The 52,121-nt window shown below is 38.2% G+C and overlaps 1 protein-coding gene, 1 long non-coding RNA gene and 2 other non-coding genes across 23 annotated transcripts; 1 reads left to right on the top strand and 3 right to left on the bottom strand.

The window, feature by feature from the left end:
- Positions 1–5,171: 5,171 nt before the first annotated feature.
- On the bottom strand, positions 5,172–50,135 carry LOC5571304 (transcription factor kayak). 7 transcript variants are annotated; one of them, XM_001653568.2, is made up of 4 exons: positions 8,804–9,507; positions 7,511–7,627; positions 6,559–7,421; positions 5,172–6,493 (listed from the first exon to the last, which is right to left on the bottom strand). In XM_001653568.2, exons 2-4 carry the CDS (start codon positions 7,562–7,564, stop codon positions 6,106–6,108), a joined length of 1,305 nt encoding a protein of 434 aa, XP_001653618.1. In that variant the 5' UTR covers positions 7,565–7,627; positions 8,804–9,507; the 3' UTR covers positions 5,172–6,105. The 7 variants fall into 7 exon arrangements, with proteins under 7 accessions (XP_001653618.1, XP_021696586.1, XP_021696592.1 ...); XM_021840894.1 differs by having other exon boundaries at positions 8,892–9,507; XM_021840900.1 differs by having other exon boundaries at positions 9,029–9,507.
- LOC110675576 lies at positions 9,644–17,614 on the top strand. 14 transcript variants are annotated; one of them, XR_002499626.1, is made up of 4 exons: positions 9,644–9,848; positions 9,962–10,007; positions 10,085–11,584; positions 11,699–17,614. It is a non-coding gene; the product is annotated as an uncharacterized LOC110675576 (long non-coding RNA). The 14 variants fall into 14 exon arrangements; XR_002499624.1 differs by having other exon boundaries at positions 9,644–10,631; positions 10,747–10,781; positions 10,847–11,584; XR_002499625.1 differs by having other exon boundaries at positions 9,962–11,584.
- On the bottom strand, positions 32,504–32,577 carry Trnai-aau. The gene has a single exon. It is a non-coding gene; the product is annotated as a tRNA-Ile (tRNA).
- On the bottom strand, positions 33,045–33,118 carry Trnai-aau. Its single transcript has one exon. It is a non-coding gene; the product is annotated as a tRNA-Ile (tRNA).
- Positions 50,136–52,121: the final 1,986 nt, after the last annotated feature.

Below are 52,121 nucleotides of genomic sequence, written 5' to 3'. Positions count from 1 at the left end.
GACTACGACAGGGCGATGGACTTTCGTGCCTGTTGTTCAATATTGCGCTTGAAGGTGTTATGCGGAGAGCCGGACTTAACAGTCGAGGCACGATTTTCACGAGATCCGGACAATTTGTTTGCTTCGCGGACGACATGGATATTATTGTGAGAAAATTTGAAACGGTGGCAGATTTGTTCACCCGCCTAAAACGCGAAGCAACAAGAGTCGGGCTAATGGTGAATGCGTCGAAAACAAAGTACATGCTGGTTGGCGGAACTGAGCGCGACAGGACCCGCCTAGGAAGCAGTGTTACGATAGACGGAGATACCTTCGAGGTGGTGGACGAGTTCGTCTACCTCGGATCCTTGTTGACGGCTGACAACAATGTTAGTCGGGAAATACGAAGGCGCATCATCAGTGGAAGTCGTGCCTACTATGGGCTCCAGAAGAAACTGCGGTCAAGAAAGATTCACCCCCGCACCAAATGTACGATGTACAAAACGCTCATAAGACCGGTAGTCCTCTATGGGCATGAGGCGTGGACTATGCTCGAGGAAAACTTGCAAGCTCTTGGGGTTTTCGAACGCCGAGTGCTAAAGACGATCTTCGGCGGCGTGTGGCGGCGTACAGGAGAACGGCGTGTGGCGGCGAAGGATGAACCACGAGCTCGCTCAACTCTACGGCGAACCCAGTATCGTGAAGGTAGCTAAATCTGGAAGAATACGCTGGGCAGGGCATGTTGCAAGAATGCCGGACAACAACCCTGTAAAGATGGTGTTCACTACGAATCCGGTCGGAACAAGAAGGCGTGGAGCGCAGCGAGCTAGGTGGATTGACCAGGTGCACCAGGACTTGGAGAGCGTGGGTCACAGTCGAGGATGGAGAGAAGCGGCCATGAACCGAGTGAATTGGCGAATTATTGTTGGCGAGGCTTTATCAAGATAATTGATGTAAAGCCAAATAAGTAAGTAAGTATCATGCTAAGGTTGAAAACTCTAATTGATTAGTGAATAAGAAGGAGTCAAACCTTATTGAATCGTAGGTGCTCAACTTTACATAATGTCGAAAATTCAACTCTGAGGCTATTGAAAAGCACTTAAATTACTTCAAAATAAGTATTTAGGTTATATTCCAAACATTTTGAAAATTACAAAAAATCAATTTTTGTGTGTTGATAAAAACGGAATAATTTGTTGACGAAATCGGAACGTGACAAAATCGGAGCGTGACAAAATCGGAACGTGATAAAAACGGAACATTCCTGTATACCATGAAACAACAGATTTGTTTGAAATTTTGAAGGATTCTCCTCCAAAAAATCGACTATTGCCAAGACCATATAAAGACAGCATCTAAATAAATTGTCTCATACATACCAGGGTTTTTGGTGAATCCTGTTCCAAATTTGCATTGCGAATAAAAGTTCATCTCCAGAGAAAATTTTTTTTTTTTCGTGGACAGGTCGCCATCTGCCCCTGAAAACTGTCTACCTTTAGGCGCTTAATGTGGTTTATTCTGTGATTCATAGCATTCAATTCAAAAATTTACCGATTTATAAACAAGTTGTTAGATTTTTTATGCTTGATTCAGATTCAGGAAACCTATCGCAGTAACTGATCAACGTCACCAATCGACCTCTAATTTTTTTTTTGTTATACAAATACATGCATCTCATCAGATACTATAAAACAGAATCGCTCAAAAGTGATCAACTTCACCCCATTTTACGGTACGCAACCCTTAACTGGCGGTCTTTGTCATCATTTGACCCGTGGAAGCGTGAGGTAGGGACTTGTGAGGGCCAGAGCTATGTTGGACACTCCTTCCTGGTTGTCGGTTCACCATTTCACAGCCCAAGCCATCTTTCACGTCGTGTATAATGAACACAATCTGAATTGTGTGGAATGACCTAGGGCTCATTCATTTATTTCATAACGCTGAAATTGATCATTTTTGACACCCACCCACCCTTTTTAACGCTTTTTGTATGAATATTTTACAGTTTTTGTATGAGCCGTAACATCGTTAGGACACCCACCCACCCCCTCTAGCGTTATGAAATTTGTGAATGGGCCTCTAATTAGCTTCCATTGATTAGATATTTTGCTCTGACTAATTAGAGACCTGTGATCAAATTGAGTTTTTACGCTGTGTCCACAGGTATTGGATAATACCTGACAGGGAGGGGGCTCCTCTCTTCTGAGGGTGTAGCTCATTGCCATATACCTGCAGATCACCTCAACAGCCTGAATCACAAATTTACCTGAATGTCCAGTTCAACTTTCGCTTCCTTGTTCCTTTCTCCACAATAGTCTTCCACTTGGTACTCTGTAACTTCTCCAAACTTTCCTATCACTTATGACTTTAGCAAAGCACAACTGCTGTCTTCAAAGATCACCAAGCTTATGAAGTTTCGTTTTGGCGATCGTTGACCCCGAACCTTTAGCCGTTAACCCATCCTCATTCATGACGTAATCCGCCACATCATGGCCGCCCATTCGTGTGGTTTAGCGCAGCCCTGGTGGTCACAAGCGGCACTACCGTCGTCCTGATATGTTGGTTGCGTTCGTCGGAACTTCTGGGACGTTCTACTCTAATCTATCAACAAACGTTTTCTATTTTTTTATACAATACATTTAAGTAACTGAACGCGTCAAATCTCATCAACACTAGACATCACACTGACACTGGATACACAACGCAGCAGAAGGTGCCATTGGATTGGTGAAACGAAATCGACGGAACGGTTAGTTCGACGAGGAGTGTGAGATGGTTTTTATTTGGTTCAAAATGTGGAACAGTTGGAGTGCGAAGAGATGGAGCTGCTGTATCGTTCTCAAGAAACGCGTTAGTTCTACAAGAAACTCAATGTATTCCGCAAAGGCTTTGTGCCACGAGTCGAAATGTGCCGCGATAAAGATCCTGAACGAACGTGAGGTGATTCAAATGTGGAAGCAGTACTACGATAAACACCTGAATGCAGAGGAGAAAAACCAAGGCAGCAGGAGGAGTGGCTTTATCGGTACGGCAGATGATGAAAACGTACTAACGTAAGGATGTTATCAAGAGCAACAAAGCAGCTGTGAAGCGACCTTATTAAAAAAGGCCGGACAGGTTGGCTACTTGTCTGCCCCGATTGATAGCCAAGATCTGGTATGCAGAACAGCTACCAAGGAAGGAGGGTGTAACTTGCTTAAATAAAAAAAGGGTGACAAGTTAAAATGTGATAACTATCGATGAGCGATCACTCTTCTTAATATACTGCTTCGCAACTAAAAATGGGTGATCCAACGTGCGAAGTTTGATTTTTGACCAACTTCGCCGCGCCGCAACTCGATTCTCAATAGTGCGCATAATGCGCACGGTGGAGGCCATAGATGCGCACTATAGCGAAGTGACTCGCGACGCGGCGAAGTTGGTCAAAAATCGAACTTCGCACGTTGGTTCACCCATTTTTAGTCGCGAAGCAGTATACATCCTATAAAATGCTTTCCCAGATCATATTTCGCAGTCTATCGCCAGTCGCCACTAGCAATCAAATTTGTGGCAAGTTATCAAGCCACTTTCGTGGACGGGCGGCCGACAACGGACCAAATCTTTATGATGCGGCAGATCCTCCATGTAGCGAATACCAAGTTTCTACGCACCACGTATTCATCGATTTCACGTGTACTGTGCTTTGTATCTGACCCATTTGAAACACGCAAAGGACTCCGACAAGGCGATGGTCTTTCTTGCCTCCTGTTCTAGATGGTGTTATGGAACGGGCGAGCATCAACATGCGGGGCACGATCTTCAATAAATCCAGCCTATTCGCGATGACGAAGGCAATTACCACAGTTGACCCTATTCGTCATCAAACGTCAACATCCCACCGCAAAATCGCTAGTGTTTGGAGGGGATTTTAACCTCCAAATTGCCAAATAACCTCCAAATCATCACCTCCAAGTTAGTTCTAATGCCCTCCGTTATACGAAATGTGATGGCGCGTCGATCGTCGCAAGTTTATCGTTAAACAGTCAATGCGTGAATCTCCGATTTCTTTACATGGCAAAGCATAAGAAGTCAATTTTCAAATGCTTCTAAAAAAAATCAAAACATAATTTAATTAAATTCTGCTAAGTGTACGGGGTTAGATTTATGATAAGCTATAGAATCCGCAGAATATTGAGGAAAAAATATAAAAATCAAAATAATGTGTCTATAAAGTAGCCCATCGAAAGTTTATCAACATGTACTGAAAAGATTTTGAATAGCAATTGTAGTTAATTTTGTATAAGCATTTGAAATTTCACTTCCTATACCTTGCCACTTGCCAGGTAAAATTTTCGACGCTTCACGCACAGAGTAAACTTTTTCCAGATGGCAGCACCGTATCTTCGTTAGAGCGATTTCATCTGTTTCGCTGACGACGTGGACATTGTCGGAAGAACGTTCCAGGTAGTTTCTGAGCAGTAAGTTAGGAGTATTAAACTGTATTGCCGAAGAGGAGTGTCGGAAGTAATGCGACAATTAGCCCTAGTAGAAACATAGCACTGTTTGATAACGGTGCTGACAAGTAGTACTTTTCATTTCTGTTTTGGGGGTTAACAAAATAATATCTGAGTGCCTCCATCGAATTGCACTGGATTTCTCGAACGACTTAGTCAGCTAGCTTCTGATTCTACATCCGTTTTACGATCCGAATTCGATAATTCGATGAGGGATTCTTAGTGTAAATGGGATCGATCCTCCAACTATGAGGACAGTTTCCGTAATAGCAAAAAAAATGAAAGGGGCCGTACACAAATCATGTCACGCTCCTAGAGGGTCAAATAGCGTGACAGCCTTACAATTTTTTTTAGAGAAATCATACAAAAAGCATGACGAGCGGGGCGGGGTATGCATGTCTCGAAAAAGTCGAAGTTTAGAGTGATATAATTGGTGTACCTTCCCTAAACAGCTCATTACAAATCTCGTTTTTTCAGCACTCTTCGTATTTATCCAAAACGACAAGCCTCGCTGGAGAAATGTACAACCCGTGCTGATAAAATCTTCCTTTTGCAACTTGTTGGATAAATAATGCAACAATGGTTCGACAATTTATTCCCTTTTAACCTATTTGATCGGTTGATTCGCTTAGCTAAATCATGCCCTAAACCGTGGATTTTCTTTCAAATTCATACAAAAGAACATTGAATAACCACCTATTATTGCAGCAGCTATTTGGTATCATTTGTATTGTTATCAATAATATGGCTTTTTTGGGTTTGCGTCGCTTTCCTAACCTCAAAAAATCAGATTGCTTTACATTCTTCTCTCTCTTGCTCTGAATTTTTATGCATCCTTTAGTTTTCGTTTCGCATGTATCTCTATTTCTGTTGCTAAAATGTTCGCTTTCCGTTTCCTTTTGTATTCGCGTGTAGATAAAATAAATTGTAAATAATTCTGCTTTCACTCCGCACAGTTTTCGCGTCTCTTTCGTTATTCTACTTGTTAAAAAAACTCTCTTCATTGTGGTCTTGCAGCTAAGTTTGAGCGAGCTCATTGTTAGCGAAATCAATTTCTGCTCTGTAATACTTGCAATAGCACTGACTATAAACTGGTTATCTATTAATGTGTTACGACTACTAAAAACGAAAGTTTTTTCTCGGGGAAGGTAAATCAAAAGTATTGTTTTTTCGTCTGGTGGGAAAAGGCACAGGATACAAAGCATATTCGTTTTCGTTTTCTATAAAAGAAAGTTTATACATCTCTTTATTCGCTTTAGTTACAAACTAAATATTTCGTTTTGTCAAAAAATAAAACAATTAAATAAATAAATTTCTCCGCTATCGCTTGCCAATTGTTGGGATCGGACTAAAACTAGAAACTAGCAAATTAAGAACAAAATGAATTAAATACAATAATTTCTACGTCTAGTTACAAAATGGCGACCGCTAAGTTAGAATTTTTTAGACTTTTGTGTCTTTGTAATATTCCACATGTATAAAAGATGTTTTTATCTAAAAGTTAAAATCACAACGCCATCTTTGATCTAGGACTTGCGCTCTCTCTGTCTCGCTCATCACACGTACACTCTCTCAGAAACATCAACACTAATTGCTTCTTTTCTTCTTCCTCTTCCTCCCCTTTCTGCCTATCTCACAGACGGCAGAACTTCGGCACGTCATTGCTACTAGTGGGCGTGATCAGCTCCAGTGGATCACGATTCAATTGGAGGGAGATTGGGGCGGCGACGGGCGTCAGACCAGTGCCGCCATCCATCAGACTATCGAAGTTGAAGAGACCGCTCGAAGGCGTCGAGATGCCAATGCCGGCGTCGGTGGTGACGTTGCGCATCGGGAAGACGGTGGTTGCCTTGACGTCCAGGCTGGCGGGTCGTGCCGGTCGACCGTTGGCAACACTGATGGGGACGGCGCCCGGTAGCATCAGCCGCGGTAGATTCACACTGGTCAGAACGGGTGCTGGTGCGATACTGGTCGGAGTGGGGGTGTCCAAGCTATCGGTGAGGGCGTTCGAGAGGATCAACCTGAAATTGAGTGGAATGCGCAGGTAAGTGGATGTTATGAGGGGATTGGATGAGAGGTAACTTACTTTTTCGCTGGTGGTTGTTCGATCTGATCGACCGGTTCGGCTTTGATCTTCACCGGAGGAACCATTTTGAGATCCGTGGCGACGGCGGGTTGCTGAGGCAGGCCGACAGGTTTACGTTCCATCGGGCTCTGGCGTCCTTGGAAACGGCAGTGCTCCCGGTGGGACTCGAGCAGAAATTCGAGATCTTCCTTTTCCTGTTGAAGTGATTTGATTTCGTCCTGAAGAGCTTGCTTCTTCTTTTCGAGAAGATCCGTTTCGTCTACGAGCTCGTTGGTGTGATCTTCGCGTCGACGGCGGCAGCGTGCTGCGGCTTGTTTGTTGCGCTCGCGGCGAACCCTTCGCTTCTCTTCCTCCTCTGGTGAGAGGTTGCTAGCCTTGGCAGGACGGCGGCCACCCATGTTACGACGGGAAGTGGCCGGGGTAGAGTTATCATGATTAGCGGTCTTTCGGTTACCTCCGGTGGGAGCCGGGCTCTGTTGTGCCATGTTAAGTTGGTTCATCGTGACTAATTGAGCGACGCCGCGTACGGCGGCTGCCAATCGTGGCTGCGCAACGGCTACGTCCCGTTCGAACGAAGTGCTGGAGGACTTGGAGTCCAGGTCCTCGGAAATGATCGGCGGTGGGGTCACCTGCCAGGAGCTGTTCGACACGGAACTCATCGATTCGCGGCTGTTCTCGCGGTCTTGGCTGTGATCCTCGAACTGGAACGGCGGTGGAACGAAACCGGCCTGGCACGGAATGTTGGTCGAGTTGTCGTTGGTTAGTTCCATGAACTCCTGTTCGATGTTCTTGAGCGTGGTCGGCGTCAGCGTGGGGGTCGTTTTGGTCGGTACGCCACTGTGTAAGCCGTCAAAGGAGGCGAACTGTAATGAGGGAAATCAAAGAAGATGATTAGATCTCAGCGTATAAGAGATTAGTCGGTATAAGCATTTGTGCGGGACGTTTTCAATACCTGGTTCATAAATAGTTCTTTTGCAAGGAAGTTGGCAATTTCACAGGCATCCATTTTGCTGAATATTTCGGTAGTTCGATGCGTTTGTTCATGTATATTAAGGTACGTCGATTGCACCTAGTTATTGTGTTGAAAGATCGTGAATTTGGAGGATATGTGTGTAATGGTAGGTTTGCATACAGGCAGTACAGGAAGTCACGTGTTCGACGCGCATGTGATCCAGAACAACTAGGTCACGGATAATATCGACTGGCAATGGCAACGCTGGAGAAGCCATATATGTATTCTGTAGCGGCCGTAAAAGGCAAAAGAGAAAGTGAATGCTTTTAACCATGTTTGGTCATCGAAACGTTTATCCCAAATCACGTTTGCTTTGAATTAAGTTTGCATCTTATCAAACCGCCGTGGGAGTAAATGTTTTGTGTTGTGGCAACCAATTATATAGAATCTTACAAAGTTAAGTACCTTTGAATGAATGGTCTAAAAGCCGGAAAATAGGCAATCAAATAAGCCCTATGTTTCTTCGCACCGATACATGTCGGTGCAGTATGATGCCTTTTCAGCACATACATCATATTGCTGATATTGAACAAATAAATTAACTTAAATCAAATTTCTGCCATGAAGACTGCAACTGATAGGCTGTTGACTAAAAGCAATCAAGTTTAATAAAATATAAGTATTTACGGGATTGACTAGAACACCCATAACATTTTATACGAAACCTCGTGATCCCGTTGGAGTCAAGATTGACGTTCGATGCACAAGAGATAGGGGGAACGTTACAAATGTCAATATGTGTGTAATTTATTTATTTGTTCATTTGCGTAATTTTACCTTATTTATTTTTGTTGCATTTAGGCCCAACGGGATCAGTTGTAATATATTGTTTTAACATTTTCCTTAAAAATCATTTATGTTTTTAGGAAAACGTATCGGAACTGAAAGCTAACGCGCCAAGCAATCACGTGTTACCATAGGTTGCTAAGTCAACATTCACTTCGTCTACTGTACGGTGCAAAATTGTAGCACTTTCAATGTTTTTTTTTGTTCTTACTTTCATCTGCTTTGCTCGCGATCTGCTTATCGTTTCTCACTAACGCAATTGTTATGGCAGTAAGATCAAGTATAAGAATGGGTCACAATACATATTTAGAGCTGTGACTTAAGTCAATTGCCTCCCTGCTTCGGTAGCAGACAATCATCTGCTTATGAATACGATCAAATCTCGCTCAAACACGAAACTTCCTGTCCACTTCCCCTCCCTTCAAAAACGTAAAAATATATACACACTAATTATCGCTTGATTTATGTCTTTTTTTTCGGAATCTCGACCAACGTCTGTCGAATGATCCTTGGCGCTTCACTTCTGGACACTTGCCGTGATCGCGATCCGTGAATCATCCAATTACGGACGTTCCGCTCAATTTGGGGACACGATTAGAGTTGACAGTCCAAAATAAGCAGACTACTGGTGATTACGTCACTCGTTTTTTTTTTGTATGCTCTCTAAATTACTCTGCCAGAACTGATGGCTTTGCGATGTCTCGCTCGCGCTAAAACAAGTAGGAAGCGCGATTTTTTTTTTCGGCTTCGGATCGTGTACTCTCTAACTGGTGCCGGACGGTATATTCGTTTTCCCTACTATTAACTTTGATTCGTTGGATATTTTTTCGTGTGCTCAGAAATGTGCAACTAATTTACGCGATATTTCATTCGATTTCAGCGATCAGCTGACACGTTCTTTCAAGGGCACGGGTAGCTTCTTTCGCACAGAAAAATGTCGTTCGTTCGATATGCGTTGCAAATAAAATGATAAAAAGCTCCCGCTCGCCGTCGGTTTCGCGAATAGGTTTTCCACGGGATCCCGTCGGAACTGGGTGGAATTCCGCGGCACACAAACGGCGCGCGACGCGTTGGGTTTCGTTTTCGTAACTGAGAAAAGCTGGGAAAGCTCGGCTCGACATGGCAGTGGGAAAATTGGCGAATTTCCATCGTTTCACTCTCTCTCGTCCTCTCACTATTCTAAATTGTCTCGAGATGATCGTACCTTCGCTGTGTGTTAGTACAATGATTTCGAAGAATTTTCCTCTAAAAATAGTCGCTGATTCGTAGTAAATTGCAAACTCGACAACTCGAAAGGTAAACAAAGTGCCTTCTGGGAAGAGTCCAACCGTTCGGGAGTGTTTGTAAACAATCGATAACGTTTGGAGCGAGTCATGTTAGTGGTTGATCACCAGCTTCTGTTGGAGTCCGAACGGTTGCTGGTCTTCTAAGTTGTTTTAGGGATCCTGTTATCGGCGATTTAACCGTCTCGGGAAAGACGTTGACCGTTGAGGTGTGTAAGTATTTTTAGAGAGAGTGCGCAAAATTGTTGCGCACTCTTCGCTGATTTTGGCTTCGTTAGTTTGTGTCATAACAGAAGATTCACAAAGGATTCTTTACTCACAGCTGTATGCTCTTCGGTGTTTCGCTTTGGAATGTTTTCTCAATAGACGTGAGTAATCCATGTCAGTTTCAATTTGTTTACATTATCCTAATGTTACCGAATTATTTATTTTTTCTACTTTACAGGTATACTCAATCAATATGGAAACTTGATGATAAGGTGTTCAAAGAACAAAAGGAGACTCATAAAAATACGATTTTAGACGATTAATCTGTCAAATAAGTAGATGTTGTAGTAAATTTCTTTTTGTTTTCAGCAGTAAATTTCCTTTTCACAGACAGAAAAGTATACAAAGGGACTTTTTAAGGTCAAGCCTAACACTGATATGGTACAACATGAACGTGAAGTTGGCAGCATTTGGCACTGCTGCTAATAGATGAAAATAGATGGAGAATTACGATAAGGCTCAAGTTGCACCAGATCAACTTGAAGTTCATCATTATGTGTGTCAAGTAAGTACAAGTTGACTTGGAATTCCTGATAAAATATGCCAGTTTCAGGGTTGCTTGCTTCCATTAGACACGTGAAAGTCTATGAAAAGACGATTGTTGAAATGAAGTGTTACCATGAAACGATACATAAAACGTTTTACATTTGACGCCGTTGGAGATCTACGATAATGCTGCACCAGTTGTGCCAGATCCTTTTGCAAATAATTCTAGAGAAAATCAAGTAAGTGTATCAGTTTTGTTTAATAATGCAGCAGATTAACTTGAAGTTCATTATTTTGTATGCCAAGTAAGTAGAAGTTGTCTTGGAATTCTTAATAAAATATAAAATATTCTAGTTTCAGGAGAGATGGCTTCCTTTAGCCAGATGAGAGTATGTCTTTTTTTACCAAGAAACGATACATAAAACGGTTTTTCATTTGACACTGCTGCTTATAGAATATTTGATATGTTTGAAATCGAGGCGAATAACTACGAAGCTAGAGATCTACGATAAAGCTGAAGTTGCACCAGTTCCTTTGCAGATAATCTCAAGGAATGTTAAGTAGGTTCAAGTGTTTCAATTTTGTTCAATAAAACACCAGATCAACTTGAAGTTCATCATTGTGTGTGTCAAGTAAGTATAAGTTGTCTTGAAATTACTAATAAAATATTCTAGTTTCAGCAGCCTGAGCCTATAAAAGGACGATTGTTGAGATGAAGTGTTATCCAGAAACGATACATAAAACTATATGCATTTGACACCGCTGTTAATAGAAAATTTGAAATGATCGAGATCGCAGCCAATAACTACCAAACTTGAGATCTACGACAAAGCTGAAGTTGCATCGGATCCTTTGCAGATAATCCCAGAGAAAGTCGAGTAAGTTGAAGTGTTTCAATTTTGCTCAATAATGCACCAGATCAACTTGAAGTTCATCATTGTGTGTGTCAAGCAAGTGGAATTTGTCTTGGAATTTTTAATAAAATATTCTCGTTTCAGGGTAGCTCGCTTTCTTTAAACAGATGAAAGTCTATGAAAAGACGATTGTTGAGATGAAACAGTTTGCATTTGACACCGCTGTTAATAGAAAATTTTATGTGTTCGAGATCGAAGCGAATAACTACTAAACTGAAGATCTGCGATAAAGCTGAAGTTCCACCAGATCCTTTGCAGATAATCCCAGGGAAAGTCAAGTAAGTTGAAGTGTTTCAATTTGGTTCAAAAATTCACCAGATCAACTTGAAGTTCATCACCGTGTATGTCAAGTAAGGAGAAGTTGTCTTGAAATTCCTAATAAAATATTCTAGTTTCAGGATAGCTTGCTCCCTTCAGACAGGTGAAAGTCTATGAAAAGACGATTGTTGAGATGACGTGTTACCAAGAAACGATACATGAACCGATTTGCATTTGACACCGCTGTTAATAGAAAATTTGATATTCGAGTTCAAGGCGAATAACTACCAAACTGGAGATCCTCGATGAAGCTGAAATTGCACTAGACCCTTTGCAGATAATCCAAGAGAAAGTCAAGTAAGTTGGAGTGTTTTAATTGTGTGTAATAATGCACCATATCAACTAGAAATTCATCGTTTTGTGTGTCAAGTAAGTAAATGTTGTCTTGGGATTACTTATAAAATATTCTAGTTTCAGGATATTGCATTGGAAACCACTGTTAACAGCAAATTTGAAATGTTTGTGATCGAGGCGAATAACTTTCAATTTTGTTGAATAATGCACCAGATCAACTAGAAGTTCATCATTGTGTGTGTCAAGTAAAAACAGGTTATCTTGGAATTCCTAATAAAAATTCTAGTTTCAGGGTATCTTGCTCCCTTTGACAAGTGAAAGTCTATGAAAAGTTGATTGTCGAGATGAAGTGTTATTAAGAAACGATACATAAAACGATTTGCATTTGACACCGCTGTTAATAGAAAATTTGATATGTTCGAGATCGAGGCGAATAACTAGCAAACTGGAGATCTACGATAAAGCTAAAGTTCCACCAGATCCTTTGCAGATAATCTCAGGGAAAGTCAAGAAAGTGTTCAATTTTGTTCAAAAATGACCAGATCAACTTGAGGCTCATCACTGTGTATGTCAAGTAAGTAGAAGTTGTCTTGGAAATCCTAATAAAATATTTTAGTTTCAGGATAGCTTGCTCCCTTCAGACAGGTGAAAGTCTATGAAAAGACGATTGTTGAGATGAAGTGTTACCAAGAAACGATATATAAAAAACAATGTGTATTTGACACCGCTGTTAATAGAAAATTTTATATGTTCGAGTTCGAGGCGAATACCTACCAAACCAGAGATGTATGATAAAGCTGATGTTGCACCTGATCCTTTGGAGATAATCCCAGAGAAAATAACTTTAAGTCAATTTTTCGTTGACTTATGCTGCCTATGCCGTGGGCATGTTAACGAGAAAACGGAACACAGTTAAATCCTTGGGAAAGGCACACTGAATGTGTCCGAAACGCCGGATGAAAACATAAAACCCGTTTTTGATCATAATAGACTGAAAGCCATAACCTAGAACACAATCATCACAGTCGTATCCCCGAGAAAGTAGCGGTCAAGTGTAACCAAGAAACGATACGTTATGCAACTGAATGACAACAAATCTGGAGATCGACAATGAAGTTTAAATTACATCTAACTGTACGCAATTCATCAAAGAGCAAATCAAGTAAGTGGAAGTTTTAACTGATTAAATCCAGATGGTGTGCATGTAAACGAGAAAACGGAACACAGTTAAATCCTTGAGAAAAGCACAATTAATGTGTCCAAAACGTCGGATGAAAACATAAAATTCGTTTTTGAACATAATAGACTGAAAGCCATAACCTAGAACATGATCATCACAGTCGTATCGACAATGAAGCTTCAATTACATCCAACTATACGCAATTCACCAAGAGCAAATCAAGTATGTAGGAGTTTTAAATAATAGAATTCAGATGGTTTCCTTCAGGCCGATGAATGTCAGAAGAGACGATTGTTTAGTTCAAAAAACGATGCATTAAGCAATTCGCATTTGACACTGCTGTAAATGGAAAATTTAATATGTTCTTGACGAACAACAACAATTCTGAAGAGCTACGATAAATTTTAAGATTCACACAAACCGTGAGCAAGTCACCAAAAAGCAAGTCAAGAAGGTAAAAGTACCGAATTCCATAATAAAGTAAAACAAATATTTTTTGTAATTTTTAGTTTTTGCATTTATTAATAAGAATCAATGTTTCTGAAGTCGACCTTCCATACAATTTCTAATAGACTTATTGAGTTAGTTCAACTCAATCTAGAATTCTATATCGCTCCAAAAGCATACAATATACAGCTAGTGTGAAAGTGTCGCCTTGTCAGAAAAATATGCAAATAGCTTTCCGCTTAGCTGAGGTTTGTACTTCTATGCTTGCTTACAAATAATCAAAACCAACACAGAGTGGCAGATAACATCGCGCTGATAGAGGCGTAAACAAAGTGTAGCTGCTAAACCTATAGAAGAGCTTAGAGCTGTTCGCTTCCCATGTCCCATTCGGAGCCGCTTTATGCACCGGAATGGACATCAGCAGTGAATCACTTCGTGATTTTTTCGATGCTCCCGCTCTACAATTTCATTGCCGGCTGCGATAATAACGCTGCTGGACGCGCGCACTGCCCCTTATCGCCATCAGCTGTCGTCTATGCGATTTTCTGACGTGCGAAATATAAATATTCCTCCGGCAATCGGTTGGTCGGGGTGCTGATTTGACGGTGACGCCCCGGTTCAGCAGTACAACGTTACAAACTTGTTAATGTTGTGTTTATTCTTAGACAAATTTTTCATTTCAATTTAAGGGGGCGTAAGGCAATCGTTTCTGAACACGATAAGTTTCCGGTCATATAGTGACCATATCAATCGAACGTAGAAAGGAAAAACCCATGCGACAGGAAATCAGACTTTTGCTTTTTCTCTTTTGAGTGATAAGTTTGTAGACAGCGAATGAGCAAAAAGTCACGTATCTATGCAGTGTACAAGCATAGGCATGACATTGGTAGCGTAGCCATACAATTTCGAAGGTCAGTTTTCTGTCCTTTGTATTCTCGTTATCACACTGCATTCCAGCAGGGAACGACCTTTTTGGGGTTCATGCTGTGCAGTTATTCCGCAGATTGGAAACGGAAATTTGCGCCATATATTCGGAAACCGGTCAAACTGGATGAATTACCCAACCTTGAACGAATGATTTAATTAACAGTAATAAGGAAGCTTCTTGCCGAGTGCGTTTCCGATACACTTGAATGCGCTTGCGACCGCCATGGCAGTCAAACTGCTGGCTACTGTATCCCAAGTCCCATGCTGTGAGCAACTTGGATTTGTGGTTTTCGACTACTCGCATTATGTTTCAATTGGGTGTAACTGCAATAATGGATTCTACAGAATTGATTTTTAGGTTTTATTACAAAATCATTCATAGCAGTTAATAACTAAGCCGAGAAATCTATAAAATGAAATCGATCCCTCAATTTACGCCCCTATGCTACTCTGAACGAGAGATTTTATTGCATCGAATGCTATATTGAGCAGTAATGCGTCTTCTCTGCTGCTACCACAGCAAAATTTCTCCCATCATATAAATATTTATCTTGGCTAGTCAGCCAGTTTCGAAGAAACACTCCGATTAAATTTTGGCGGCTGCCCAATGTCGGGAAACCCCAAAGAGTCGCCGGCAAAATCGTCGAGTGTTGATGTTTTGCTGTATAAATATGAGGCGTATAACTATGTGCACTAGCTTTGGAGGTCAGTGGCGTGGTTATATGGCATAGAGAGAAAACGGTGGAAAACGGAAAATCCTCCTTGATGGGCTATAGCAAGCAGTATGTAGCTTGTTCGGCTAAATGGATTTCATTTAGTAAAGATTGAAAACTATTAGAGGCGATATTTCTCAATTTTCATACTGAATGATCAGAACTGTTAATCTTGTAATTCGAGTTCTCTACCATTCAAGTAACTGACGGTTACAAGTACAAATGTGTTTTCTTTTCTCGTTGCTTGCAGAGCAATGAAAAGAACAAAGAGCGCAGTTAAATACTCGCCGTTACTGAGCTGACATTTCCTTATTTAAATCCGCCGTGTACTAAACGCCATGTATCAGAACAACAAATTGAATCTGGATGGCTATGCGGTCGCAGTGACGACGACGATGGTGGCTATTGACCGGCACCATGTTGGCTAAATCGAAAGCAGTTGGAACACGTGCAGCTAGCACTCCAATTTGCTATAGCAGTTCCATTTTTGTGACACTCGGTTTCCTCACTTGGAACAAAGGGCATAAAAGTCATGACGCGAATAACGACCATAAATGATTATGTTTATACCGCCCATAGATTCTGATGGAACACGTTGGTGCACGTTCTGAACGTGCGGTGCGTGTGGCATGCGTCGCTCCTACAGGTACCGAGTGGCTCCATGTCCCATTGCGAGCCTGCAGACACCGGCGGCGGCGTGGCGACATGGCGTGTGCCATAAAATCAAACAAACATACTAAAAATTTCGCAATTTCATGACATACTTTAGGGGGCGTCTGTCGCTATCTCTATCTCGTCGTTTGCTCGCACTTCGCTGCCACTTCGGTTTGCTCGCTTCGGTTGGTTGCTAGGCTAGGGTGCCGCCGCTTACTTAGGTATGAAGTGCAGCTCTCTGCGGTGATGCCTTTTTGTACTGCATTAAGTGCATGCCAGGCTGTTGCCATATGCTCCTCAAGTCCGAATCGACCGTGAACCGCACCACCAAAAACGATAAAGCGGCGTCGCCGTCGTCGTCAACCGTTGAGGATACGAGTGCAAATAAATTCCTAAACGAATGTGGCTATCCGTCGCCGTTATGGCACGCTTGTACATACGGCAAAACGGGGGGTCCACTGGAAGGACAAATGGGTTGCAACGATTTTTTGCTGCGCTTCTCGAACAATCTTTCATCGAGGGACTACAGTAGTGACCTTCGCTTTGTGGATATCTGCTTTGAATAACAGTTGTTCAAAACAACCGCCTCACGGTTGCTTTGTTCAAACGAGACACGCCCCAACACGGCTGGCTGGATTTCATACCATTCGTCGAAATGTAATTTACTTGTTTTGCGTGACAATCACGTAAAATTAGCGCCTCTCGCTTCGATGAAACGATGGAGGTGAAAGCGGAACGCACGCTCTCTCCTCCCACTTTGTGTGAAGCCATAAAGCGATTCGTCCTTATTTGTCAGCAGCGAACGTCGCTATCTGGTCGCCCTATCAGTGAAACTTTCAAGCTCACAATAAACAAAGAACGCTCACATGGTATGGATAAACAGTGATTTCTTTATTCATATACTGGTGCACAGCGTAGACGTCGGCCTATACATAGACCTGCTATCGCTTGCAAAACAAAGTAGCCCATCGATGTGCGCGCTGTGCGCAGACAACGGAATTCTTCCTACCGTAGAGCAACGCAAGTCAAGGAAAGGAACCGTATCCGGTTGTTTGTTTCGTCTTCCACCCGTCTGCTTAATAAGGCGATAAAAGCCTGAGTTCACACTGCGCACATATGGTGTCTCCGTCAATCCATCTCCGTGTCATTGTAATTGACACAGAATCGGAACCTAAATTTACATAGGCGCTTTTGAACACACTCTAATGTGACAGTGGTAGCGGCAGCCACAATAACAACAAAAACACGTTTTTGCGACGTCATTTGCAAGCCGTCGTCGTAGTCTTGGTTGTTGGCTTCCTCCACGTAGAGGTTTTTTAGCGTTATAACGCTGTGAAGCTGGAGCCAAATGGCTTAAGAGCTTAATGAATGCCATTTCTTGACGCAGCCAAAGTTGGAGGACAGCCGGAATTGTTGTTTTCTTTGCTCCCACACATCGTACGTTTTGTGCGGTCGTTCGACCAAACGGGCAGTAGGTGAACAGGGCAATCGTGGTGAAATCTTGCATCATTCATTTTGGAGATTTTTGCAAGGTTTGCTTTGATAAAGGCTAACCTTATTTCTATAACATTGATCAAATAATTTCAATTAAATATCTTAGATATTCTGCAAGCATCAATATTGACCAGAAAATTAATTGGACGTAATCTAATCTAGTTATTTTCCACGATGCTTTCTTGTACTGTCTACGTTTGTGTCAGATTAGATAAGATTTTCAAAAGTCGAAACTTCCAAGAAGATATTGGAAACGTATTTTTCGCACAAAATCTTCCTTAGGTCAGAATAAAGACATCACCTTCCCGTCTTCTGCGCAAACTTGATTGCGCAGCAAATGGGGTTTTTATCTTATCAGTCGCTTTCGGGTAAACAGTGCGCGCCCTGTTTCAGTATACATGGCTGAGGCTACGACGACGAAGGCGGCTCCAAACTGGAGGATTCACACATTTGTCGACCCCTTTCCGCACGACAAATTGCAGAGTCGTACGACCGCGACGGCAAAGACGACGACGACGACGACTTGACGTGACACTCCACCCTCTACCCTCCCGCCTCGGAAGCACTCCACCCTTTGCCCATAGTTAACTTCAATAATTTTCAACAATAGCGCTGATGTCATGTTTTATATTTCATTACACACTTGCACATACACCGATATCGGCGCACCGTACTTGCCGATATTTACCGACATTCCACGCTGCTTGTGTATGCGAGGTGCCTTCTTCTAATAGTGCAATTACAGAGGATTGCCTTCTGACAATGTTTTTGCTGCACTGTGAAACTTTGTTCCTTTGCATTGAAATTACATCTTTTCCGCACTAAATAAAGTGAAAACACGCCCTACCTAGGCGTAGGCCCCAGGGTCACTTACAATTTTACTAATCGGGGTCAACGGTGTCAGCGGTTGGTGGTTCATATTATACGCATTGAAGTAGACGTCGTTCAACAGCACATTATCGTCCCTCGTCATTTGGTCGGCTTGGTTTTCCTGCTCCAGATAATCAACTGCCAGTTTACGCCAAGGCTTTGTCGCTAACATTCACACGCCTGGATTAGACGCAATACCTAGCGAAATCCCCAGAAACAGGTTCTCCGAACTTTCCGGAACTCCAGCAATCCGGTCACAAGGTCACGCACACTTAACACCTTTCGTTTCACTTCAGAGAGTCTTCAATCTAAGTAATTCACTACGCGTTTCGGTTCTTTCTAAAAGTCCAAACATCCAACTCGAAACACTTGTTTTTCCTATCCGTCAAAATCACTTGCAAACTTGTTGTTCTAACATCAGAAGCGACGCTTTTTTCCAGACTATCCGGTCTGACCTAGTCGGCATACGATTTCAAGTTTGACTGAAGGTATGCGTCATCATTGCTTTGGTTTTATATCGCTTGCGACTTGTGCCGGGGTATGCCTCGCATTGAGTATGCTCTTTTGCGCTCTCTCCGACCCCGGTTCGCGCTCGCCTGAAGTACGAACGCTCTCTATCGAGAGCACAATTCCGATAGTGTGTATACGAGATGCATAGAAATATCAGAGCGGCGCTGCTGGGAATTCCCCAAGATTCGTCTCTCTCTCGTTCGTCCCGTACCATATGCCAAGCAGACGTCGTCGCGCCGTCAATCCGCTGCGTTACTTCCTTCCGCTTTTCCCTTCCTCTCCCATCATCAAACCGATTTCCAAGAAACATCGATGAGATGATCAGCTAAATTCGCTCAGTATGTGCCGTTTCGCGGCTTTAGGTCATGCCGAGTCGTGGTTCGACTCGATTCGTCCTACCTCACGTCCGTTCGCCGTATACCCTTCTTTCGCTTCATCACCATCGTATAGGTATATATCGAATTTAAATTCTTCTCGCCATTTGGGAGGATGGTGTTCTGCTGCAGCATCCACAGCGGCATTATGATGACGATCGATGAACTTTAACTGCACAAACAGGAATGTGCCGAAAGCACGTGTCAGCTTGGATACTGCGGCATTTCGAATGTTTGCTTTTGTTTAATTTTGAAAAAAAAAGTCGAAACTTGCGGTATGAAACGCGAATTTCGGTCAACGGTGAATATCGATGCCAAATTTTTGAAGGTTTTTTGGAAAATTATTATAAATATAACATTTTAGACATTTTAAGAGCATAACATCCCTAGAGACGGTTCCTGACTGTTTTTTTTGTTGGTTCGCTTAGAGAACATTAAACAATGACGCCCATCCTTTAGTAAAAGTGGGAGGTCTATGAAAGTGATACAGTACATGTGTGTACCGATAGAACATACAAAAACCTATAATTGACGTTATTTTTGAACAAGCCCTTGATCCGGCAAGCCGCAAACGGGAATAGTTAAACCAAAATGCTTGGTGTTTATTAACGCCGTAGACCTCGACGAGAAAAAATAAATAAACATCTCGTACCACCTCTTCTTTTGCAGAAAATTTATGAGAAATACATTTTTTGGCCGGCCTAGTTTTTCCGGCCGCGATCTAAAACTCAGAACATTCGGGCCATCAAATGTACTAAACGATAAAATTATATTTTCGATTCAATTTATTTAAGTTTCGTTTAAATAGGGTCCTAAAGCCCTGTCCCAATTTTAGTGCCAAACGCTTAAGTTTAGGCCAATAACACATGTTTACTCAATTTTCTAATGTTTTTCGTTGGTTTGAGTCCAAAAAACATTTTTTTAGATTTTGTCACACTCCTTGGCTTAAACTCAAATTTTGGGTGTATTTTGTTTTCCGTGTCCCTTCCGAAATATCAGATAGGAACAACCCCAGTGGTAAAACTAAAACCCCTGTGGTGTTTTTGTCGACTTAGCGAACGTCATACATGATCTTAAGTGTCAAGGTTCGTTTATGGACCCAATTTTTAAATTAAAGCTTGAACATGATATAGCCGTTATTTGAGCGGGAAATATTGCTAAACCCGCATAAATATGAACTATACTCTCACTGTTTCCCAGACCATCCACAACAATTTGCGACAATAGCTAAACAATTCCGTAAAATAGACAAATTAACAATAAGGCTACAGTACATTAAACTATTTTCAAAGTCTGGCAAATGGTAAATTGGAAAATCACAGTATGGGAAATAGGCGGTTAAGTTATGTAACCATTTGAAAATGGCGATTTTCCCGAACAAAATTTTTCGTGTACTATTTGCGTAATGGTCTATATATTATCCATTTTTTCTCACATGCACTGTAAAGCAAACTGTTTGAGAATAGTTGAACAATAAAGTTATAATAAAGCAAACAATATATGTGTTACTGTTGGTTTACAGTAAGTTATTGTAATTTCACGCTTTACTGTATCATTCTGATATGTTTAGAACTTAATGAAAAAAACGCATATATACATTATAATGTATTTTAATTACATTGTCGCAATAATCTAAATCATATGTTTAAATCAGCACGTTTTTGGATCAGATAACTGCAGCGGAAAAGAGGCTTGTCCGAGCTTCGACGTTAAACAGGGATGGGTGATTCCTCATTATCCGGAATGTTGGCTCCTTAGAAGTAGGTTTGCCTAAAGTTGCTCGAAATAAATGTCTGCTCTCGTTTGATGCTGCGGAAAAAATCCGCAGACTATTGGCCGATGATACGAAGTCAGCTTATGGGCACCGCTTTCAACCTGATTAAAACAAACATTTCGAACTAGAATTGAGGATTTTCTCGGTATAAAATAATGTAGAAAATACCTGCAAACAGATTACGATCGAATTCATCCGGCGGATACTGGGAACGGAACCTACTGGAGAGATTTCAACGCTGTTGGATCGATGAAGACAAAACTGCAGTGCTGGACGAGGGCAACCACTTGCCCGGCTATGCTAAGTAGCTAAATGTCGGCTGCCTATCAGAAATAGCGGCAGCTTCCTTCGGTTTTGTACCGACTGCTGCACTTTGTTTTAAAGGAATTTTTTAACATTTTTTCCACTCGCGTTTTCACAAAATAAACAAACGGAACAAATCACACGCAAGTGCGGTTAAAGCATGGAAATTTTGAAGAATATCGTTCACGAACACCAACGCGTAAAACTGTTTGTCAAACTGTAAACAATATGTTTTGAATAGTAGAATGCACATGTGTCAGTGTGTTGTGAAAATCGAAACGCGTACCATTCGAAAAATGGTTAAGTTAAACTTTTACCATTTCTAAAAATTTCTAACTTCTGTATTGTTTGACCTTTTCTGCACACTGTAATAAACTGTCACTGTTTGGTATGAATTACATAAACCATCTTTAACAGTTTACTGCTCTATGCTTCAAATTGTTCAATAGAAAAGGCACAATTCGTTATACTTCCGCACAGTATATTTCTTGTATCTGTTAATGTTAGTGTATCACAAACAGTTGAGTGTATGTTAAAGAATATGAATCCGAAAGGTTTTTACCATAAAAACCGATTAGATTAATGTATACCAAATTGTGACAATACACTGAATGGTGCATAATATGTTGAAATATATGAGAATAAAAATCGTTAGAAATAGTAGCAATGTATGATCACCCTCTGCCAAATGATTCATGTATATTTTCAGGCAAAACAAATACACATGTATATTTTACTATATATTACCATTTTGGTAAATAGGTACACGAATCGGTATGTGTGCGATGGTTTTCTACACGTCCATAACTTGCATGCTGAATAATTTTCACGCAACAATAAACCCAACATAAAACAATTTTGTCTTATTACACAACTTCATTCAAATATTATTTTGGTTCATATACACAAATTCTAAAGAATTTATTTTATATTGTGGTGGGGAAACGCAAAAAATGTGTATGTTGCTTGAAATAAATTCAGTCGCATAGTATTTTTTTAGCGTGTTTGTATCCGCACGCCCAATCTGACTGTCACCGAAGTTTGAAAAATAAATACAGAAATTCATATAAACAGGTGAAAATCTAGGACGTAAAATCTTTTAACGTGATCCTGTTAATCGGTTTGCTTGTTTTGCTTGTGCGATTACGAATTCTTGATTGACGACAATAAGTAGAACTCGCCACCCCTGCTGCCTCCAACAGCAAGCTTTAGATTTCCTGCGGAGCGGATGGGACTGCAAATTGGCATATGATGTCTGGATCTGGAGCAACCGAACTCACCTTCGCTGCCGCCTTTACGTGCAACCAATTTGGTAGGTAAGCTACAAAAAATCATGATCAAGACTCGACGTTTTTGTTCACTGTTATATTCCTTTGGTATCCTGTAGGTTGTACTGGGATTTAATGGATTGAACCCATCAACAGAAATGTCGACGGCGACCCATACAGTACAACCTTCGTAAGATATTTATAGGTATCATCGGAAAATTGTGCGGAGAAGAAAACAACAATAAAATGTAATAAGGAATAACAATAATTTACTTTTTGATAATGCAACAATTTTTATTTTTTTTCTAATAAAAGAAAAGAACTGTACAATAAAGGATTAGAATACCATACTGCACCGTAAATCAACAATTCAACAAACATTACTCGTTCTCTTTGTAATTCTTTAATTCAACTATTTTTTGACTGAATTAGGCAAAAAATGGATAGTATGTCAACTATTTTGTAAATTGTAAACGAAAAATATTGTTCGGGAAAGTCAGAGCTTTTTTATGGTTACATAACTTAAACGCCTATTCCCCACATTGTTATTTTCCCAAATACAATTTATGGAACGGTCAAAACCGTTCCTGGTACGGTGGGTTTATTGTTAATTTTAATGTTAAATGAAACTGTTATGGTATTGTCGCATATGGTTGTGAATAGTACAGGAAACAGTACAGATATAGTTCACGTGTATGCGGGATATTACATTTCATTTGCCGTAGCAGTTCAGAATGTTTACAGGTGAGTTGAATTCATCTGCTTATAAGAGAAAAATATGCTTTCAATCAACTTAACCTAACATAACCTAGACATATAACGCATTTACCGTGGCCATAGAAGATTGCACTGTAAACTCGGCAGTACCCTTTAATGTGTAAAAAGTACCCACTTTTTTCTCATATATGGAGCTGTCAAAATAAAGGGTATTTCAAATATTTGCATAATGGGTAAACTATGCCCATTTTCAAATTCAGAGCGCTTACTCATTAATGGGTGAAAATGTTCTTAAGTCTGTGCAGATTGGATGGTGATATTTGCCGAACGATTACTGCCTGAAACAAAAATGCCGGTATGTGCAAAAAGTTCATGCGTGCAATCAGAATATTATATTTTGTAATGTGTTTGTAGTTGTTTCAGAAACTTCGAATGTGCTGTTTTGCCGATTTTGTTGATGGAGAGTATAAGGGACTCTACATAACCACACCCACACTACATAACCACATTTCCCGTGATGTTCCGGATCGCAACGATGATGGCCATGTATGGAAAGATATTGCTTATCTGCAGCCTAATGGAGATTATATTTTAATCATGGGTTTACAAAGTTAAATTAAATTTCCTTAAATAAAAAGTTTGTTTTGTTTTGTTCATTTCTATTTGAATTAAATTAAAATGACTGAAAAAAAAACAAAATAATATTAAAAAAAGAGTAAATTTTACTGTTTCTCAAAAGCTTTTTTTAAATAATGGGTAAAATTCACTCGTTGATTTGACGTACAAGCCGTCTACTCTTTAAAGAGTAAAGGCCCTTTACTCTTTTTATGAGTTAAACTAGTTTCTCTCAAAAAGGGTACTTTTTTACCCTTTAAAGAGTATTTTGGTCTTACAATTTGCAACAATTCTCGCATAACTTATGATCTCGCCCTAAAAGCCATTGGTAACCATGTGTGTAGGTCGCTGTTCCTAAGAATTTTAATGGAGTTACACGTTATTTAACAATGCTATGGTGAGGAAAGGATAATTCTCTACCTGCCAGTGGTGTTGGTTTCGATGCTTATTCATTCATTTGCTCAGAAACAACGAGTTACACACGCGGCTACCAATGGATTTTAGGAAGTTATCCCAGATTATGTGAGATTTTTTGTCTAAAAATGTTAATAATTTTCGACAGTAGTACTATACCAAGGCGAGAGTTTCAGAATCATTTTCAAAATTTTAGTATGAATCCTTTGCAGAGCTTTCTTCCTGGTATTACAACAGCTAGTCCATATTGATACAACATAGGGTAACCGATATATGTTGGACCCCATGGCCCTTTTTTCTGCAAATTTCCCAGTTTAAATCGAAAAACCATGTCTACTAACAACATGTCTACTTGAAGGTTTCATGTTTCAAATAAAGAGCTTTGGGATTATGTGAGAATATTAGTTGAGTTTTGGAAGCATTAGGAGAAATCTTCCATTTTTGCAAGTATGAAGAAAAAAAATCCAAACTCTTGCAATCGACTAAACACAGTTCGAACGAAACGTGTAAATTTCCGAGACATATAATGCACATAATTGGAGCGTGGAATATCAAGGATATTTACATGACATATAACAAATTTTTACATGATTTCAGGCTTAAATTCACATGACATCATGTTTACATCGCATAAATAAAGTTTACATGACGTGTAATCTTTATTATTTTTAACAGTGCAGATGGCACGCAGTCTTCGACCTTTGGTGGATAGGCCTGTGTCATCCACAAACAAAGATGTTTGACACCCTTGAGGTAACTCAAGTAAGCCAGATGTGAAAATATTGTATAATATTGGTCTTAAAATGCTGCCTTGAGGAACACCAGCTCTTACAGCGAGTCTTTCAGACCTGAAGTTCTGATAATTAACCTGAAGTGTACGATTTGACAGATGACATTGGATCACTCTAACAATGTATGTTGGAAAATTAAAGTTTTTTGATTTTACAATCAAACCTTCATGCCAAACGCTTTCGAATGCTTTTTATACGTCTAGAAAGGCAAGGCCAGTTGAATAGCCTTCAGATTTGTTGGAACGGATCAAATTGTTACACATAAAAGTTGATAAGTGGTTGAATGTCCATGTTTAACGAACTTTTCATTGGCAAAAAATTGAATTTTCATTGATGTGGACCATCATTATGTTCAAAATGACCTTTACAAAAAGTTTACTGATCGTGGAAAGCAAACTGATTGGACGACAGCTAGAAGGTTCTGTAGGATTTTTGTCTGGTTCTAAAATTGGTACAACCTTAGCATTTTTCCGTTTGTCAGGAAAATATGCCAACTGAAAATATTTCTTAAATATATCAACTAACAATGATAAGCTACTTTCTGGAAGTTTCTTGATGAGGATGTAGAAAATACCATCACCGCCAGGAGCTCTCTCATTTTTGTTTTTTTTTTTTAATAATAGTTCTCACTTCTTCCAAATCAGTCTCCCGGAAATTTTCGAAAACGTTCACTTGATTGAGAATATTTTCGAAGTCCTAAATTAAAATTGTGCACGCTTTCAAACTACATAGCAAGTTTTTGAGCTTTATAGCAATTATTTGATAATAGTTTGTTTTCAATCCTTCAATCCCGGTATTGGCTTCTGAGGTTTTTTTTTCAAAATTTTAGATAATTTCCAAAAGGGCTTAGAGTCAGGGTTAAATTGAGAAATTTTATTATCAAAATTTTTGTTGAAATTGCCTTCTCCTCACATTTTTTAGACGGATCAAGAGTTTAAGATCATCGTCTATAACCACGGATTCAAATTTTACTTCACATTTTGGAATTGCAATACCCCTGGCTTCAACAATGGAATTTGTCAAAGTTAAAAGAGCATTATTAATATTAAGTTTTGTTTGCAAAGACATGTTAACATCGAGATTACTATCGATAAATGTTTCATATATTCCAGTCGGCTCGAAAATAATTGAAAGTAGAGCTAATAGGATTGAGAATCACTTCATGGGATATTTGAAATGCAACAGGGACATGATCATAATCAAAATCAGCATGAGTAATCAGTTTGCTACAAAGGTGACCAGAGTCGGTTAAGACCAAATTAATCGTAGAAGGGTTTCTAGAAGCGGAAAACAAGTAGGGCTATCAGTGTACTGAATTGAGAAATATCCTGAAGAGCACTCATCAAACAAAATTCTGTAGTTGGAATTACTTAGCGAATTATTCCATGGGCGATGTTTTGATTTAAAGACATCAATGACAAAAAACATGACTTGTTGCGTGTCAAATTTTGCAAGTCATTTTGAAGCAAATCAACTTGCTGCCCAGAGCATTGAAGTTGTCTAAGTTGTCTTTGGTATAAATATGCTACATATGACAGTATAGGCTTCATAAGAAACAAATGCCCACATTTCTGGGAACGTTCCGTGGTACACCTTCCATTGTTATCGGTTGAATTTTTTGCAATCTTATATTTCCGGCCAAAATAACGATAAGATAACAAATGGAACGTATACCTACTTCTCATTCAAAGTAATACTCGCCACAACGTCATGTATCGTTCGACGCAGTTTACTTTCATTCGTTCGAATTGTGGCCAACACTGGCAGCTGCCAAGGTTCGATTTTCCAAGAAAATATGCGAACTACATATAATCTAAATCGTTCGTTAGCGATTATTATGTGTGATGCAAGCGATGGTCGAGTGAATCGCTTGCACATTGATAAGGAAAGTCAAATGTTTACCTCTAAACGCGTTCGGAGAATATTTTTATCAAACAATTTGAAGCTTGCGAATGATAATCGAATGACGTTAGTGTGACCATATCAGCAAAAATATCGAAGATATGATCGATGTAGTCCTCTTTTCATTTACGTTCTAAAATAATATTGTGCTTTTATTATTATCTTTATTATGAAAATGATCCACTTTATGTACTTAGAAATTTGGACAAAAAATCGTTTGTTGACAAAACAAATCCTTGTTGAAATTAATATGTAAAATCCTATAAAATGTGTAACAAAGCCTGCGATTTTTTTTACCGAATCTGAAATTATTTCTAAACAAATCAGTTTGCAAACTAATGTTCACATTTTTTCCTAATACATATGTGAAAACAAATTCATAAAAATCTAAAAAAAAAGTTGATTCAGTGTAGGACTTCTCATTTTTTAACTGTCGAAAGATGATAATCATTGTTTGTGATGTGCTATCAACAAACAGCTTTAGTTGGAATTTCAACGGCAAGATTTGACGAATGCACTTCAGGAATTGTTAGCGATCATTTTGTGTGATGCAAGCAATGGCTGAGTGTATCGCTCTCACATTGATAAGGAGAATCAAATGTTAACGTCTACACACCTTCGGAGAATATTTTTATCAAACAATCCGAAGTTTGAGAAGGATAATCGAATGACGTCAATTTTGCCCTATCAGCAAAATATCATAAGACGATGAAGTTCGCTCTTTTGATTTCAAATTTTGCACAGTGAATGCGTCAGTTGACGTAAAACATATTTTCATTGATGTTTGCATATTAAAACATACACAGTTTGGAATCACTCCTGCAGCAATTTCTTGCACCCACTTTAAATCAACTTCAATAGTGGTTTATACAATAATGATAGCTTTTTATACACCGTATTTTTGCATAAATGACAGATTGAGCAGAATAGTTACTTGGGATTGCATTCTTAACGCTAAAATTTCTTTCAATAAGAAATATGATATTGAAAATGCTTTTGAAACTTCCAACAAAGCTTAATGTTGAAGCTAAAAGCATTGCCCAACCAAAATGTGAAGCGAAATTCGATTCTGTTATTTTAGACGACGATCTTAAACTCTTGGCATGGAAGCAACTTCAACGTATTTGCGATCCTGCTTCAAAGATTTTATGGCAGATTATGCGAAACAAAATTTTTTTTTTAAATTTTTTTGTTCTGAATTGGCTTTTTCGTTTTATACGCATCTGAATCATAATACAAATTTCTGAAATTGTTGTCGCCCTGCAACTAATTTTAAAACGTATTTGAAGTTATCGATGAAATTGTTTTTGAATCATCTCTCGACAAATTTTACTTCGTCTGGAGTGTGAATGTGAATCGAAAAATCTATATGGCTAGAGATTTGAATGTTGTTTATTCATAATATCAAGTTTTGGATATTGAAACGTAATAAAATTTTATTATAGGGTCGATGTACCAATAGCCGCATAGCTAAGAACAAATATTCGTATAAAATCGAAAAATAAAGCCTGCGGAATTATTTTTAGATCATCTGAAAGCTTTTTATTTTGGCTTTGTGTAAAAATTATGAAACATACGAAAACTCATGTTTTTGTATTTATTATCGCTTGTGCCACTATAGGAACACATGTGCCTATAGTAGCACTATTCCTAATTTCTGTTCCTATAGTAGCACTAGCCTCACGGAATAGGCAAAATACAAATCAAAACCGTATTTTTACAAAACTTTTATATTTTTCCTTTGAAGTGTGGATCAAAAACGTTCGATTGATGTAAAAAAGTTTCTAATTTATCAACTATTTTGTTTAATAACAAAATAGTTTCTCTTAGTAGTGCTACTATAGGAACAATAGGTTAACTATAGGTGCAAGGGAGCTAAAATTTTAAGCAAAACTATTTATTTCGATCATTTTTTGAACAAAATCGAGCTGTGTTTCAATGGTACTTAGATAAATAGCTACTGATCTTCATGTCAAAAATTATTTTGCTACGATTACCAGCGAAACGGCCGTAAAAAGCCACTAGTGCCACTATAGGGGACCGTCCACTAAGGGAACACCGACCCTACCGTAATTTCGGGTAAAATTGATCATTTTTCGCGATTTTTCAAGTGTGTTTTCTATAATGTTGTCAATGTAAAACGACTTACTGCAGTAAAACAAGTACGACGGTGAACTTCATTGGCTCATGTACCGAAATTTTCTAACAAATGTGATTTTAGTGCTAAAAATCATGTCTTAAATAATAATTCGGAAGATCCCATTTCGGGGTGAAATTGATTGCTTGTTAATGCAACTACTGTTAGTTTTGAGAACATCTCTACATAACTAATTTGAGGTCCCAGAATTCGATAATGATTGCTAAATTCTTAACAATTCAATATTTATGGAGATAATCAATAATTAAATTTTTGAAGAATACCGCGGAAAACGCCTAAATAAATGTAGGCAATTCCCAATGGAATTCCCTATCATCTAACAGAAATTCAATTATTTCAGCAACCTGAACAGTTTCTAGTGACAACACTTGAAGGTTTCTAATGACAATCCTGGTAGGATTTTGCTGAGAATCCTGTAAATATTCAAATGAAAATTCTGAAAATATTCTTATAAGAATCCTGGAAGAATCACTTTGAGGATCTTGGAAAATTCTCTTTGAGAATCCTGGAATAATTGTGGTGAAAATCCTGAAATCCTGGAATTATTCTGTTGAAAATATTAAAAGCATTCAGTAGAGAATTCTGGTAGGATTCTATTGATAATCCTAATAGAAGTGAGATGAGAATACTGGAAGCACTTTGATGAGAATCATAGAAGTGCCTAATGGGAATCCTGAGAGGAATCATATGGAAAATCTGAGAAGATTCTGATGAGAATTCCTGAAACAACTCTTATGAGTATACTGAACGATTCTGACAAGATTCCTTGAACGGTTCTGGTAAGGTTCTGGAACGACTCGAATGAGTTTCAGCACAATGACCAAATATATTCCAAATACATAAATGTAGCTTCCGATAGTTTAAACGACACTAAACAGTTGGATTTTACATTTCTTATCTTATCTCTAGATTCTCATGAATATCCTTAATATTTTAAAGAACTCTAACCAAAAGAAATAGAAAAGTGTGATGTGTATTCTGATAAGATGCTGATGGCGAAAAATCCTAGAAGGATTCTGATGTAAATTCCAAGAGGGTTCTAAATCTTAAGAAGGTTTTGATTCTGAAAATATTCTGATGAGAATGCTGAGAAACTTTTGAAGAGAATCTTTAAAGATTGTTGATGAGAATCCTGCGGGGAATCTAAATCAAAGTACAAAGAATCGTATGCGAATGCTGCTTCTGATGAGAATCTTGCGAGAATTCTGATGAGAATCATGAATAGTTTCTAATGAGAATCCTTAGAGATATTCAACGTGAATCCTGAGAAAAATCCAATATCCTGAAAGGATAATGATGAGAATCCCTGAGATCCCTGATGGGATTCATCAGAAACTTTCTAGGATTCTCGCTCTTTCTTCCAGGATTCTCAATTAAATCAATATTTCAAAAATAAATTATTGGAACTTTCTTACTTAAACTTAAGTTTACTTTTATGAGCTTATTCATATTTTCTTAAACTTATGAACTTAAATTCCGGGACCAAATACCGGTACTATTGAACAAAACCCAAAATAACCCCTTTATGTTTAGAATGTCCCAACTTTATTTTCAAAAGATTTAATTTGCAGAAACAGTGGTATGTGATGGGCGTCAACATTGGATTTGATTTGGTTCTTCGGGATCGCATACTTAGACTTCCGGCCTCCTGTATCTGAACATGTCAAAAGGTCAAGTGATTATTGCGGTCATAAAATGTTCCACATGAAGTCGCAAGACTTGATACAGACTTTATTCATTAACTTTTACATAAATACATTTGAGATATATTGAAATTTTACCAAGAACCACAGGTGGAATAGGAGGTGTACACTACATTTCCGGGCGTGTATCTGGATTGACCACCGGTATCCAAATCTTTGTAAATGCATTTGGAGGTTCAATTAATTCTCTACACAAAACTGTTAAAATTTTGACAATTGATCGATTGAGCAAAAGAGTAGAAAAAGTCGTCAGTGTTACGCCTGTTTCTCTGTGATTTAATGTTGTCCAATAACACATAGCCCCTGGATAAAAAACTAATTTCATGTTTGAAAAAGCTTGACCAATAAACGCAAATCTTCGATATATTTAGATTAAAGGTATGCAGAAAATCCAAGAAGTCAATGAGTTCCTCTAAAAGGGCTCAATATTTGAAGTCATTGTAGGTGAATGGCTAACTGCGCCCTTTTTTTCTATAATAGCAACGAATCAGGCACCTACTGCTGCTGCTGCACATGGACAGGAAAAACCACGTGCAATAAAACAAAGCCTGGTGGACGTGAGCCGAGACAGTGTAAAGGGATAACGATGGCGGCTAGTGGTAAAGACGGACGTTAATGGCGATAGCGCCACTGCCACTAGTGGCGACAGTTAAATGAGGTTAATTCGGTCAGCGCTAGATTTTTGACCTTTGCTGGTGCCCGGCTTCTTTTTGTGCCGGTCGTCAGATGGAAAACAACACGGAAAGGGAATTATGCCGGCTTGATGGTCGAAGTCCACAGCTCACTTGCTGCGGCTTATGGTGTGTGGGTGTATCGATTTATTTTCCGTGTCATAAGCTGCAGGAAACTATCGATAGGGGTCAAACTGCGGGAGTAATCATGAGTTCTGTGAAAATTGTAAATGACACCTTGCGATGTGGAACCATAATTCGAAAGTAAGCCAATGGAAATGCAAATATCTAGAAAGGTATGCATTGAATCGAGAAGTGAGGGGTACAAAGGAAGGACATCGGATAGCAGCCATGGTCAGACTCTTGGCACCAGTTGGCGCCTGGTGGATGAAAAAATCGATGAGAATTTTTTTCCTTTTAGTAGTGCTGAATGACGCGTCAGTAAATCTGAACATAGCTCTAAATGTGATGAACTGTAGACTCTTTTTTGATTTAGGTGAAGTACTGTTGAAAGGCTGCAAACAAACCACAAGTAAATCCGGTTGCGTGGACGAAATGAATCAAACGATGTACTGTAGCGACGAATCAAATTTGTAGAAAGTTAGTTAATAGCTCATCCTTTCAATAAGATTAGGTTTAGCTTCGATTCATCTTTATCTTAAAAACAAAGACAGGTCGAACACTTGAAAGTTTGAATTGGAATCACTTCTTCTTGGCATTACGTCCTCATTGGGAGAGCCTGCTTCTCAGCTTAGTAATCTTATGAGAACTTCCACACTTATTAACTGAGAGCTTTCTTTGCCAAAGTTGCCATTTTCGAATTCGTATATCGTGTGGCAGATACGGTGATACTCTATGTCCAGGGAAGTCAAGGAAAATTTCATTACGAGAAGATCCTGGACCGATCGGAAATCGAACCCAGACACCTTTGACAGTGAATATCTCTGAAGTGATCACAGGAGGGAGCTGTGAAGGAATCTCCAAAGTAAGAGTATCCTTAGAGAAATTCTTGGCTGACTGTAAGAAAACCTCAAAGAAAATGCATGAGGAAACCATATAAACATTCATCTATGCACAGGGTGAACAAATGAAAAAAACGATGGCTCCAGAGAGGATCGAACTCACGACCTTCGCGTTATTAGCACGACGCTCTAACCAACTGAGCTATGGAGCCTCTTGTGCAGAACATACCTAGAAATCCACAACAATCCTTCAATATGGCATTTTCTTTGAGTTAATCTACAATTACGAACAGTGCTGGGATCGGTAAGAGTAGTAGGTTTGAATTTCAAAAAACACGTGGTTCTTTTCAATACAGTAGCCAAAAAATGTAAATCTCATCAAGTAGCCTATGTTGGGTGCATGAATTTAGGAGTATTTTTCTATTTTCGAGGCTTTCATCCTACAACAGGGATGGGCGTGATTTTCACTGGTTTTGCTGACTGTGATTTGCTTTGCTTGGTTACTATAGAGTGAATTTCAAGATTTTTCCCAATCCTGATTACGAACAAAAAAAAAACTCGTATCATAAAAATGTATCTCCTCTTCATATCTTCCTAGAGATTGGTATAATTATGTAAGATTAGAACGAAATCTTTTTAGCTCAGGCCACTTAATGCAAATCTTGCTCTAAAAAAACTTTGGCTCCAGAGAGGATCGAACTCACGACCTTCGCGTTATTAGCACGACGCTCTAACCAACTGAGCTATGGAGCCGTCGACACATCGCATGTATTCAACTCTCAGAAAACTAATCGGCTCTAGAAACTGTATCTATAAGAATGAAAATTTTCAACGGGGAAAACCTACCATTCAAATGCCGATGTGTTCCGACCTAACAGGTGCACCATAGTAATAAACTTATTATCGGGCCATACTTTTCGACCCACGTTTCGTAAACAAATCCTAACTACCGAGCTTCATGCAGCGATTCCAATTATCTAGCCATTTCACAACCATTATTGCTTTGAGGCTCTTTCGTAATTCGCATGTCCGAAACGGATGTTTACCTATGCTAACCGAAGGGGATTTTTCCTTTCGGTGCTAGAGGGTACCTGTCCGAGCATGATCGAACGCGTGTGGCCATAATACACCATAGCCGACTGCAGAAAAAGAAGACCAAAGCAAGCCGTAAAGAGCACATGGCCGGTGCACGTTTCTGCAGTGGATTTTTTCGTTTAGAAAAAAATATTAAGATAAGTTGCGTCGAATTGAAGGAAAAAGCGAGAACGTGAGAGTGAGAGTTGAACTTGATTCTCTCTTGAACAAAAGCTTTCCGTGAAAAGAGAGATCTCAAACAAGAGAACCAGTGCGTTGAGCATGGCAAACGATATGAAACTTCACGTCATAGCCTACTTACTTAAGACGTGCGCTTGAGATGACGTCATTCAAAATATTTGGCTTATTTCCGTTGGCTTGCTGTTCATGTTATTTACATTTTACAGCGGTGCTGGCTCTGGCGGCGGCACCAATCGAGGTTGTTGACAACACAATTATGTTGATGGCGATGGATTCGTAGAAAAACGTATGACCGGGCGCCTGGTGCGCAGTATTTAGTGAATGGTTGGCCGATTGAAGCACGTAAAAACCCACTACCCAACCTCGAAAAGCTAGTTCGGTGGTGGTAAGTGATTGCGCAGTGTGCTTTGCTGCGTCGTTTTCGGTCCGAAGTAGCCCCTTAAAATCGGATTAATTTTTTTACCAATGATTTTATACACTTAACCAAAATTTCAATAGATTTATGCATGGAAACCTTACAAATGTTGTATTATATTGTTAAATATACAATAAATTTAAGGTTCTTATTCTATACTTGTGTCGAAGTCTTAAATTGTCTATATCATTTACGTATTTATGCGTAACGATATTATACAATATGTGGATTATGATTTGTTTTGGTGTGGGATTTTGGAGCCGTTGTACCTTTATAATAAGATGATCATTCGATTCATTATAGTTTGTTTTTGAGCAAATCATATCGAATTGATAACCCTAATTAGTAATTTCGTGAAACATTGAAAAAGTTTTCTAATACATAACCAACAATGCATAATACATATTTTTATTATTTGAATACTTGTTCAAACTCCACTTCTGCACGTCCATGGCATTTGTTTTCGATGCATTCTGTCTCGATTTGTTTATGAACGGGAATTTTACAACCGTACTCAGCAGTGAGGAGAAATTTCCATCGAACTCGTTCGACTAATTTGAACGCAACGAGCGGATCGACAACAGCGAGAAGGTCGTCGTCGACGACGAATGGTAGGATACTTCACTGAATCGATTGCGTGCTCCGTGAATCCGGGTTCATCGAAATAAACACATCAATAAGCTCGAATAAAGTTGGCGAAGGTAAACAAACATGGTTTCGCCGAAAACGCAGTTGGCATTGATGGATGCGCTAAGTAGGTAAACGTAAATTTAGAGAAAAGGGTAGTTTTTGAGCAGGTTTACCGTAAAGTGCTTGGAATTTTTGCTCTTATAGATTAATATCTTAAAGATCTTAATCTTAAAGAGTCATATCGTGACATCAGATAAAATTTATCTATGTATATGTGTTTTTGTCCTCTGTGGGCTTACTACTGTATGAGGAATTGATGCTATACGTTCAAATCTCTCCTGAGAATACTTTAGAAAATCACCCAGATGCTAATTCATCCCGACCAACCAGTCTTCATAATTCTTTATAGATCTTTGCGATCGATAACGGTTCAAAACGAATCTATATCGATCGCTATCGAAAATCACTGACTGGTTGACCGGGATGTAATCCTGCAGAAAATATTCTTTCAAGAATTCTCTGTGGGATTCTACTACTTACATTTCCAAGGGTTTTTACCGATATTTCGTGTGTTAATCCATTAAAATATCAAGAATACAACGAGAATCATTCAAGAAATTCTATTAGACATTTTCCAGGAATTATTCAGGGTCTATCATTGAAAATTCCTTTATTCTAAGGGAATTATTTCAAGAACTATTAATTTCTGAAATGCATTCTTCTTGGAATGCCTCCGTTGACGCCTGCTGAAATTTCTCCCTAGATCACTCTAAGGATTCTTCCAAAAATTTTCCTAAATATTATTGTGGGGCCTTACGTAAGGCTAGAGTCCGCAGTTACAAAGCACAGCCATGCTGAAGGTGGCTGGGTTCGATTCCCTGGGTATAGAGTATCATCGTACCTGCCACACGATATACGAATGCGATGGCAATTTTGGCAAAGAAAGCTCTCAGTTTTTAACTGTGGAAGTGCTCATTAGAAAACTAAGATGAGAAGCAGGCTCTTTCCCAGTGAGGACGTAATGCCAAGAAGAAGAAGAAGATTATTCCAGGAATCTCTCAGATAGATGGCAGACATTTAACCTGGTGTCCAAGTTTAACCAAATCAATCAGTTATTTTATTCCAGCAACAAATTCTTTCTTTGACATTGCTTAAATTTGTTTTTTTTTTATTTTGCTTGAATACAATTATTGCTTAAACTCTTTACTATTCTTTTGCAAGAAAACTTATTATGTCTTAAATTCCTAACAAATTCCAAAATTATTTGAGAGATTTGCAACGGATTTGTGAGGTCATTGAAGCTATTTTCAGTCGAAGTGTGGCTTCAGAACTTTTGCTGCAAATCTTTTGAAAATTAGTCAAACAATATTGTGAGATTTGTTCATAATTCCACGTGAATTCCTCCTCAAGGACAACTATTCTCTCTATGTTTGCTTTTTAACCACAAATTGATTCCGGAATATGTCCCCAGATTCAGCTAAAAAACTTAACATTTCAAAAGTTCAATTATTCTTATACTGAGACGTTTCACTGAAAGTTGTACTAAAATTCTACTGTGGATTCTATCAAATAGTTTTCCCAAAATATTACTATTTTGTGAGGTTCATCAAAGGCTAGGAATTTTTCCAAAATACATCACAAATTGCGTCAGAAGTTCTGCTAGATTTGTTTATGGATATTCTGCCTTAAATCTCCGGGTTATAAAAGTGTTTTTAAAATGTTTCTTGCTTTCGAATCTTCAGATGAAATTTGTTGAAAAACCCCAGGAATACTTTTGCTCCTGAAATTATCATTGCGGAAGGCATCTGTTGGGAACCATTTAGCAAAATAACTGGGAAGGAAGATGGGATTAATGAAGGTATTTATAAATCAATTATTGTCAGAATTCATATTCTGAGATAGAATTACTGTGCATCTCCAGCACAGGATTCCTAAAGGATTTCTGGAAGAATTCTGAGCAATCCCGAAGTCAAGGAAGGAATTTTGTTAGATTTCAAGGATAATTTCTGAAGAAAATTCTGATGGAACTTCTTGAAAAAATTGTTTTAATTTCATTCGCATGACGCTTTCTTGAGGAACTTCTTACAAAAAACTTTTTATACTCCAATTAGCAACACTTTAAAGAATCGAAAAAAAGTTAAATTCTAAGAGCTTTGACAAATTTCAGAAATCCTATACGTATGGTTCTTGATTCCTGAATGTCTATCAGAAATTCCTCGAATTTTCAAAGTGATGAAAAAAATTCCTCCAAGCTTTCAATTCAGTTAAATCTTCCTTTACGAATTTTACCTCGAGATTTCATCTGTTTTAATGCCAATCATTTTCCATTATAAAACATGTAGTGAAAAGAACAACCTTTTTTGTAGTAATTCCTATAAAAACCCATGATGAGTTTTTCTGTGAGGTACATCGTCTGGAAGTTCGTCATAAGTTTCGGTGAATTCTTGAATTTTCCGGCAGGAATGAATATTCTTTTTTTAATTGAATCCTGTTTCATTGGTTATGAAATTTCTATGGAGTATTAGGAGGAATCCTTAGAGTAACACCACATTTTCTGAATGATTTGTTGAATTACCTGAAGAGAAACTTGATAAAGAATACTTGGTTGGTGATTTTGAAGACAATTTTGTGGAGAGCCCTAGAATCTCTTGTACTAATATTGGAGAAATCTTCAGCAATTTAAGACAAACCGAAACAAATTATTCGTGAACAACAGGATGATATTTTTAACTAAAAACTTGAATTTATGTGCAATAAGTACGTAGAAGATCTTCCTAAAGAAATGTTTGGAAGGTTTTCTAAAGCATTCTCTGACGGAATTCTTTAAGAGATTGTTCTTGGCAATTGGATAGAGATTCTTCGAGAAATTTCAGGAAAAACCTGTTCAATAATAACTACCAATCCCGGAAACGATTCTCCGTGGGAATCCAAGGATTAACTCAGTGAAAACTGGTAATGAAGTTCTTGGAGAAAGCACTGAAAAACTACGGAAATTTGCTATGGGAATTTCCAGAGGAATTTTTCAAAAGCACATGGTTTATTACCTGTGAAGTTCATGGAAGAATAACATAGGATATTCCCCGTAAGTTCTTTGGGAGAATTCTGGAATGTTTTTTTACTGGTTCATAATGTACAGTTGTGTTCAGAATAATAGTACTGAAAGCCGATTTTCATACAAAATGCTCAACTTTGGCATGCTATAACTTTGTTTCCCTGTAAGTAATCGGCATGAAATTTTGTTAGAGAACTACAAATATCCTCAATTTTATTATCACAAAATTTGATATTTTTTACACTACCGGTTAAAAATTTAAGCACCAGGTGAAATCGCTCGAAATAATGATAGTTTTTCTTTTGCAATTTTTTGTTCAACAACAATTTCAATTGTAAAATCATTTATAGCTTTGGTAGAAATTGTTGAAACGACGATTAAAGAAAAAATTAAAAACTCAAAATACAGCAGATATTTGAATTATGAAAACTACAATTATTTTGAGCGATTTCACCTGATGCTTAACATTTTAACCGGTAGTGTTAAAAATATATAATATTGTGATAATAAAATTGAGAACATTTGTAGTTCTCTGCCAAAAAACAAGGTTACAGTATGCTAAAGTTGAGCATTTTGTATGAAAATAGGCTTCCACTACTATTATTTTGAACATAACTGTATATATTCCGTAGTAAAAATTGAAATTTGCTAATATCACTTATGTGCAGCGACATGGCATTCCTTCTGTAGAACAAAAATTTGGGCTTTAGACCCTTAGGGCCCCTCCAGTAAAAGTCCTAGCTACGCCAATGCTTCTAGGACAATCTATAGAATTTCCTACAATACTTCTATGATTAATTCCTATACAAATACTTGAAGAGTTTTACCGGGTATTCTTCTTCTTCTTAGCATTTATGTCCTCACTGGGACAGAGCCTGCTTCGCAGCATAGTGTTCTTATGAGCACTTCCACAGTTATTAACTAAGAGCTTTCTTTGCCAAAGTTGCCATTTTCGCATTCGTATATCGTGTGGCAGGTACGATGATACCCTATGCCCAAGGAAGTCAAGGAAATTTCCTTTAGGAAAAGATCCTGGACCGACCGGGAATCGAACCCAGACACCTTCAGCATGGCTTTGCTTTGTAGCCGCGGACTCTAACCACTCGGCTAAGGAAGGCCACCGGGGATGTGTTCAGCAATTCTTCCCTCCAATTTTTCCAAGAGATCAACCTGGTATTTCTCCCAAAATTGTCTCAGATTTCATGGAGAACTTTTTTTCAGATTTCAATGAGGATTACTTCAAAAACAACTTAATGAAAAATTACTTTTCCTTCCAGTCCTACCAGAATATATCCACATTGTTTTAATAATTTCTTCAACAAATTCTCCAGATTAACCTTATTGAAAATTTCTGTTCCTGAAATTCCTACAAAAAGGTTTATGGACAAAAGGTCGAAAGACAAAACGTCGAAAGGACAAAATGTCGAAAATGATTTTCTGGATGCGAAATTTTTCCTTCTTTGAAAAAAGCTTTTCAATCATTTGTCCCTTCGTTTTTGTTCTTCGACCTTTTGTCCTTTCGACCTTTTGTCTTTTGACCTTCTGTCTTTTCGACCTTTTGTCTTTCAACCTTTTGTCATAGATTCATATTCTTGTATTCTTGAATTGTTTAGGAATTTCTTCAACAAACTCTCGAATGAATCTATGTGGAATTTCTTCATGAGCTCCGCCAAAGTTTTCCAGTTTTTCATGGAAGCTTTCAAAAGAGTTTGGCTTTATCTGGGGATGAACCTGCCTATGACAGAAAATCCCTTCAATAAAAAGTACTTCAATTAATTAAAATTCCGAGTTTGGTTTTCATATTGGTCGTCAGAATTGAAAAATTAAAGAGAACGTTTTTTGAACATGTTCAAAACTTAAAAACAAGTTTATATACAGTCACGAGATTTGGGTGCCAGCTTTTTATGTATATCTCTTGTGACACATGCATGGAAGAAATTTCGCAGAAATGTTTAAAAAAACTGAGCAATTTCTCCCCGGAATACGATATCACGAATTTGAAAAACGCACAATCATTCGATATTCAAGCTCATGTCCATATTCATACTATTTCAGGTAGACATTCATCAAATATTCAACCTAAAATTACCTGTGAATAAAGCAGAATAAAATGATGAACATTACAACATATTGTGCATCCAATTACATTTATTTTGAGTCAACTAAAATATTGCAGAATTTTGACGTTTGACTTTTAAACTCTATCAACAATATATGTGTTAACAATTATTGGTTATAGTTATAGCCTACAATTATTTTTGTTTGCTGAAAAGTAATCGCCTATCTCGATGCGTTGGAAATTACGTGAAGGAAATGGTAAATCAAATAGTTTTTCTTTGTTCGCAGTACGCTGATGAGAAGAAATATCATTTTATATGAAGCCTTCTGCAGAAAATTTCTTGACCCATCCGGTCAAGAATTTTTATTTCTTATCGTTTGTGAAACAGCATACTTAGACAATATTTTTAGATATTTCCTAAACATTCTTTAGTTGATTTGACTGGAAAAAAATCATTACGAATATTCCGTGTCTCCGTGTGTTGATGTTGCCTGAGCGATCATTCCTTGAACAATCGATTTGTAGCAACTGCGACGATCTAGGAGCATTTCTAGATGCTTTTAAGATCGTCGGTGCGAGAACTTATCGCGCAATGCACAGTACTTAATAAAACATAATGGTTGTTAAAACTAATTGCTTGTCATTAAGGACATGGATAGCAATCAATGCTATTCCATTGCAACATCACAAACAACATTAGGCATTCATCTTATTGCCATGTACAATCTCAAGAATTCATCTCGATGCGAGATAACCTCGATTTGATAATCTCGCGTCGCGAATGCGATTTGAAATCAATCAGCAATTACGTTTGCACTGATAATGCATAATGGATTCGTATTTCATTAGGTTTTATCTACATTTCCTATTTTTAAACTGTATGTACTATAATGGCATCTGAGCTGAACAAGACGTCCTTGCGACTGCGTCGTTGTCATCGGTGCTGCCGGCACGATAAGCCTAGTTCTGCTTAAGTATTTCTTGTCGATTGCTGCCACCATATATACGAATGCATTCCACATTTGTTGCTTATGGTAAATTACCAGACTTGACTTAGAACAAGTCATTGAAGAAAAACGGAATCCCATTACACCACCAACTACGCACAGGTAGCTCGATTGGTTTGAGTCGATTATTGCCGTCCGCTTACGACAGCCAGTAGGGTTACCATGCAACAGTGAAAAATTTACGTCTATCCGTCGATCCGTTCTCCAGCCATTTCGTGACATACAAACACCACTCCATAGAAGATAGATAGATGGTCTTTCGTCATATATCCATCCAGAGTGGATTTAAATAAAAGTGACGTCAATGTCAAAATTGGAACCGCGGCGAACTGTCATTTCCATATAAATCCGCGTTCCAATCGAACAGAAGACCTGTCGAACCTAGAACATGACTTCATTCTTGTTTCCATTAATAATTATGTCATTTATTGTCTTTGTCTGAAGATCTATTTTTTGAATTATATTTCTGGATGCTCAATATAATATTTTATAGATTTATCTGGTTTTTTCAGTAAATTATGGGCTTTGATTGGTAACTCGGAGTGATACATTGAAAAGAGTATGCTTAATCTTATTTGTCAAAAAAATCGTACACAACTTTTTAGGAAAAAAAGGTACTCTGAAAGGAGTACGTATGGTAACACTAGCAGGTGAGACAGGCTGCTTCATTGAGTCGATAATGCACATTCCAGCACTTCCCCTCGGAGTGGCGTTCGCGCTTGAAGCAGCACTAATACACATTCATGAGTTTTTAATTCGTTAAGTATAAAGTTGAGAAGTTGAGGAATAAGCCATATAAATTGATGGAAGTAGTCCTCCGATTTTTTTCCCTCCTCCCTTCGGGTTGTTATTCTTCTTTATGTCGTCGAGTGCGACCGTAAAATGAGGGAATGCACTTTGGTCGTCCTCAGATTGACATTGTTTTGAAATATGCGGGGTATGAATTGACCGTGCGGGGGTGGGGGAGGGAAACAAATTGGAATTCCATCCCGTACAGCCGTTGTCTGCCGGTGGACGACGACGACGAAGTACAGAAGATTGCCTCTTTGTTTGTGATTGCTGACGAGAGGCGATCACAAAAGATATTATCTCGCTTTTAGGGTCAGTGGGGTTCGATTATTGTTCGGTAATTTACGGTTCGTTATCTCAAGACAAGGCTCGAATATGCAGGAAATTGACTATTTTTTTGATCAATTGTGCAGTCTTCAGTGTAATCAAGCATATATGGGCAGGCTTTGGGATTTGTAGTGAATGGACCTGTATAATTCTCCAATGGTAAATGGTAGGATGCGTAATTGTAGTTTCATAAGTTTTTGAAGAGATTTGCATCAATCAATGTTTGATTGTTAAGGAGTCTATGCTTTTTAAACTATTAATAAGGGTCGGCCAGTTAATTTTATCGATAATAGATTTAGCTAACGAAGACAATTCCAGATAAAATCCTTGATGATTTCCTGATCCATTAAGCTAGCTAATACTTCTGCTGATGAGGTTCTTGGTAGAATCCTGAGAAATTCTTACTATAAATAAATTATTAACTAATATTAAATTATTAACTATTATTAAATTATTAACTATTATCTACTCTCAGTTTGGAAATATTTCTTGGTATTACAACAAATGGTCCATATTAGTATAGCACACTACATTGCCGGTCTGAAAATCAGAAGATCGGATCAGAAACTCCTTATTAAGACCAAGTTTTTATTTACAGTTGATGGATGGATACAGACATTTCTTAAATTTGTTACATTTGGCTTCAATGCGTTTAATGTGGTTTTTGGAAGTTAAGTTTTTATCTAGCGTGAGTTATAAATAATGATCTGTATCAGACGAATTTCACTGGAACCTTTCCGATGGTGAGAACATGTCTACTTTAAGGTTTTAAATAAAGAGCTTCTGGTTTATGTGGGAATATTATATGTTGACTTTTTTGACGATTTTTGACATCCCTAAGGTAACTCAGATAAGTTAGATGTGAAAATGGAGTAAATATATTGATCCCAATGAGTGGTTAGAGTCCGCAGCTACAAAGCAAAGCCATGCTGAATGTACCTGGGATCAATTCCCGGTCGGTCCAGGATCTTTTCTTAATGGAAATTTCCTGGACTTCCCTGAGCACAGAGTGTCATCGTACCTGCCACACGATAAACGAATGCGAAAATCGCAACTTTGGCAAAGATAGCTCTCAGTTAATAACTTTGGAAATGCTTATATGAACACTAAGCTGAGAAGCAGACTTTGTCCCAGTGAAGACGTGATGCCAAGAAGAAGAAGAAGAACATATTGGTGCCCAGAATGCTGTCTTGAAGAACACCAGCTCTTACAGTCGATTGATAGAGTTACCCGAAGTGTACGATTTGTACGTATTGTATTTGTACGATGAATGGTTCATGTTATAATTTTATCTTTTGATGAGTGGATGAATGTCCATGTATGAATACGAACTGTTCATTGTCAAATATAATCCGTCATTATTTTTCATAACTTTTTTAAAAAGAAAATAGCTTGAGGGTTTGGTAGGATTTTTGTTCGGTTTCAAAAGTGGTACAACCTTAGCATTGTTCTGTTTTGTAGGGAATATTCCAATTGCAAATATTAGACAAATACATCAACTAAGAACGGTAGGGGAGACATAATCTACATAATTTTATGAAACACTTCATCTATACGAAAAACAATGCCAGAGCTGCAAATCCATCAGACGTCATAAAAAAATATTTAGAAGCAGTTTGTTTGAATTAACTAAACTAAGCTTAAACTTGCACAGAGATCATTTGAACGGATTTAAAAAATCTCGATAACTTTGCGTATACCTTAACAAATCGCCTTAAATTTTCAGAATTTCAAAGATAAAATAATCAAAAAATAATTCAAAGATGTCCCTCTTTTATATGTGTTTATTCATGTTCATTATGATTTTATTTGAAAGATATTGGCTATGGACTCTTTATTCCTCAACTAATTTACTGACATTTTATTAATGGTACAATCGAATTCTATTTGGAAATTTGAATTTTCTTAGAACAGTGATATCACTGCTGTTTGTAACGACAAGGAATCAAATCTCCCCAAATTAATAAAGGTATTTACTAGAAAATTTTAGCCACTCATATCATACATATAAAATCCCAAAGTTGTTTGTCAGTCAGTAATGCTTTGAAATGTTTCACCGAAATATTTCACTGAGCACTATACTCAGAAGCACAGCCACAGAATTACTAAAGTTTATGCATTAATGACTATTTTCTGTCTGCCTCTTTTTCATTCTGCAGGGAATTTTGTTCCTACTAGTGGTCCCGGCAAACTTCGTCTTGCCATCAAGTAGACTGTTGAAAAATGTCAATGGAATCTCCCACACGCTAACATGAAAGTACCCATTAATGGGTAAAAAAGAGCCCATTTCCATGTAAAGTGGCTTAACTCATTTAAAGAGTAAACTCGACTTACTCATTAAAGAGTATTCGCATCGTACTTCAAATAATGGGTATTTTTCACTCCTGACCGCTGATATGAACATGAGTAATAAAACCCAATTATTTTATGAGCGATGCAGCGGATTGAGGTTATGACATAAGTTTTGGTTCAAAAAAAAAAATCCATATAAAGAATATCAGCATAAATAAGGGACTAAATAAAATACAACGTACATTTATTTCATAATTTAACTAAACAAAAATTCAACATGTATACGATCATTTCGCAGACAACCCAGGCACTACGTGAATCGTTTCAGTCAGCATTAAACTCAGCTGCAGTTATCCAAAAATCTACAATTAGAAAAACCGATTGTTAAAATATCTACTAACTGAGAAGTATCCATTGATATTACTTACGAATCGAAAATAGTGCGTGCAATTTCCTCCTCCATAATTGAATGTCGAACAATAAGAAAATCCTGACTTTTTTCATTAACACCGAGCGCTAAAAAAATGAAATTGAAAAATGGCGCTATTGCCTTGCAAACTATATCATGTGTACTATGTCTTCTTTCAGGCGTTACGTCCTCACTGGGACAGAGCCTGCTTCTCAGCTTAGTGTTCTTATGAGCACTTCCACAGTTATTAACTGAGAGCTTACTATGCCATTTTTGCATGTGTATATCGTGGTGCAGGTACGAAGATACTCTATGCCCTGGGAAGTCGAGAAAATTTCCAACCCGAAAAGATCCTCGACCGGTGGGATTCGAACCCACGACCCTCAGCTTGGTCTTGCTGAATAGCTGCGTGTTTATCGCTACGGCTATCTGGGCCCCTACTATGTACCCACTAATATTACCAGGAATGATACTTCATAATGAGGCCAAAGTACCCTTTTTATGTCACTGAAAAGTACCCTTCTTCTGACAACTCCATACTGATCATACAAATGGGTACATGAAACCCATTTAATGGGTACTTTTATGTTAGCGTGGATACAAAATGACATATTAGTACTCTTCCGTTTTACCAAATTTTCCGAAAACTTCCCCAAACTTTTTCGTCACACGAACACGTCGAAACCCTTCAAGAAAACAACCGTGAAAGAATTATGTAAATCGATTGTCCCGTTCTCAAGCCATTTCGTGACATACAAACACCACTTCATTTTTATTTATACAGATTTGTCAATTCACCTGGGTTGAAGCATCGCTAAGCTTCAACCCAGGCGAAATGACATTTAGTGTAGTAATTCTGTGACTTTTATTATTTCTCAGCAGTGTTGTGAAAAACTCAATTTCTCACGACTCACGCTTGAGATTTTTCATGCGTGAGTTGTCAATCATGCAACTCAGCATTCAAAAAATCATGGATGAGTTGGCTCACCTTTTTGACTCATTGTCTCTTATTTCCACAGTTTACTCACACACGGCAATAACTTCTTGTTAGTCTGGTAAAATTATATTAATCCTTTCTAACGTAAACAACAACATTCGGGTTTCACGAGTTTTTGTCGGGTTTTGCGACTGAATCATTTTTTACGGTTTGAGTTGATTGAGTTGATTTTGCATCAAAATCTCAAGCGTGAGATTTGCGAAGCAGATCTCTGATGAGTTTGCTCTCACGGGAGAGCGTATTGATTGAGATTTTGAGTGTGAGTCTATCAACACTGTTTCTCAGTGTACGATATAAACTTTAAAGCAGTACATCAGTTTGTCAGAACTACAGACAACAATAAATAAGAGAACACTACAAAAAGTATTTTGCAGAATATTCGAAAATTTTTGTTAACATTCTTTTTTCTAATTTATAGAATGTTCTGGAACTTTTGAGATATGACACAGCAGAAAGTTCCGGTTTTACCGGTATAGTTTTCATAATTTTTCCGGTTTTTAATTTTGCTAATTGAAGTTATTTCAACTCAACTTCTAATCTCTAGATTTTTTTTCTTTATGAAAACAAAGGATTCTTTGAAGCGAATAAATTTCACTCCTTCTTTCAAATAGTTTTTTTTTTAATAGTTATCAATAGTTTCATATTGGAAGTTTCAACATTTAAACAATTAAATCTGTTGCACTTAGAATTAGGTCGCATATAATGAGTGATTTCAACAAGTTGAACGCCCACTGGACTGAGGATTGATATTTTTACACTAAAAGTCAGTAATGGTAGCTGGATAAGTTGGGTTAGATCCTCATGTGACCTTCGTTCGATTGAATTAATGGAAAAATTCTATTCTTAAAACACTTTTCTTTGTGGAATTGACCATTTTGTGGTTCCAATAATGAAAACCACAGGTTTTTTTTACATAACCGCAGATAGCTTGCCAAATCATCAATTCCGAGTATATTTATCTGCAAAAACTTATTTGAACTTACAATTGTTGGTACGAAATTTGAGAATTCAAAAATTTATTCGATCATTTCTCCTGACTTTGTTAGGTTTTCAACTTCAATAACTTTTTCAAATACATATGTATGAATCTTCGTGAAGTTTCTACCACTGGATAAACAATTCTTCCGGATTGATAGGCTGTAATAAATTTCTGGTTATAACAAGTATAGGCGCCAGATTAATGAAAAAGAATCGGCAAAATACTAAGTGGAACATACTTTAGTTTACTAATATGATAAGTATGGCATCATATTTTACTAACTACTAAATGAAACATTTTTAAGAATCATAGTGTAACAAAATAAAAATTAAATCATTAAACTTTTAAAGTATTTCAGCGAATGTAACTTGCTCAAATTCACGAATGCTGAATTGCAATGTATTCAAACATAACCATTAACTTATGATTTGTAGATTTAGAGCTCGAAAATATTCGTTCGAAACAATTTTCCCGGTGACATTCTTAAATTACCCGTTTTTACAGTCTTTTCCCCGGTGGATTCAAATTCCCGTCTTATCCCGCTTTTCCCGGTTCACGGGATTTACATCCCCAAGACTACACTGAAAATAATCCACACGCTCGATCCACATTCTTTTAAACGAGGATCTGTCGTGTCAAATGGCAAGGTGAAATAACGTGTAAAATCTATGATTCTGTTAAGGTTTGACTTTAGTTCGATAGCAAAGGCTTTTACACACTTTCTCAATGTGTTTCACAATGGCGATATCAATCACTAGTAGAAATTGTTTGCCTATCGTGACAAGGACTTACATTTGCCATACGCGTGTGACCCGTAATGGCCGGCTGGTATCAGAAAATTACGAAATCGCGAAACTCTACAGCAAATTTTTCGATAATTAATAAATTAACGTGTTTTACACATGAATTTGAATTGCTAATAGCGAATGGTTTTACACCATCGATTGATATGTTTCACAATTAGTGAAAATTCACAAGTGTACAATATTGATCATCACTTAAGAAAAAAACGGTTGCTTCTTAACCACCGCCAACACATTTTCAATCGGAAGGATTTTGGCGCGCTCGAACTGACAAATCTTCCGTTGCTACCGTTGACGTGATGTCGGACTGTTTTCGAAAACAGTCAAGATAAAAGTCGAGCTGGCAGAGCAATGACATTTGTCCATTTAATCGAATTGCAAAGTATATGTAATGTTTGGCTTTTCGGTTTGGCTGGTTAGCCGTAAACCACGATTCATAATTGAAAACGAGAGCAATGACAGTTAGTTCGCTTGAAACTTTGCTGCGGAAGTCCAACTGGCGAACTCCATATAAGTTTATATTAGGGTTCATTCTCATATTACATAACGCTAAAAATGGTCATTTTTGACACCCACCCATCCCCTTGTAACGCATTTTGTATGATTTTTTTTGTTTGAATTTGGTATGAACTGTAACATCTTGAGGACAACCAACCAACCAACCCCCTCCAGCGTTTAATGAGCCCTTAGCAAAGAAATTTATTTTGCCAAGTTGCATTTAAAAATAGGCAATAGCAATCTTTGAAAAATCATAGTTTGACGCTTTCAAATTCCTTTAAAACGTGGCTAGCTGGGTAAGCTAGTGTTTAAATAAGCCTCATTAATTTGCGACCTCAATAGTATTGAAATATTTTTTTAAATCTCTTAAGTTATATGAACACTTCCTAAGACATGTCTTTGCAAGAACGAAATATTGAGTACTTTCAACGCTATTTAGAACCATTTCGTAATGAATGATCTTGCAAAACACGTTTACATGAGAATTGCTGCAGAAATCTCGTCAAATTATGATTTCTCTGCAGAGTTACAACCGTATTACTGATCAAAAGATGATCAAATCTCCCGTAAGCTATTTTCTGGACGTGTCTTGATGACAATGTAAAATCTCTTTATGTACTTTGAGGCCCACACTTTTTATGAACAAAAATCAACGTTGAAGGTATAAGGTCAAAAATATCACGTCCACTTAAGAGATTCTGATTCCTTCTGGCTTTACGTCCCTACTGGGACATAGCCTGCTTCTCAGCTAAGGGTTCTTATGGGCACTTCCAAAATTATTAACTGAGTACTATTCCAACATAACACAGCAAAGTCAATGATTGCATCATACAAGTATGACCTTGAACTAGCTTTAGAACAAATAATATGGCCTTGATATGCAGTCTTCCGGATACTGCATCGTTCTATATATAGTAATCAACGCCGCAAATATAAACTGCAGATATTATTTAATCGAGTTGGTACATAAAATAATGCATATATTTTCTAAAAATGTAAATTAGCCAAATGAATTTACATTTGTTTCCTGTTTGTTAAGCCACTAGATATTAACAACAATCATTTAACTTGTACATCCATTCACATATTTCCACGTGACGAGTTTATGAGTCGTGTTTGAACATGTTTACTTCAATTATTATGTTTCCATCATTCTCAAATCCACATGTACGATGATGAAATTAAAATTTATGAACCAGTCAATAATACCGATCAATTACAAGCGTCACCTATAGGTACTCTTCGGTGCCGTGTGATTGCAATCACATTCGTTACTTACCACTCGGGTCAGAATGATGCTACTCGCTTGATGCGCCGGTTGTGGGACTCCCAGTGACAGTGACGTGAGGCCTACCACTCCGCCAATCAACGATGACGACTTGAGACTGTTCGCTACTCCTCCGCTATTGTTGCTCAGATCTTCCCCTACCGCACTGTTGCTATTGCTGTTACTGTTGCTACTAGCACTAGCGTTACCGTTGCTGCCCGACGAGGTCGAGGAATTTTCGTCGCCCGTGGATGGTTTAGGCGCGATACTGCCTCTACCCATATCGGACTTCATGATGATGATATATCCTGTTTCTTCTTCGATTCAACGAGATTGGATAAATCGCTTCGTAGTGTTATCCACACTTGTCCACTTGGATTGCGTTGAAGCGCGGCTATCTTTGCTACGTATGTATATGTGAGTTTATAGGCAACCGCCACACTGCACAATACTTATACGCGTGAAGACGACTACGCGTAGAGCTTGAAAGATATTGCTTCGGTAATCTGCTTTCCCTTCAGCTGGGATTTTTTTCATGCATGCAAACAAACGGTCAACCACACTTCGCTTTTTTGCATATAATTTAATTCGGGGATTAACAAAACGACACAACTGTAAAATATTACATTCAACGGAACGGTTTCGTGTCGCAACCACTCGTCGTACCTCTGTATAGGTGCAGAAGTGGTTCTCCTTTCACTTGCAGTTTTGTGAATGATTTAAAGAATTTCTTATTGGCTTAAAATTATCGCGATTCGCGTACCGTACCGCACTGAAAACAGCCCTCTCGTGGGGAATGCCACTCACTTCCGGTGAAGTACTGTCACCTGACCTGTTTCCGGGAGGCTGCAATCGGATTCCGAGAATTTTGTATCAACGAGTCTAGCGCAGCCGAAACGCCACCACGACGAAAAAATCGCTTTCCCTCTACTCGGCCGTATAGTGCCAGCCAATGTCAATCGCCTCCACCGAATACAAACGAACGGGCCAATAGGAGTTTATAGACTATGAGTCATCGGTTTTCACGTTTCCCAGTGTATAGTATATTTTAGCCAGGCCCAAAAGGAAAACATTGAACATTACACGAATACGGCTCCCGACGGTTAGCTTTGTGTCACGAACACAGGCACCGTAATAGGCCTATAGCCTTTTTCGCACACATGAGTTGACGTTTTCCCAAAACGTAGCATGCTATGCAAATCTTTATTGCCTTACAATTTTTAGGTTTATCACGAAAGTAAACTTTCAACATATTTTCGATATTTTCATTATATTTCCTATAAAAATTAAAAATCTATGTCTTACAAATGTTGATGAGAAAATTCTAGAAATTCCACGATAAAATATTCCCTTCAGACTCACATATTGCGCAATAACATCAAAACAAACGTTGTACATCCACATCCAGAGACGAACATGGAATGTGTTTGCCAACAGCAATACATGTACGAAAATCTATCGCTTTTTGTTGAATCACACATCTAGGCTCGCCTCTTCTAGACGCTCCGTGCCGTTTGCATTTTGGTTTTCGCTCTGGCGGTCGAGCAGCGATGACGTCAATTCGGGCCCCAACGAACCAATCACAGCTCGAGTTGCAAGCCTCGGTTGGGTCGGATTGTGTATGGTCTGGTCGACTGATTCTCACGAGGGCAGCAGGAAAAAAAAGTAATCCACCTGGTGGCGATAATGGCGATTGAAACATGTTACTATAATGTTTGTTCCAAATGTTCAATGTTGAACGCATGTTTAGACAATACAAATCATTGGTTAACGTGTCGGAATTTCATAAAAGTAGACAAATGATAGCTGAATCTAATTGGCTGAATCAAATAGCCCAATAATTATTAGAAAGTATTCATAAACTTATACATCATTCGCATTAGTATTAAATATAAAATTTGTGAATTTGTGAATGTAAGTGAACTATCGGTAAAACTATTGATAAACATTGATACTGATTTTCAGTTTACTGTTTATTATTAACTATTCAATTTATTTTGAACTATTGGGTTGGGAACAACTTTTTTCATGCACTTTTAAGCTAGTAAATGAAATCTATCCAAATCATAGTATGCACAGGTTTTCGAAAGGAAAAAAAATATAGTTTGTCGATGTATTTTGGGGAGAATGAATGTGTTTTGATTATGTCGAACTAGTGCTTCAGTTTTTTAATTCAAACTCGTTGGAAAATCAAGGTAAAGCGTGATCGCGAAAATGTGATCTGATTTAAATAGAAGATCGTCTGTGTAGGGAGGCTAGTTACTACACTCCAGTATCGCCATAACAGCTGCACTTTCTCAAGGAACCAACCAGATGACTGTTTTGGACTAACAGACACCCTTAGCACAGACAAACAGACGTAACACTGACAAAATTTACATCGACCACTCATTTAACGATCATTTCAAATTCGCTATGTTACATATCTGACAACCAGAGGCACACTCTTCGTTTTTCTTCGCGTTTGACGTTTCACACTACCGCCATCTGCCGGTCTTGTTACACGAAACACCTTTTCGTGCAACATGCTCACCAGATGATGATATTGTAAACTGGGCGATGGATTTTGAAGAAATTTGTTCTAGGGTAACGGTCGTATTTTGGACCCCCTAAGGAAGTGATTTCAGTTTTTTGTCGCAATTAATTAATTGCACAGCGTAACCAAGTCAAAAAACATGGCAAAATGTCGAGATAGACTTCCTCTACGAGATAAAATGCCCATACGATCATTAGGGATCCAAAAAACGTCGAAAATAATTGAATTGCGAAGCACTGCTTTTCATTATTTTGGACACACTAATACATTTTGGACCCTCAAAGTATATATTTTGGACCCCGGCATTTTTTATCGTTTGGCGACAAAGTCCACGACACTGGTTGTATAATATGCTTGCCCATAGTCTAATCAATCGATTGACAATGGAAAACCGAAGAAATTCTACGCTTTTAGTTCAGAA

This window comes from Aedes aegypti, chromosome 1 (assembly GCF_002204515.2).
Source record: "Aedes aegypti strain LVP_AGWG chromosome 1, AaegL5.0 Primary Assembly, whole genome shotgun sequence".
Lineage (NCBI taxonomy): Eukaryota > Metazoa > Arthropoda > Insecta > Diptera > Culicidae > Aedes > Aedes aegypti.
Note: the sequence above shows the minus strand (reverse complement) of the source record. Positions and strands in the feature narration are given on the sequence as shown.

Excerpts from the sequence above, each read along its gene's own strand:
- LOC5571304 (XM_021840861.1), bottom strand. The coding sequence starts at position 49,458 with ATGAAGTCCGATATGGGTAGAGGCAGTATCGCGCCTAAACCATCCACG. Across the intron at positions 7,422-49,176 it reads GCATCATTCTGACCCGAGTG|TTCGCCTCCTTTGACGGCTT; the intron begins GTAAGTAACGAA and ends CCCTCATTACAG. Across the intron at positions 6,494-6,558 it reads GAACAACCACCAGCGAAAAA|GTTGATCCTCTCGAACGCCC; the intron begins GTAAGTTACCTC and ends ACTCAATTTCAG.